The following is a 72089-nucleotide window of genomic DNA, read 5'->3' on the forward strand; positions in this document are numbered from 1 at the left end:
CTGAGGAAGGTAGGCCTAAAAAAGCTAGCTAATGGGAAAAATCCAAACACATAAGGGTTAGTAGTAGAAATGATAACTTGGGTAGGAGAGAAGGAAGAAAATGCTTACTAGGCTTATGAATGTGGCTCTAGAGGAAGTTTTCCTCTTGAAATGGCTAAAATAGCATGGTGGGCAAGCATGAATGTGGCTCTAGAGGAAGGGTTCCTCTTGAAATGGCTAAAATAGCATGGTGGGCAAGAGCAAAGTTAGCATAGCCACCACTAATGGATGGATCATGCACCAAGGTAAAACTTATCATAAATAGTGATATAAGGGTTAAACAAGGCTATCCCATCTTGCCAACTCTTTTTGGCCTCTTTATCAATCATCTCAAAGGGTGGATGAGAATACATAACAAGGAGGGTGTCATAAATAGTAATATAAAAGTCAAACAAGGTTGCCCCATCTTGCCAACTATTTTTTGCCTCTTTATTAATGATCTCAAAGAGTGGATGAGAATACATAGAAAGGAGGTTTTTGAGATTACTAGATGTGCAAGTTCCTACAAATCACCATTTCTTCTATCTTGTCTATATTAAGTTTATTCTCATGAAGAAGGGGATTTGGAATATTGCTAATGGGAAAGAGAAGAAACCTACTACTAGGGAAGGAGAAGCTCTATAGTTACCTAGGGATGAAAAGGCATTAGTTGTAATTGCACTCGGATTGAGTGATTCCTTTATTCATCACATTGATGGTTGTGAAACTACACATGCTGCATGGAAGCACCTTGAGATTTGTCTTTGGAGCACAAGGGAAATGTTCTCTGCTCATTAAGATTTTTGATCTAAAGTCAGATAGAGGAGATTCAATATCTTCACATTTAAACTCCATGAAAAGCATATTGACTCAACTAGCTAGCATCAAGTTTGATCTTGATGATGACATTGTGATTACTATCTTGCTTAAGAGTCTACCTGATGAGCTCACCAATCTACCAGAGTTTAGTTTGGTGGATATATATAGCATCCCCCTTGGAAGAGGAAAGAAAGATTAAACAAAAGAATGACCACCAAGAAAATGGGGCATATTTGATCAAAGCAAATTCAAAGGATCTACCAGCAAGAGCAAGATGAAGTCCAATTTTTGTGTAAAGCATGGACACTTTGAAAAGGAGTGCTATGCAAAGAAGAAATTTTCAGCAAATCTTATGGAAGAAGTAGAGAAAGAAGAAGAAGAACCAAAGGAGATTAAATCTCTCACTACTTTCACCACCCAAGTCAATCTTGATGAGGGTGATGACCCATATATCTTCTAAGTTATTTTGTGTGTTGTCTCGATAAGGGTTCTTTGCCTTGGTATTTCCCCCCTTAAGTGATTGTTAGTTGTATGTGTGTGTTATTACCTTGTTAGAACCATGGGAATTTCCCATGCATAGTCATTGTCCATTTTCCCAGTTGTAAACCAAGAGGATGTGCACAGTTTTTTAGCAAAATCCTATGAGCAAAAAAGTTCGAGTGATAATTTTTTACACCAACTAAGCTAGTATATTTCTCAAATGAATATACAATTCTTCCTTAGCTTCTCATTTATGGACCAATTTACTTGTTTATCATTATAACCCTCACTTTCGAGAACATCATCTGTATATGAACAAATAGTGAACACTTTAAAAACTCGTATAAATCCCTCCCTACTATACTATCTTTTGAGGATTCTGGTAATTAAATGTATTTAGAATATTTTCCCTTAGCTTTAGCAATCCCATATTTGAAGTGTTGAGAATCTCTCATGTAACAATGTATACCATATTCCTTGGATGAGTAGGAAAGAGATATCAAAAACCTTCATACGTAAATCCATTATTATCAATCATAAATTCACATTTACTATATTATCAAATATGGTAAGGCAAGGGAGCAATTTTCAAATTATTTCCAATTCTCTAAACCTAAGTACTCTTATGGAAATGTGGTCCCTTCCTACCATAATATGAATTGGGAAGAAGTTGCAACTCTCATACACATCTTGAAATTACCTATTTATCTCTCTTATGCCTCTTAAAATTATACTTTTAAGGCCACCATAGCATAGATCATGAAATTTGAACATCTTTCCTTTTTACAGCTCCTCAATATGAGTTAAGGAGCAAAAGTTATGACCCCTTCTTTGTAGGCCCTCCAAGGGTATTACGCTGGCAGAATAGGGTTGGGGCAAGCTCTTCAAACCATAATCCTCTAGCAAAATACACTTGACCGTGCATTGAAGCAAAACCAACTCATAAATGGGTCCTCAACTCTACTGTTCAACACATGCACTTGAGATCAAGTGGAGTTGTATGAGCTAACACTAAGCCTAAGGATAATGCCTCAAGTACCCTCTTGTCGACCTACACACCTAGCTTTACATCCTTAAGTCCATCAAGCACAAAAGTCGGTTCTTACGTCTTACACAAACCACCACAAAGTGACATGTCTAGCTTAGAAGAGTCCATGAGCCTGGAAGAGACATGGGGGAGGGGAACCATCCAATGCTAGAGCCTCACTGGATCCAAGCACCAATCTTAATGATTCCCAGTCTCCTACCCCTTCTACAATAGCTATATTAAGAGAAACCATTTCCAATTCTATGGGTAGGCTTGGACTAACAAAACCAGTCAGCCCAACCATCAATGTCAAAAGAAATATTTAGCCAAACAAGTCCCATTGTATCTACTGGCAATGAATTGCCACCATATCCATCCTTTGATGAAGGCTAGTTATATAAGGGTGTGTTGGTCCCAAGTCTCCCTTAGGTGTATCAAATGCTAGAACATAGTGGACAAAGGAGTAATCCTAAAGGTCCACAAATAAGACCCTTCACATCTGAAGTCCCATCATTTCCTATGTGGCCACAAAATATTGGAGGTATGCCATCCCAACAACAACCACTTATAGGCCTATACTTGGGGTGAACATGCCACTTCCTAGAAGATCTCCAATCCAACTTATTAGCCCAACTAACCCCAAGTTACAATGCATATACCTAGCAGGTTGGGATCCTCAAATCATACATTTATACAACAATCAAAGACATGGAACCCTTTGTCGAGACCACCAATATACATAGCAGGGTCACCATACTCTCAAGCTCTACCCAGTCCACAAACAATACTTACCAATGAGGAAATGAGGATCCTAGTGCAAGCACCAAGAAGGGGACCCACACCTCTAACATTTACAAGCAGAGACCAAAACACTTGTAGAAGTAAACTAGTCATGATCTCCAAGCTAATCACTAAATTCTTAAGTGATGGAGATCCAATATCGCATGTTGAGATATTTGAATAGATTTGTGAAACCATTGGGGATATTGGAGACCTAGATAAAGTCAATGCCTTTGGGTTGAGCCTCGATGGCAAGGCTAGACAATGGTTCAAGGCTCTAAACCTAGAGGAGAAGATTAATTGGGACACCTTATGCAAGGAATTCATAGTAGGGTTTTCCCCAAGTGGGCCAAAATGGAGTCTTATCAACTAGCTCTACGAGGTCAAGCAAAAGGAAATAGAGTCTCTTAGAGACTACATCACTAGAGTTAAACACTTAAACTCATGCTATGAGCCTCATGAGAGAATGAGTGATGTAGAACTATTGCCATGCTTCCTCATAGGTTTGTGGAACTATAAGCCGCTCATGACCATATTTTTACCATGAATCTCTATTGATGGTTCTTTTCACTCACGCTGCTAGCTCAGAAATGTTCAATTGTATTCCCAACCCAATGCTGCACTTGATGAAGATGCTCTCTCTTGCAATCCTATGAGTGCAAAATAGGTGCCAACAATTAACACTCAAAGGTTGAGGCTAGCTAACAAGAAAGAACTGTGTGATGAGAATATTGAGTTAGTACCCACACTTAACACTTAGTGAAAAATCACAACAAGTAGAACCAAGGAGATAATTAATTGCCCATTCATTGAATCAAAGTTATTTCATACAACCAAACTGCCTAACCTATCAACTCAGGTTGGAGGAAGAGAACTTAATACCTTGATACTCTTGTTCTCTTCCTTGCTTGTTACAACTTTTTTACCTAAAGAATCGCCATTTAATTGAGTGTGCACTCGATGCGCCCACTCTACTTGTTGATAGGTCAATTTGCTAAAATTAATTGCACCTCTTGCTACAAAATGGGCGCTCAACCACCTCCACCACTTCTTGCCCCCAACTGAGGTTGAGCTCACTGATCCCATGTTAACCTAGCCTAGGGCTAACATCTCACCTCGCCTATCCTTCCTCGTGTCCTCATGGACTAGCAAGGACTAGATGCTCGAAGGTGGATGATCATGGATTAAACCCATAAGGTCATCATTGCTTTCATTAGATGGGAGGTCAGAGATGAATGGGTTGTGGAGATGGCCCAGCTTCATTTGTAGGTGGTGGTTGAGGGGAACATGGTGGCTCAAAATGTTGCCCCCTTGGTGGCTAAGGAAAGATACTACTAATATCCACCAGTGGTGGGTGCTTGAGTTCAACAAGCTAGTCCAAGTGCCAAGCCTCAGTGAGACTGGGTCTTTAGATGGAATACCAAGGGTCTCAAAATTGGTGCAATACTGCTACACTTGGCTGACACGTTCCTGCTGCTTGATCCTTGCTACACCTAGCTGATACATTCCTACCACTTGATCCTCGATTCCTTACATAGATCACGTATATTATCACACATAGAATGTGCTTCTGTTACATGGCTGTTGATTAGTTGCTCGCATTTCCATAAAAGTGCCATAGTAGAAGGGTAACTCAACCATCGTAGGCTTAGGCAGCTACTGTACTCGTGCAAGAATCAACCTATGCTTAGCTTTGAATATGTTGTGCTATCGCATAGTGCGCTCCTCCACAAAATGGTTGAAGTCTTGAATGGCCTTGTCATTGATGGAGATAATAGGCTATACAAGCTCCAAAACTTCTTGGTGCATAGAGGGCATAGTAACACTTCATTTGTTACAAGTTGTTGACAAACCCTATAACGGATGGGCATCTCCTCCTTACTTGAAACATGCTACAAGTCTTCGTGGTAGGTAAAACAACTTAAAGACCATCTAGAAAAATTGGTTCAGCATCCACGAGCTTCTCGGTCTACACCTCCTTCTCTGCTTCCTCTACCAAAACCGAAATCTACACTAATACATCAAAAGTGCATTCCATTTGCACCACCTTCTTGGTATGTGTCTCGTGACTAAAATGCAACATCAACAGTATTTGGGCCGTGAACCACTTCTAGCCCCTTTGGTTGTGAAGTACTTCACTTAGCCAAGGAACATTGGCTCAAGGTTCCTACCTGCTCACTTGAAATTGATTGTTGGAGGCCACCCGTTTGTCCACCAGCTCCATCATGATTGGATGGATGTCTGCAAGGCAAGTTGTTGGAATGTTCTTCGGGTATCTAGAGTAGGTGGATGAGTTGATGGAGTTGTTGGTACTTCTCTAGCTATGCTTAGAGCTATGCATTCTCCTCTCATAATGTTTTCCCATATGCTACTTCATCCCTTAGGTGTGCATTCTCTTGTTCTAGCACCGTGACTTTGTTGTGGTCCATTTGCTACTGTGTTGCTTGCTCACTATGACTTATTACTGTAGCTTCTGTATGACTCGTTGCATGTTCACATTTTTGAAGCGATGGACACCACAATGCCTTGAGCCATGTTTGTGAGGTCCTTCTAGCATTTGAGCTCACACTGCAAGTTGCTATGATCAATCTTTTATTCTGTATGTGCACACCGTAGTTGAGCGTGAATGTGGACCAAGTCATCACGAACCATTTGCTAGCTTTCCAACTACTCTTTCAGGGACCTACGTTCCACAGCCGAGTCACCTTCTTTCCTATGCAAATTGGCTATCTGTTCCTTGGAAAGTCTGGTCACCTCCTCCCGGTACCTAGTTTGTAAGAATAAGTTATGTTCTAACACCTATGGGGGGATCCAATGGTTGGCCAGATAGTTCACGAGCTGCATTGCATAGACCATGTACTCTCTCAGCACCTGCCCACTGACTTTCTATGACATTGCAATCTTGATGCTCATATTTAGTTAGTATAGCAGGTTGAGAGGAAAGGGCTCTATGGGCCAAGGCTCTAGAGGGGAGCGGGGAGTGGAGGTAAGGTAAGAGAACTGAGTACTGATCTAGTTCCTTATTGCTTGGCACTATGAATGAGCTCAGCCTCTTTGGTGGTTCCTAATCCACCATGTCCTTGCCATCGTTTTCCTTTGCATTGGAGGTGCATCTTATGGTAAGAGGGGCTTATACAACCATGGTTGATGAAAGCTGGCATCATATAAGTATTTTGTATGAGCAATTGTATACCTTGTAGCAAGAGGAGATCATACACCCATTTTTAATGAAAGCTAGTAATAAATAAGTATTTAGTAAAACAAATTAAAAAATAATCTTGCCTTGTAAACTTTTTCCACAAGTAAATCCTTATTGGGGCTCAAACACCCATGTTTGATAGAAGTTAGCAAAATCAGTATTTTTTGTACAACATTTTAAAATAAAATCTTTCCTTGCAAACTTTGAATTTCCCACCAAGATATAAACAAGATATAAAATCTTACCTTGCAAACTTTGAATTTCCTACCAAGGCATAAAATGTGAGAAACAAGACAAGATGATGAGTCTTTTGTGAATACGTGTGTGTGTGTGTGTGTGTGTGTGTGTGTGTGTGTGTGTGTGTGTGTGTGTGTGGGTGTGTGTATTAGATGTGTGTGTGTGTGTGCATGTGTGTGTGTGTGTGTGTGTGTGTGTGTGTGTATCTAATACACACACCCACACACACACACACACACACACACACACACACACATTCCTCCCCTCGGGGACCCTTGTGATTCTAGGGTGTGCAAGGACCACGAAGTTCATCTAATGGGCTACTAGTAGTCACGTGGTTGTACATAGGCCATGCACGCACATACATCCATCCTCATGGAGACCATAGAAAACCTATGGACATGCCTATAACTAGCAAACTCTCATTTTGGTAACCTTGTGGCCACAACATGTCACACGCACACACCTATACATTGCCCTTCGGGAGCCATGAGGATATCTGGATTTTCCCCATGGTCATATGAGTTGTTATGATAATTTTGATAATTCAAGAGTTAGTCAATTGTGCTACTAAGAGCTGCTAATTCTTGATACCATCTGGGGCAAATCCTTTCCATGTGCTAACTGGAGATAAGAGTGACAATCCCATGTTTGGAATGATGTGGGACCGTTAAATATAATGCTCCCCATCACCACTTGTAACCCTTGTGACTAAAGCACCACAATGTATTGAGAAGTGAGTTTTAAGATGTGAAGAGGGGTGTTGATTTTACATGTTATGGTAACAATAGAAAAGGATGGATAATGGCTTGCCATTTTTGAAGGACCACCACTTTTGGAGGGCATGTGCATCGGGTGGTAATGTAATAATGTGGTGGGATGATGGAATATCGGTGGAGAATGTGGAGTAGTTATGCATGAACCATGGAGATAATTCCCTCCATCATTCCGCTGCCTCACCCCTCCATCCTCCAACCTCTAAGCCCTTCAACTTTCTTGATCCAAAAACTCTTCTTTTCCATGCTTGAAGCTCTGGCGTTTGAGGAGCTAATCATCACAACTAGAACCCTCTGCTATCCCCTTGAAGAACAATCAGAACTGGCACAAGTACCCTCAAAGCTTGATGGTGGAAAAGCTCCTCACTACTACGATCCCACCAAGGTAAGAGCTCCCTCCTTGCTCTGGGAGACACACATTGTGTTGCTGCAAAGTTTTTGATACTTTACTACGCATAGTGGAACTATGTTTATGTGTAGCCTTCATTCCATTATTTGCTACTCCCACTGGTATGCTTTTCTTACATTTGTGACGCAGGGAGTGGCGGACTACTTCGTGGAGGTCCTTATAGGTTTGCACGATTGATATGCTCACAACTTTAGAGCTTTTGCTTAAAACGATTCATGGTAGCTCCTCCATAGGCATATTTAAAGTGGATCTCACGTAGAGTATCCCCAGTTACCTGAGGCTTTAGATTTGACTATCTTCTCAATGGGTCCATATCCTGGGTTCAAATCCGGATAAAATATATTCAAACCATTATAGATCTACCTTCTCATGTTGGAACCTTTCCAGGGAGTACCACTAAGAAGCAAGTGTTCTTGATACTCTTCATTCCTTCATGCCTTCTCAAGACCTATGAGCCCTCTAAGCCCCTTGCAAATGGTCGAGATCTCACCAGATGGGTACTGTTAGAGTCGGCAATGTTGAGCACAACACGATTCTTGACTTTAGGGCACTGGTTGCAGGGTATGGGTGCTAGGAGATACGCTCTCCAAGTTCTCCTCCTAGTCATTCTGGAGAGCCGGCATCATATATCAATTTGTAGCCACCTCGCAGCTTCTCTATGTTCCCCTTTATGACCTCACTTGCAGACTCTTCATCGCCTTCCTAGCCCTCAACTGTGTGAGCTATGCAAGGCCCTACACATGCTCATGCTTGCCCTAAGGAAGCAAGTGGAAAACGTCTGGAACTAGCCCAAAACACTAAGAACTATGTATAATTTTGCGTCTGGTTGCCTGTGCATCCACTGACTTGGAACGTTTCCCCTAGCCTCTAGGTAAAAAATCCACTGCTTGAGATGTTCATCGATGTAGTGGCTGGATCAAAGCACCTTGTAGGTGGACCGTGGTGGTCACAGAGTGTTTAGATGGCTCTAGTGTCTCATAATACATCTCATAATACACTGATATATTTTTTTTAAATCATTATCTACTTGTTTATTTTGTATGTCTCAGCTCTGATACGCTCTGATATGGTGTGGGAACTTGATGAACTACAACTTCAAAGTGTTCGAAATATAGAGCTGAAATGGTGCTTCCAATTGCAACATTAGCTCCATGAGTTATACCGATTGGTTACTTTGAATGTCACGGCATAATCCACGTTTTTTGTCTCTCTCATTTGGAGTAGTCGTTGCTGGTATTCCCACTGGAACCCTGACTTGAGAGGGAAAGAGATAGATTGAGCTAGCTGTATGGATTAATGCAAGGTCCATGAATTAGCTTGGCAGTATGTTTGCTTATCCTTGCCCTACACAGATGGTTCGGGATTATAGTCACAAGGCCTTGTCTCAGTTCCATTGTAAGCCCCCTTCTCTTATGAGCCTCTTCGGTGATAGTAATAAAATTTGATGAAACCTTTATAAGAAGATTTTACCATTATAAGGGTGATTTACATTGCACTTTTAATCCCCTTTTGGACTTTAGGGTACTCAAATAGCACTCATAGGATGGTCTTGGATAATTCCCTTTAATAAATGGAATGCCCACTTGTACTTGTCATGGAATTGGATTGATCCTCCCCTAGTTATTGGTGGAATTGATCATACGTGTTAAGGTTCCTGCAAGATCCCCTTAAAAATGTTTACACTTGTAAAGTCCCCTAGCATATTCTTTTATAATAGACTATGGTGTCCTAACAGATTCACTAACCTTGGTTGGACAAGGTGGATCCCATGGGTGGATATGGGGACATTTAGCTTAATTGGTGGTATTTATGTTGCAAGGATCAGCATATACATATTTCTATTGAGCTTGAATCCATTGCAATACCCCTTAGTGAGGGTATTCTTTTCTACTTGTAAATAGACTCACCATGGTGATGCAGGTACTGGAGACCCTTTTAAGACTTTATCTTGTAGGGCCAGGTACTGGAAACCCTTTTAAGACTTTATCTTGTAAATAGACTCACCATGGTGATGCAGGTACTGGAGACCCTTTTAAAACTTTATCTTGTAGTGTACTTGGATTCATTGACACATTTTAATTGACCTCTGGAAAGCTCTTGACTAGGAGTACTTTGGATAATCACTTGTGACTATTTTTGCAGGTATTAGACCCTAAGTTTTCAAGGAATCCATGACTAAAAGTCAACATTGGGTTCTAATATAGTACTTGCTTTACATATAGGGCATTACAAAAGGTGGGGTTCACCTTATCTTAAATTATGCTGTAAGAATGGGTAAGGATAGGTTACCTTTTCTCAAGTTCTCAAGTGGCAATGGGAGCTTTGCTAAGGATTTTTCCACATTGGTTGATTTGTGTAGGGGTTAATAAGGTTTTTAAACAGTTTCCTTATTTTCTCATTCCCCTTACTTCTTGGCCCCTATGCCAGACTAGACTTTCTTGGCCTGTGTGCCTTCTTACACTCTAAATCTTTCTTAGATTATTGATGACATATGATGGTGTAAAGCTAACACTCATTTTGGTTTTTCTATGCCCTAGCTTAATAGTATACCACACTTGGGATTTCCCCATGTAATCTTTTGTAGATAAGTTCACTACCAAGGTTTGCAGCAGGTAAGGTGACTAACCATGTTTTCACTCCATGTTCACATGATGAACCCCTTGGTTGTTTCACTCACTTTATGTGGAGATTTATGGAAGTAAATATAATTAATTGTGGAAAAGGGTAGTTTCCATTGGAATTTCCTATGTTTCCATAGGATATGGCTTTTCCTACTGTCACATTAAGCTCTTGAAATTATTATTTTGGAATATTATAGATTAGATTTAGTGACATTGCTCTTGAAATCCATGCTATAACTGAGCTCTCTAGAATTTCTTTTATATTACATGGGTCTTATCATGTTTAATATATGATGGCATTGCTCCACACATACAGGTATCTGAGGCATTATCTTAGGGCCAATGTTCTATATGAATTCCCTAAGAAGATGGGAAAGACTAATACAATTACTTGATATGCTTATCACTGACTGGTCAGACTGGTCTATTGGTGAAGGGAACTATACCTTTTTAGGATTACTTAGGCAAGCAACTGGAGGAAGATCCCCCTTAAGAACTTTTTCACTTGGATTTTTTTTAATAGGCTGCACTAGGGAGGTTATTAGGCAATTTCCTTTATGGTTTGAGGTTGCTTTATTTGGAAGCAAAGGAAATGCCCTTGGGAACTTGATTTCAGACCCCATGCTTGTGGGGTTTCATTTAGCCTATTGGGAGTCATTTACCATTTTATGTATGCACTTCATTAATTTTATACATGCCAACTGCTATAAGAATGCTGAGATTTTATTAATGCTAATCTTGATTGAGTGACAAGGATAACAACTATGTGCCAGCATTGAAGCCTGGCTTCCACATCAAAGATGTATTGTCCTAACTTTCATTTTTGTTGTGATGGTGCTAGGTGAGTTGGCACACTTCTCCGTCAGATTTGCAAATCAAGTCTTGAGCATGACATTGCGAGAAAGGATGTTGGCAACCTTGAGGAACACACTTGGGGAACCCATGATGAGAGATAGTGTTCTCCGCCCTGTTATGCACACTTACAAAAATGTATTTGCACAGTCATATGGTTTTTACCATTAGAGTAACTGATAAAAACTACTCTTTGGGATTCTCAACTTTTAATACAACTGGAGTAATCATTTGAGGTTCTAATTACTTGGTGTCTCTCTTCACCTGCACCCTTAAACATTAACTGTAGTATAAACATTATCTTGTAAAAGCATTGGTTGCCATGGCTTTTTGATTGGTGGATTAAGGATGTGGACTGATGGAGAAGTAGATCCCTTGATATGATATGATAGGTAACACACATCGGTGCAAGTTTGCTTGGATTTCAAAGATCTTGAATTGGTGGATTTGCATCATCTCCAATAGGTCCCTTCTTGGTCTGAGGACCTCACCAGACTTGGCTAACAAGGATCCATTACCGCCCCCGTCATTGGCATACCAGGCTTTCAAGATGATTTCGGTGGAAGGATCCATGAAGGTATGGTAAGCATGGACTCACAAGAATTTGTGGACCATTTGAAGCCCTTTTGATCATTGCCTCAACCAACTGGTCATGGGATCCTTCACTTGATACACTCTATGGATGTCCTTGACTAACTAGTCGATGGGACTCAGTCATGACTATGATAGCTTTGCTGCCCTTCGCTGACTGGTAGGAGAGGTGAGAGGTAAAATACTTCTAATTACCTTTCATACACTAAGTTTTATCCATTGCCATATGCAACTATAGAATTGTTGTAGTGCATCTATAGATGCAACTAGCAGCGCATCTATAGGCGCGGCTGTACAGTTCAAAATATAGTTTGATGCGCTTTTAGACATGCTCCAAAAAACGAATCTCGACAAAATTTGATGACGACAAACCGCCCGACCCCAAAAAGAACAAGAGTACCCAAAAACATTCTTTCTTGCATGCGACAAAGGATGAATCTAAAGAGAACAACTTTTCACAAGTACAAGAAGCATCATAGATTGAGAGCTTAGCTTATGTTAATCGAGAATGAGAGGGGGCGCGATACACTTATTACGGCAAGCAGCCTAGGGAGAAGTCTCGACGAAGAAGTTTGGGTTTTTTGAGCTCTGGTTGAACCACATGTCAGAAATATAGACCATTGATATGGATTGATCTAAACTATGAATAAAAAACTATTAAATCTTTTAAAGCTACTGAAGCTTTTTAAGCTTGGGTTTTGTGTTTTGTATCTTACTTGGAGGTTGGCTCAAACAGTAGATCGAGTCATTGTTCAAACAGTTTTGAGTAGGTGTTGCTCAGCCCCATCATCTTTTGGGAAGGTCTCAAAAGAAAGGAGATGGGCCTCCGTCGCTCTCACCATCCACCAACCCCACCTCTCACCTTATTGCAAGTCATAGCTTTGGCTTACAGATTTGTTCTAGTGAGATGTCAAATTAGTGCTGCTAAAATGAATGCTTGCTCCAAAAGAGGTGGGATGCGTTGTGGCTGTAGCATGAGGGACGAGCAACTGATCTCAAGACAAAACTATGGGGAAAGCAAAACCAAATAGCGGGGTTCGAGGGCGATGGAATTCATAATATGATGTGAGAAAATGGCATTTTCTCAAGAATCAGCTTTCAGGTAGGTAATTTAAATGTTTGAGAAAACTCGTTGCACGAAATTGCTTATAGTTATCCAATCGATGCTCACATTTTGATCTCATTCCTCACAGCTGTCAATCGTTGTTCTTTTAATCTTTCAATCTGCTATTGCCTTTTCAATCGATTTGCTTGGTTGCCCTTGCAACAATGAAGCTAAAGCTCTACTGTGAAGAAGCCCAAGCTCCATTAAATAATTTCCCTTCTAATGTATTGCAACGTCTATTGAAGCATGGACATTTTATCAAGTTGTTCTTCATTTGGGACTAAACTCTCAGGAATTTAATATAATTGTTGAATTTCTCTCTTCAAGATCTAGCAATGATGCTTTGCGGATAAGTTACTCTTCCATGCCTTTGTTGCACTTTCTGAACTAGTGGACGCAATGATGAGTACTTGCCCTTGTGTCTCCTTCATCCATGTCGCACTTGCACTTCACAAAGATTGAACTCACATCTCAAATTCCCAACACTAACTTTCTGGATTAACTTCTCTAGCCACTCGCAAAATACCCTCATTTAGAATCGGCGAGCAATTTTCACAAATAAGTAGTTTTACTTATTTTTACAGACAAATGTTGCTAATTTCCGTTCCATTGTACAAAGTGTGACATGGGAAAATCAGCCAAAGGGACAATTGCGAAAGCAAGATCTCACAAGTCCTACCCTACAAAGAGCTGAATACTTTAAGACAAGGATGCACGTCAGACAATTAGGAAAGCACAGAGGAGGGGTGGCTAAATCTTTTCAATATATCATCATCGATCACTGCTTTGAACACTCACCCTCCAACCCAAGCTGATGTTTTCAATTTTAATGAGCGAGAAATCATATCAGGACTAATCTTCAGAGCTGCTTCCTGATGTAGACATGCTTCTGCCTTGATCGTTGATGGAAGTATTTGTAAGTGGGTGACTTCAAGGAGTGCCCAATGGCCTTCTCAAGTTGTGAAGCGAGCTTGTCGAGAAATATAATAGTGTAACTTGGGGTGACCTTAATTGCTATAGAAGAATGAGCTTATAGCTTGTGGGTGTGCCTTAGCTTTGCAACATCCTTAGAACCACGGCCCGTTACATCTAGTGCTATTAAGCAAGGTGATGACTAGGTCAAGCCACTTTTACCAGTGAAACAGGAAGCATTATGTGAAGATACATTTTAGGTGCAAGCAGCACGATTGGCAGAGACCTCAAATCAGTCTATTTCCACATAGAAGACAATGGTGCAACAAGCATTGAAGCAAATATAAATTATTTGGCCCGCATCGAGCAGCATCCCTCTTGGGTTGAGCGATTGTGTTCAATTGATAATTTAAACTTAGCCCACAATTACCTCAGTGGTAACTTACCACCTATCTAGTGCAGCTGTGTAGTCTTACCTTAATCGATCTGTCAAACAATGAGTTTACAAGGCCCATTGCAAATACACCTTTCAAGAAGGCTACTATTACGAACTTAATAGGATATCCATGACTTTGTGGTGGAGAAACTATGAACCAAATCTACCACACTGGGACACAAAGATCGCTTTCTACACGATTGGTCCAATCTCTTACTTGCTCATGTGGGGCTTACAAGCTTTTGGGTGTGGTGGGTGTCGGTCTCTACTCCTTTTACAGTAGTGCCTTAGAGTAAGTTGAGATATTGCCTCTAAGAATTAGACAACAAACATTTGAATTTCACCTGGCGCACTGCTCGTGGTGATTTTATTGGCAATTGAGCATGATTATGACTATTGACATTAAGACAATATGCCAGTATGTTATCCATTCGTGAGACTTATTCTTCGCACTAATATTCTCGATGCTCTCAATCTTAAGGCAAGGGGAAGGGCTTGTTCCCTCGGATTATAACTCTTTGAGGAAGGAAGTGCGCGCCTCCCCACCCACACACTGTGCGGTTATAATAATTATTTATATATTATCATATAAATTTTTTGTCTTGCTTGTGCATTTTACAACATTAATCTCTTTTGATGCATGTTTTGATGTGAGAGAGAGGAAAGAAATCCAAGTTGGATGCACCATCGAAGGATGATGACACCTTTATTCGTATGATTGTAATCCATCCAATGAAGATCACTTATGAGATCTTGCAAGCATCGCCTTATTCGTGTATTTGTTGAGCTTCAACTTCCGAAATTCACGAAGTCAGAAATAAATCACCACCCCTGATATTTGCAAGGAGGATTAAGTCCTAGCGAACCCTATGTCGTGTCTCATGTTCACATTTTACTCATTCGTTTTTTAACCTTAAACAAAAAATTTGTTCGATTTCGAGCGATGCGTGCCGCAAGTGTAGTTGATAGATTAGGAAAAGATTAAGAGCGAGGAGCACTGAGCTGTAAGAATGGCGTTAGATTATTAGAGCAGCTTCAATGCCGACACGTGGCAGTCTGGGATTGGATAGAGGCAAGGCAAGGCAGCACGGTCGACGTGGCAGCAAGATCCAAGGGCCTGACATTCTGATAGGGAACTTTTCCCACAATGCCGGAACCATTGGATTCAAAAACCCTAATAATCAACAGATTTTTTCACCTTCCAGTCATGGCGCCATAGCCAGGCTTTCTTTGTTGCATTCTATTGCCTTTCCATTCCCCCTCCTCTTCATGGAGCTCTCCCCCTTGCTCATCTCTCCATGTTTAACGGCGCACTGGATATGCTTTGGATCCATCCCGCTCGTAGTGTGATGAAACACTGCTCCATCGCCGCTGCAGGTAGTCCCCCCCTCGCTTTAATGAGTCGCAATGTCTTTTCGCTTTTCCACGAGCAAATAGCGAGACTTATTTGCGCTGTCCTTGCTGCCAAACGTCAGAGGTTGCTGCGTTGCCCAGACGGACAGAGACGATGAGCCTGCAATTTGAGGTGCCCTTGCAACTTCTAGCTCTTACTTTTTGCATTAACCTATACAACATTTGCAAGCAATGCGTTATCGTAAACGACACTAATCTTGGCGGGAGAGAATCATGTATTGCCTTGTACGAAAGGAATTCCTGGGATTGAGATCAATTGAGTGCATTTGAAGCGTTTTTGGTACAACCAGGGAACTAGTTGACCCTACGCAATGCCGCTGTCGGATTAGTGGAATGTTCCATAGTGTAAGCAATGGGCAGCAAAGCGAAGAGTATGCGTAATATATATATATACGGAGTATTTTAGTAAGCACTGGGTTTGCCCAAGAGCCTCCGCGGGTCTTTAGAAATCCAGTCTAGCTGCTTATGCTTGGGCACTGATGACGACATAAGTGTTGCTTTGCTTGCTAAGTATGTCTTCCTTTATTTTTCATAAAAGTTTTTGTTTACCTCTTTTTCCTTCTCTTTCATATTGTCTTTTATTTTCTCTTTTATTTTATGTGTCGATTTTTGATCTTTAGAACAACAAAAAATCTAAATTTGTATGATTGGACTTATTCTAGTCTTACAAAGGTATATATATATACGGAGCATGTGCACTTCATGCAATGCCGCTGCAAGATAAGTCGAATGTTCCATGGTCGTCTCTTATCACTCCGTGCCATGGGACAGTGTAAGCGATAGGCAGCAAATATATTCTGCAAAACCTAATTATTTTGTTTTTAGAACGAAACCTTGGTCATTGGTTTAGTTCTGATCTTATGATAAGTTCAGCTCTAAATTTCTGCCACGAGTAATACGAGCTAAGTCAGCGTGGGACAATCAAAGCCTACGCCAAGCATTCATGAAAAGAGAAGGTTGCGTTAATGGACTAAGACAAGGGGTAAAATACATGAATCCTTAAAGTGCAGTTCTCAAATGGCACACTTATGAGAACTGGCACACTTACACTCTTATGCACACAATTTCACACAAGAATGCAGTTTATATATGGCATTATTACAAAGGCGATTTGAATTGGTGCGTAACTTTGTCAAATTATACAACCTCTTTTTTGATTACATGTTTGGATACTAGATCTATGGTGTTCAAGTAAATTTTTGAGTGGGTTCAAAATGGTGTTCGTATACTATATTCCTCAACTTGCATGAATTGTTGAATATACATATGGCTAGACCAAAATCCCTTGAAGAGGCCATGCAATTCAATGAATATACGAGCCGAAGTTTAACAAGGAAAGTCTCACTTTAACAAACATGTAATTATTGCCAGCTTTCATAATGAAATCTTTTCTCTATGGTGGCGAAGTCATTCCTACTTTTTTGATGTCCGAGCTAACACTTGCTAGGAGTAATAGAGCGTAATAGCTTACAATTTAAGAGCAAAAACTATAATGAATTGCACATTTGAAAAGTGAGGGTTATGTAAGAAACCCTAAAACCCAACTAAGATTAAATTATTTGAGTGATGAGGCATGCCAAATATTCAATCCTTACTTTTTAAGCTAGAGGGCCCTTAGATATCTTAGCTTAACCCACGTCATTTGCCTCCATGTAAGATCTACAAGACTCTAAACACTAGTTTTACAAGTCTTGGTCCTATGGAGCAAAGTAATCTAGTGTTTGACACACAAATATAATGAATGCTCATGATTCACAACAAACGAGGGTATTATCCCAATGTGCCCCCTCATAATGCAAAACGATTGCAGTGATGTACTAACTCCAAGAGATCAAGACTACTTGCAAGAAACAACTTTTCCTTTGGTAGTAGGATTGTCCTTTGTAGAGCAAGAGATCACTTGAACTTGTCCATCCTCCATTTTTTCTTTGATGAAGTGGTACCTAATTTCAATGTGCTTAGCTTTGGCATGATCCATCACCAAGCAAACTTTGAAGCTGGATAGCTTCACACGCTATTGTGGTAGTGGTTATCTATTCAGTGTTTGTGGAAGAAAGAGAAATAGTGTTGTGTTTACCCAATCATTGTCACAAGACTTTGTATCTAAGAGGATCCGCCATAAAAGGTCCCAAAATGCATAGTACCCTGATGTACTTGAGGATTTTGCTGCCTTCAAATAGCTGGCTTGGGGATATGCCATGTATAGATTCACGACAGCATAAGAAATATCTTAACTGGTGGTTGTTAGATAAATCAGGCCATTCATTATCCTAAAGAGTCCACATGTACAAAGGTGTTGGTTCAAATAAATATGGGTGACTCTGATGCCCTCTTTGCATAGGAAGTCAAGTCTTATAAGAGATCAATCTGTTTACTTTACTGAGAGAGAGAGAGAGAGAGAGAGAGAGAGAGAGAGAGAGAGAGAGAGATGATATGATTGTATTAAAGTCCTCTTGAGACCCTTCAGGATCTATGGGACTGGTGATCACTATTAACAAATAGTATTCTTTTACATCCGGTGAAAGAAAATACAGTAGACTTGCTATGTAGATAGTACTTGTTGAGCTAGTTTGTGTGCTCCCAAGGTACCTTGTTGTGGTGTTCCAAAACTTCTTTTAGATAATTGCCTAGCTTTGTAGCTGGCTGCTCTGATAGATTGTTCAGATTGTCCCTGTTGTCGTCATATCTTCTCTGATGTGTGCATAGGCCGGACATCTCAGGAGTACATGTTGTTCATTTTCCACCTCCACTAGGGGGCAGATTTTGCATATTCTCACTCTCTTGGGACCCTCGGTCTTGTCCACCTTCCCTTCTCCACCATGTGAGCTGGTTCTATTTTGCATATTAGATGCCTTTTAAACATTGATATGCCTTATTTTTGCATGCCATGGCTGTCCTTTGGATTAATTTCCAGTTTGTTGAACTGCATTTTTGCCCCTGGGTCTTGCCATAGCTTATGTAGCATCTTATGTGTCACTAACTCCCTGATCTCCCATGCATCTTCTGGTATGTCAGCAGCTGTTATTCCCCATAATTCCATCCATTTCATCCCATCTCGGTGCCATCTAGCGTTTGGTGTAGCTTCCAATGCCTTCTGAGGTGTGCTACTGGCATCCACCTTCTCAACTTTGTTGAGGGAAGCCATGAATTGGCATAATGCTTCCCCTTTGAGAGGTATCATGCCATCTCAGCTAGTAGGATGGGGTAGGGTGTCTGAGCCTTAACCTCCAATTCATGTCCTATGTCAGGTGCATGGTGACACAGTGGCTGGCCAAGCTTAGACCACCAGAAAGCGCAAAACAGCAGCCAAACAAGGGCAGATCACAGGCGGCCACCAACCTTCCTCGTGCATACCAGCATCTCTGATTACCTGCAGTTCTAGGACCATAGATGAGGATAGTGCTAGGACCATAGATGAGGATAGTGCTAACCATTGTAGTCTACGACATCCTGAAGTGTAGTCTCCGTACCCTTTGTCGTGCCATAGATATGAAATGACTTGGAATGCTGCCTCAAGCTGTAGTGGGATGATCCAAATTCGGCCAGGATGATCCAGTGGGGAACCCACGACTTGCTGTTGTGAATCATCTGTGATAGCATAAGAATTTGTAGACGCTCCACTCGAGCCCACTCTGCATTTGAGAGATCTGGCCCCTAACAAGGGCTGCCATACATGCCAGCTGGTGTGACCAAGAAATCATATGGAAGTCTCGGGTGGAAAGTAGCAAACTGCAACAAAAAAGTCATGGCTGTCCCTATGCCGGGTCCGGATCGAGAGAAATCTGGAATGTACATCTGTCCTCTGTATTGAGGTCGCCCCAAAGAGAGACGACCTATAGAGTACTGTTACTCTTGAACTTTGTACTCCGCTTGTATCCCTCGTCTGATCTCTATAAGCAGTCTCCTAGGTGTACCTGCTTACCACTGGTAATGGGCGCTATGGACTCTGGTGTGTCTCTGTGTAAAGACTATATTGCGGCCTATGTAAGGCTCTGAGAAATTCCCAGGTTCTGACCATAAGGTACCATTACAGTTCCATAGGGTACAGGATAGGGTCTCGATGTCTTGAGTCCCACACCTCCCTATGTAGGAGGAAGGGCTGGTGTCTGACGAGGGCCTGTAAGGAGTTGTCTATCCCATACCACCTCCCACTTCCCCTCCTTGCGGGCCAAATCCCGCTGCCGCATCTGGACACGTCTCTGCTCAACCAGTATATCGACCTCCTTGTCGTGGATGCTGTTGATGTAGACCCTGTTCATATAGCTTAGGTAGACGTTGCTGATGTGGAATTCTTGTGGACCGTTGTGCTGTCAACTCCGAGCCTGCTGCGCGGTTGAGATGTTTGTTGACATCCTCGAACTTTAATTGCTTCTGGTGAGCCTCGTCATCTTTCTTGTGCTTCTCTTTCTCATTATCTCTCTCTCCCTCTCTCTCTCTCTCTCTCTCTCCTTTTTCCATTACAAACTAATGCTGACTCATTAACTCTTTTCTGTTTTGCAAGGGCCATCTAGATTGGAGAACAATCCATACCGGAGGCCCTGCAAAACAGCCCCCTGAAAAAAACAATGCAAGCGGGGGGCTGGGCAGCGGGAAAGAGTTGTGAGAGAAGGGGGGAAGGGATTGTAGAACAGCTGATGGGGGAGGGTAGGAGTAGAAGGCATGGGTCCGGGGTAGGCTATAGGGAAGTAGCGGTAGGCTAGGGGCTGAGGTGGAGGGGGGCTAGGGGCAGAGGGGTTGCGTAGGGTTAGGTTAGGGGTGGAGGGGGAAGTAGAGTAAGGGGGTAGGCTAGGATTGGTGCGGGATAGGTTGGGGGGCGACGGAATAGGTTAGAGAAACTTGATATAATAAGCTGAAAGGGTGGAGCTACTAACCCCTCCTTTGAGATGCATAAGCAATGATCACTATAGAAGTTGAGCTTTATTGGGAGCTCACTCGGTGCCAACTAGGTCGTGAATGTGTTTAGCTGTAGAAGGTCCTTTGGATGACCTGGTTGACCTCATGATATTTGAGTGGGATAGATGGAGCCTCAATGCTGTACTGGAGAGAGAGAGAGAGAGAGAGAGAGAGAGAGAGAGAGAGAGGATATGATATGGTCGTATTAAAGTCTGCTGTGAGAACCTTCAGGATCTATGGGACTAGCGATCACTATCAACTAATAGTGATCCCTTACATCCAGTGAGAGAAAATATTACAACCTTTTTGGAGTGAGCACCTGTTGGGCTAGCTTGTATGCTAGTCCCATTACCTTGTGACAATGTTCCAAAACCTCCTTCAGGTAAATGCTGAACTTTTTGGCTGGCTGATCCAGCAGATTCTTCAAACTGTCTCTGCTGCCCTCAAATCCTTCTCTGTTGTGAGTGTAGGCTCTACACTTGAGACGTACATGCTGCTCATTTTCTACCTCCCCTGTTGGGCAGATTTTGCAGGTCTGTTCCTCTTTGGGGATCTTGGGTCTTGCCACCTACCCCTCTCCATCTTGACATCATGTGAACTAGTTCTGATTTTGCAGATTAGCTGCCTAATGCATATTGATATGTCTTCCCTGAGGTATTTCCACATTCCATAACTTTCCATCAAGTTGATTTCTTGTCTATAGAACTGCATTTTTGTCCCTGGGTTTTGCCATAGTTTTTTTAGTATTCTTTGCGTCACTATCTCTTTGATTTCACATGCATCTTTTAGTATATCAGCAGCTGTTATGCCCCATGATTCCATCCACTTCATGCCCTCTTTGTGCCATCCCATGATTTGCATAGCTTCTGTCACCTTGCGTGGTATCGTACTGGCATCTATCTTCTCAATTCTGTTGAGGTAAGCCATGAATTGACATAATGCTTCCCCTTCCAGAGGTATCATACCTGTTTCAGCCAGAAGGATGTGGTAGGGTGTCTGTGCCTTTGCCCCTAAGTCCCACTTCCCTATCAGGAAACACTTATGTAAAGTTTCTATCCTTTCCTAATACATCCTGGAGAGCCCGGGTGCCCAAGCTGGGCATCTGCATAGGATTTTTATCTGCACTAGCATGGTGTATAGAATCCTTCTCATTTCCCAATTCCATAGATGAGCCTTCTGCATTTATTTTGGAACCTATACAAGCTTTCAAACCTTCCAGAATTTTCCTTTCCACACATGCATTTGATTTATAAACTAGTCCTAGGTATTTATATGTGTTGACCGTTTCCAGAGGCTCCCCTTCAAAGGTGACATACACTTTATTTATTACGTGTTCTGATCATCATTACCTTTGTATTATCTATGATGACCTGCATATGTGAGTGTTAGCAGAATTCACTCAGTGCATCCACATGTGCTTGCAAATTCTCCTTGTTCTCATCGTCTGCGTAGAAGATAAGCATTAGCAAGGCATACCTTGCAATCTGAACACCTTCCTTCCAAAAAGTTTTGGTGAGAAGGGGCAGCCTTGCTTAACCGCTGTGTCAGTGCTTATTACAGCTTTTCCCGTGGAGCATGATTCATCTACTAGCAGCTGTGCTAGCTCTGCTAGAACCTTCTCATAGAGTCGGTACATGGTTTCTGTGAGTTCTTGAGGAATTTTAAGCTTTACCAGTCTTTCCCATAACTTCCTACATGGGACTGTATCGAAGGCTTTCTTGAAGTCTACAAAATGACAGTAGACAGCCTCTTTCTTATGCTTGACTCCTTTGCAGCCCACATGGCAACCAAATGATCAAGCGTTGAGTGTTTGGGGTGGAACTGTGCTTGGGATCGTGCCCTGAATCCTTCTTCCTCCGCTGATTTGCTGATTTTTAACTCAAGAATAGTCCCATATAGCTTTGCAATTAGGCTGCTCACCATAATTGCTCGATAATTCTTTGCCATCTTGCTCTCTCCCCAGCTGGGTAAGCATTTACTTTGTCTTTTTGCCTCTCCATGTCAACATTTCTACTACTACCCCTTGTATGTCTGGAGCCTTCCCATTAGCAAGCTTTTTCAGGCCTTATCCTGTGTCTTCCTCTGTTATGATTCCATTTGTTGCTTTGATCGTAAATCTGTGATTTATCTTATGTCTTCCCATTTTGCCTTCCTTTCTTGGGGTTTGCTGCCATGCAATACAAGTGATTACATGGCATTCCCCTTGCCTTTAATGAAACATTTTTGGGGAGAGAGAGAGAGAAAGAAGGAAATATTAATGTCCGTGGGAGGCCTCGCGGGCCTATGGGACAAAGTGCCGAAAACACCAAAAAGGGAAAGAAACTCGTACAAGATACAAAGGGCTGGAGCAAAGGGCATGCTAAGGCCCTTGCTGAGTACTATATTATGCTGAAATAAAAGAAAGAGCTCAATAGCTCAAGCAAAATTGAAAACAAAACATATCATGTCATGTCATGTCATATCATGCGCTATCTGAAGTGGGAAGGAGAGAGCTGGAACTGGAACTGGAATTGGAATTGGAACTCAGAATTCAAAACCCGGCACTATGGTGGCTCGTCTATGAGCGGCAAAGATATCTCGGATTTGCGTCTGTCTGGCCGTCTCACGCTGTGGTGGTAGAGGAGGGCGTGGTCTCCTTGATCTCCGAACCCGTTGAGCTATGTTCAGAGTGACCCCCCCGTCTTGGGTGATCTCCTCTGAGGAAAGTTGTGATAGGTCGGACCTCAATCAAGTGTGCTTTGGTTGCTCTCCGTGTCACGGGTAACCTTTGCAATCCTCTCTTAGCAGTCCATACCGCCCGCATATCAGCTAGCTCCTCCTCCACCCTGTTGTGTCCTGTAGCTGATTCAAAAGTATAGAAATTTGTGACATGCCGTTGTGTCTGGTCAGCCTGTGTATCCTGTGGTCTGGTCCCCTCCTGTTGCTCCTTGATATGTTGTAGCAAGGTCTCCCTGTGGTGGAGCATCTCAAGTAGATAGAGCCCAATGCAAACATGGTCATGGAAGTGGATCAATCGCGATAGCGGGCCGAACCCACTCCCATCTTGATAAAGATAGTGGTATTGCCTTGGGATCTCGTAGTAGGTTGGGCAGGTGTAGAGAAAATGCTCCTTTGTCTCAATCTCTCCTAGTGTGCATAACATGCAGATCCTCTGCTCTTTGGGTATATGTGCTACTCTCCTTGTCTCAATCCTTAGTTGATGAGATGAAACCTACATCTGCCCAATGGCGATCCTCAGTGCGTGTGAGACTTCCTTGTCCTTGAGATACTAGGGGTCTGATGATGAAGTCCTCCAAGACTCTCAGGAAACAATCGTGGTAGAACTGGGTCTTGGTGGGGAGCTCTTGATCTCCCCGCCAAGCCCGAGATGTATGTAGAGGAGGTCCAACCATATGATATGGTTAATCTCATCTCGTGGAATCGACTCAGGGGGTGCATCCATATTGTACTGACAGGGAGGGAGCTTGTCCATCTAAATCCCACGTCTAGCAAAGCATGTGAATATACGTGCATACCATGTGTCCGCCCCGCTCTCAGCTAGCCGTTTGGATGACTCCAGAGCCAACGTCGGTAGTCTCCACTGGATAAGTCCCAGACTCTGTGAATGAAAGTCACTGTCTGGAAGATGGCATCAATATGTAGTGGTGTCATGGCAAACTCTGCTTGTACTATCTCATGCGGGACTAAGGGCTTGCTCCCAATCGTCTTGGATCCTAGAGTCACTTGTAGCCGCTTAAATCTCCTCCACTCTGCTATCGGTAGGTCGCATCCCCAGAAGGGTGCTGTGTACATGGCAGTCGACCGCACTAGCGTATCGAAGATCTAACATTTCGTTAGTGGATCCTGAAAGTGTGCCTGGAAGCACTGTCTCTCCAATTGGGCTAGAGCATCTCGTCCCCGTGTGAGCCGTGCATGGGTTGCATGTGTCATAGTGAAAAGGGGTCCTGTGAGGACTACTCCTAAATAGGTGTAAGGGTGCACTATCTCCACTGGCTCGTCTCGATAAGTGAAGCTGAGTTGGCGGATCACTGTATATGAGGTGTTGAAGACCATAACCTTGGTCTTTCCAAGGTTGACTGTCAAGTCTCTCTCTGTGCAGAACACCTCTAGGCCCTCCAAGTGTCTCTACAACCCCTCTGTTGAGGATGAGATAAGGACTATGTCATCGGCGTATAGCAAAATCTGTATCATGAGATCGGCCAGTAGTGATCCTTCACCTCCTAGGCGGTATATGAAGGAAGTGATCTCATCAATGTAGAGCCCAAAGAGGGTTGGTGAGAGGGGGCAGCCTTGCTTCACTCGGATGTTGCTCTCGATCCAATTTGATAGACCACATGGGGCACAAACCCTGCTTCTGACTGTCTCATATAGGTTCATCACCCCCCATAACAATGTATCTGGAATTTGTAGCTCCTGTAGTCTCCTGATCATGCGGGACTGTGGGACAGTGTCAAAAGCCTTCCGAAAGTCTATGAAGCTTGTGTAGACCATGTGGTGTCTGGACCTCGCCTTCTCAATGATAGTCCTCAGAGTGAAAATATGGTCTAGAGTGCTGTCTCCGGAATCTTGCTTGCCCTAGTGCCTGTTGCCCCTAAGCCACTGTGTGGCTGCTGAGCTCCCTCTCTAAGAATGATCCATAATTCTTGGCCAGAGTATGGCTGATCACGAGGGTACGATAGTTCCCAGTCTCCATAGGGTCTTCGGCTTTGTGTATTGGTACAATAGTGGTAATGCTCCAAGTAGGTGGAATCGTGGCGCACAGCCCGGTTGAACATTTGTGCTAGGACCGGTGCTTGGACCTCTTGTCCATGTGCAAAGTGCTCGGTCCGTAGGCCCTCATGGTCCTGCACTCTCAGATTGTGTAATCTACGAAGTGCTACTCTTACATTCTGTGTGGTGAACAAGTGGCAGGTAATGGGCCTGGGCATAGAGGACATATCCGGTGGTGTCTGCATATGGTCAGTATAGAGAGAACATGGATATATGTGCCACACATTTGGATCAGTGATGGGAATAGGTGGCTTCCCCTACGATAGAAATCCCCATCCATTGGTCGGGTCTCCTCCTTGAAACCTCGTCCATCCTATGTGTGAGGAAGGCCCGCCTCTTACGACATGTCAATTGTCGAAAGATCCTATGTCTCGGGTGGTGTCAGATGATCCTCTCGTTTCAGGTGGGCTCTCAGCTCTTTGCACTTGTCATCGAACCAGGGGTTTTGGGGCATCTTCCCATCTCGGACCTGCGTGGGTCTTGTCGTGGGAAATGATCTGGTAGTAGCATCATGCACTAGAGAGATAAGGGTGTTAGAGGCGTTGGCGAGCTCTACATCATCTCCAAGTGGAGCCGGGAGCCCCTTGGCTAAGTGACTCATGTACACTGGGTCAAGGACACGGACAAAGTGGATCTGGATGCGTGCATGTATGGGGGGGGTCCTCCCTGTGGTTGGCATAGTGGCAGAGATATGGAAGGCGAAGTATGAGTGGTCAGCTCCGAGTGGGGGGGGGGGGGGTTATGACAAAGTCGTGTATCCGTGAGACAAAATCTAGTGGGCCTAGTAGATAGTCCACCGTACTAGATCCACCACCATGTGGGAAACAGGTGAGTTCTCGCGATGATGCCCATCTCTGAAGACCATTATAAATGATCGGGTCGTGGACTGCCCCTAGCTCGAGCAGATATCGTCCATAGCGTGTCACTTGTGGGGCATCTGCAGAGTGTCAATATCCCGAGCTCAGCTGCATCTAGCTTTGGGACTATATATGGATCTCTGTCATCAGTGAAGGGGGGGGAGAGAGAGAGAGAGAGAGAGAGAGAGAGAGAGAGAGAGAGGTCTTTGGGGCCAATGTGTGATGATTTTCAAACAAAGCATTGTATAGACATCGGGTAAAGGTTGACTTCAAGCAGTTGTACAGACTTCGAGCAATTGTCTTATTCAAAATTGGTGCTTATTACTGTAGGTGCTGGCGAAATTCAAGCGGGCTCGTGCTGCTCGCCTCACCTTGCCTCATTTTCAATGCGATACTCCTCTGTTTATGCCAGTGGGTACTCAAGGTCAGCGAGCTTTACATTTTTGTGCGGAAACTGCACTTTACCTTCAATTGCTCAAACCGGGTGTTGGAAAACCTGAGTCATTTTGAATCAGAAACCAGAAGTGCTGCTTGGTATTGGTGCATTTGTGCCAGAATATAGAGCTTTTCTGCTTGTAAGTGGTTATAGAATCATTTCTTCTTTCTTCGTTCTTGATAGGTACAATCAAGGGGCTCACCAGTAGTCAGCTGGAGGACATTGGATGCCAAATAATCTTAGGCAACACATACCATTTAGCATTGCGGCCAGGTGCAGAGTTGATTGATCAACTGGGTGGCTTGCACAGTTTTATGAATTGGCCTCGAGCCTTGTTAACTGACTCTGGTGGTTTTCAAATGGTATTTTCCTTCATGTTTCTCTCATCTCTATCTTTTTCACAGTTTGTGAAGTGAAGTAATAGCAGACACAAGTCGTGCAACATATAATTTCTTGTATGTGATCAAGAGTTAGCTCATCGTTTTTTGTGTTGACAAATTAACTTTGTTGGAGTTAGTGTCCTGATCCAAGGAATACCATTTCATAACTTGTAGCGTGAGGCAGAAGTTTGGTGTTTTTCCTTCAAAACAGTAGGGTCCCTAGTTTCAGCATCCTGTGAAGTAATAGGAGATACAGGTCACGTACCATATAATTTTTGTATGTGATCAAGACTTAGCTCATCATCAAATCTTGTGGGTCTTACTCCAGGTCATGTAGGCCAACATTTGGGGCAATGGTAATGTGAGCAGACTAGTCATATTGATGAATCAAACTGGTCAGAAGTCCCTTCTACAAGAAGAGGACTTGAGGTAGCAAGGCACAACATGATCTGCTTTAAATAGTGAGCTGATCTTTGATAGACCCTGGGGACCGACTTATCAGAATGGCATCTAGACAAGTATGCATGTTTGAGAAAGGTTGTAGGGCCTACCTGCATTGAAAATAACGGCAGTCAAATGAAAGCACATCATAGTATAGTCATTGTACAGATATGGAGCCAGTGAAGTTCTTGAAGGCAGTTTGATTATCAATTGAGAGAAAAGGCATTGTGGTAGTTTGTTTGAAAATTGGAGTTTGACTATTAATTGAAAGAAAAGACATTGTGGGGATTTGTTTGAGAAAGTTGTACTTTCTCGTGGGGCACATTGTCATCCCAATCATCTGGACAGAACACAGTGCACCATTTTGCATTCAGTCAGATATCCATATTATGTGGACACTTAAAGGCCACCATAGGATCCACACTGCTCCCCTCTTTGGCCCCCAGCTAGCTGCATATGAAACCAGATGCCAGATTCCTACTTGACTATAATCTACCTAGACACATGAAGTGCTACTCATTATTTCAATCTGACATATTTTTGTTGATGCCTGTTGGCTGTCAGGTGAGATTTTTTGCATTGGGACCAGTTTGGCCCTACCGTGAGGTTAACAGTCCACCTATGTCCAGGTTCAGTGGCTTGGAAATAGATCCATCGCAAATTGACCTTCATGTGTTGATCATTTTAGCTGCCATGACTTTCATTTGGTAGTTTGAGATTTGCCTACGTGGCAGTGTCACATGTCCTCAAATGAGACTGCAGCTAACCACATGCAAGGCGTGATACTCTCATGGGGGCTGAATGTCCATTTGACACCTGGCAAAGCCACCTAAAGCTTACCAACATTGCCAATTTGCACTTATCCCTTCCATCCGTGAGGCCATATCATTTGTCCTCTTAAAATAAGCTAACCATGTTGATGACATGAAGTCATGGCATGACCTGTGTAGGCCCTAAGGTCTAACCCACCACTCTCTGCACCTTTCAATATTCATGACCATCTTACGACCTCAAATGTGTACCAATGAACTAAATCAATAGCTCATCGCTCACTTTTTCATGTTGAAACGTATGGTGATTGTTCTTTGCCAGGTGTAATCAATGTTGTACTTCTATGTGTTTAGTGCAAGCATGAAATATAAGATCTTTAGCTAGCTTGATAAGCCCTATACCATTGAAGAGTATGCTTAACTAGATAGCTTTATAACTCACATTTGTGGATGCTCTATATTCAGCTTTCGTAGATACTAGAGCAACAATGCATTAGTTCTTGCTATTCCATGATATGAATTTAAATCCAATGCTGAAGTAAGGCACAAGGGTTCTTTAGGAGTATAGTGAGCAACTCTAGTATTGCAATTATCGAATTTTGTCCCTTGCTTTAGGTGGAAGCTTCTTAGTTTGACGTGCACCATCTCTATTGATGCCAGACAATGCAAGACTACCTCAGGCGAGGAGATTCTATTGAGCTTTCATTGTGTGAACAAATTACCTCTTTCTTTAGTTTGGCTGCGCTGTCATTATTTGTGATTTGAGTCTTGGATTGTACAGTCCCCAATTGTATTGTCTGCGTTGTACACGAATATTGGCTCAAAATAATAGTTGCAATCACAGTTAGGTTTATGATGGCAAGTTTGAGAAGAAATGTGAGCTTGTCATATTATCTTTATCTTCTTTATGGATGTTTTCATAAATCGTATTTTTCTGTCAAAGTATCTTATGGTTGTTTTGAAAGCTTTATGTATGGGGTTTTGACGTTGATTCAATATTTGTTCTAATTTCAGGTCTCTCTCTTGCACTTAGCTGATATTACAGAGGAAGGAGTGACATTTCAGGTAAAGATTCTTGTTGATGGTCTCTTTAGGTGGTACCAAGTATCAATGTTGAAAGTGCCTAGGATAATACCTGAAGCTTGCTACATGGAGGGTTATATCAACAATAGAACATGCAATATATTTGAGAATTATAATACTAGGCTCAAGTTGCAAGTGAAAGCACGCATTAACATAAACATATAATAGGCATTAATATCCATCATTCACCTTTGTACTTCAATATGGATTTTTAATCATTCATCATTCACCTTTGTTCAATCTTCAATATGGCATTTATATCCATCATTCCCTTTTGTTCAAAGTTCAATATGGATATTTAAATGTGTTGAAGTTTTCAATGGATATGGAGACATGTAAATTGGTCCGGATAACACTATTGATTAGGTTTTTGGCGCACATATTTGTGTGTGTGTGGGTGGGGCAATGCACACACGCGCACGCACAAATTTTTTTTTTTGGTAAAAGGAATTTTGCATTAAGAAAGCATTTACATTTATAGCTGTCCAAAAGTGGGACAGCTACTTTTCATAACTAACAGCAGTGATAAAAAACTTCCAACTGGGCTTGAGGAAGGTCTCTAGAGGAATGAGCATCCACACACTTTTTTTTTTTTTTTGGGTGAAAGAAACTTTCATTAAGAAGAATGTACATTCATAGCTGCCCCAAAGTGAGACAGATACTCCTCATAAACTAAGAGAAGATGAAAAAAAAGACCAAGGAGAATGTACATTCAAAGTTGTGCCAAAGAGGAGCAACTTCTACTTGGAACTAAAAACAATGAAAGAAAGCTTCTAACTGGGCCAGAGGAAGATACGCTTGTGCATGTGCATCTTGAACGGATCTATGCAAGGAGAATTGGAAAAAATCATAAAGATTCACAGAGAATCATGATCCAGTGAAGAGACATTCTATTTATCTATTGCATGGGGCTTCTCTCTGAGCATCAAAGATCCAGTGTCTGGCACACGTATACGACCTCAATCTATGACGTCCCAATCCAGCACTACCCAAAATGTCTTCTATATCCAAGCCCACAACATCCATCTTATTCACCACATAGAATGTGCATGCTGAACTCTGCCGGCTCTGTCATGACAAGAGAAATCACTATTCTGTGATTAGTAGACATTAGAACATTATTATATATATTATATGCCAATGGTGTAACATGTATTTGTATTTTATGATGGACATCAACTGAATTATTACGGCGGTGGATCATCTGAGTAGATAGGGCTAGTCGAGCTAGAGGAGACAATTTTGCTGGGGAATGCATCATAGGCCCATTTGACACATTCTCACCACCATATTACTACCTTTTCAACATGTCCCCCACATGTTTGCTGTGCTTTACTTGATGGATTGGAAATTTGATCGAGGCATTGCAAGTTATTCTGCCGTTTCATTTGCAGATCTTGCTGCCAGAATGCTTATCTTCTCTTACTCCCACAACCATGGACTCGGGAGCGTGGGCTTCACATTTGGTATCTTGACAAACCTCTACCTTGGTGAAAGGCATCTCTTTGCTGCATTTGAAACAGTAAACTTCCTCTCCGACAACGCTTTTCTTATGGCGTTGTTTGGTATGCGCATTACCGGTGGGCTCTCTCTTGGCTGCCAGGCGCACGACACCATTGGCTTGCCCTTCTTCTTCCCATCCCAGGGAGACAATTTTGCATCTGCTTTGGACCTGCCCGGCTGCCAAAGATTTTCTTCCTAGACTAGGGTTTTATCTACAAACTTGCTTTCTTGTTCTTTTGGCTATTTGTGAGATTAGAGAGAGAGAGAGAGAGAGAGAGAGAGAGAGAGAGAGAGAGAGAGAGGTGTTGAAGTAGATTAGGGCATAAGGAGTCAAATCAATACATGAGAACAAAAGAGTGAAGGTGGGACTTTTCTGTCCTTTTCCCAAATTCTCCCATTTAGTCCTCTCTAGCTGATTGTAGCCCAAGTGCAAAGCCCACTATTATGGCATAATTTCGCCCTAAAATTGACATTTTGGAGATATTCTCATGAATCTGTAACAGTACAGATCAATCAAGGTCGTGGCCAAGCATGGTGGCAAAGGATTGGTAGGGTGTTTTAATTTGCCAGAAAACAAGGATAGTGCATAACTTAGGCTGTCTGCATTGGAAAAATTAAAAAAGGAAGTGCTAATGCTAGGTGCAAGAAATCAAGAATAGAAATATAAAACTTCAAAGAAGGAAAATCCATTTGTGACTGTCTTAGATGCACCCCCCGTCCCCATCCCCCATTCCTTTCCCCCTTCTTTTCTTTCTTCCTTGTGGGAGAGCATCAGTAATTCCCACATGATTGTCATTGAGGAGCCCCACAGAATGTGAGCTAGGGGTTTTATTTTTTATGCTACTAGTTTTATCAGCCTATTATTGGCTTTGTAAATATTTGCCATGTTCAGAGAGTCATTCATGCTAATTTTGCAGTCACCTGTTGATGGGAAACCAATGCTTTTAACCCCGGAAGAGTCAATTTCAATCCAGGTGAGGCACACTATCTAGTGGTTTCCTTTTTAAAAGCATTTTCTCTGAGTCTTTTGTTTGTGATTCGGTGATCAACTCGTCAATATTTGCCACTTCAAATATGGCTGGAAAATTAGGCGAGCTGAAGAATAATTTCTGACTGTTTTGCCCTTTGGTTAGACCTGCTTCCTCAATTCAACTCAACTTTCTTCACAAAAGGATGACGATGTAGAGGAAGGATCTCTTTAACATTTTTTTAAACATCATTGACAGAGGTAGAATGTTTAATAAAAGGGAGGCTAAAAAGATCCAGAAACTTTATGAATTATTTTAGCGAGCTGATTATGAATGGGAGGGGAAATTAAGATGGAGGCTCTCCTTTTCCATCGTTTTACAGAATTATAATCTTGGAATTCAATTACAATTTCCATCTAAAATTGCTTTGGTTGAGAATGCTTTGGAGAGCCACTAACATGCTTTAAACGTGCTGTGTTGAGACTTTTCAATCTTATTTTTGGCAGAACAAAATAGGGGCTGACATAATTATGGCTTTAGACGATGTTGTCAAGACTACAACCACGGGCCCTAGGGTTGAGGAGGCAATGTACCGTACCATTCGATGGATTGATCGCTGCATTACAGGTGCTTGCAACTACTGTGCTTCTGTGATTTGGAAAATAAAAGTTGTAGAATAACCTTCACACATGGTAAAATTTATACGATACTATTCTATTCAAAATTGATTGGGTTCTCTTTGATAGGTAGGCTTGATGTTGTCAGGTTGACACTTCCAGCTCAGCTGCTATTATAAATTTATGGTTGTATGCCCCTTGTAATGCTTCCTGTGTTTGGCAGCACATGGAAGGCCAACAGAACAGAATTTGTTTGGAATTGTTCAAGGGGGCCTAGATCCACAGCTCAGGTAAAGTGAAAGTTAGAATAGAGAAATTTCCAAAATTTTGGACTGGTTCAATGTAAAAAGAACTTATGTGAGGTGCCTGCAGGGAAATTTGTGTAAAGGGTTTGGTGGCTCGAGACTTGCCTGGGTAAGTGGTTTATGATGGTGCTTACCCTCTAGGTTAACTTGATATTTCCATGGTCTTAAATTTAACAAACATTCAGTGTCCTTATATGCAAAGTTTGAAGAGATGCCATAGGTATGCTATAGGGGGACTTGCTGGTGGAGAGGAGAAGGACTCTTTTTGGAGAGTCGTTGCCCAATGCACTGCAGGACTGCCGGAGGATAAACCACGCTATGTCATGGTAAAAGTTGCCTATTCTTCTCCATAACAACATGTACATGTAATTGGGACATGATGGGGGTTATAATTCTGGTAATGAGGGATTATTCTGTCATCACCTAAACATTCCCCCCTTTCAAAATGTCATTTTGGAAAAGTGCGTAGAAAAGGGGAAGGGGCAGAAGAAAGGAGTGGGAGGAAGGTGGAAAGAGGGAGGTAGAAACGAAGAGAGAGAAAGAGAGAGAGAGAGAGAGAGAGAGAGAGAGAGATGTATTACTGTCTTCAGCAGGCCTCGCGGGCCTATGAGACAAAGTACAATCAAAAGGTTACTCCAATCAAAAGGTTACTCATACAACCCACTGTGGGCGGAGGCACAGGGCTTGCTAAGGTCCTTTGCTGAGTGCTATGCTAATAATCTCAAATACTCAAATACTCAAAACTCAAAATACATGCCATGGTTGCTCTCTGGTGGGATGTGAAGATGTCTCATATCTGTGTTTGTCGAGTTGTCTCTCTCTGTGGGGGGGGCCACATCAAGAGTGGTGCCTTGGCTCGGGTGGTCACCTCTGAGGAGAGCCGAGATATGTGGAACCTCCACCGTACGTGTGCTGGTCACCCTCTGCATCATGCGTGGTCTCTGTGTCTCTGGTTCAGCCACTCTGTGTCGTCTCTTCCTGCTGATCTACTCTGCTCTCATGTCAGCTATCTCCTTCTCTACACCACTATGTCCCGAGGATGACTCGAATGTATAGAAGTTTGTGACATGTCGTTGTGCCCGATCCATCTGTCTCATGTGGCAATGTCACATCATGCTGTCTGAGCTGCTCCAAAAGGTTCTCTCTTTGGCATCACATTTCCATCAAATAGAGACCAACAAAGACCCGGTCATGAAAATGGATGTCGGGAGAGTGCCTCAAAACCTTGCTCCTCTTGGAAGAGATAGTGGTATGTCCTTGGATCTCATGGTAGGCGGAATAAGTACATAGGAAATGCTCCTTTGTCTCCACTCTTGCCAATGTGCTTAACCTATAGATTTGCAAAGAGAGAGAGAGAGAGAGAGAGAGAGAGAGAGAGAGATTAATGTCCGTAGGAGGCCTTGCGGGCCTATGGGACAAGGTACGGAATCAAGAGAGAGAGAGAGAGAGAGAGAGAGAGAGAGATTAATGTCCGTAGGAGGCCTTGCGGGCCTATGGGACAAGGTACGGAATCAAGTAACTCATATAGACCACTGTGGGCTGGGGCAAAGAGAGAGGGAGAGAGAGAGAGAGAGAGAGAGAGAGAGATGTCCGCAGGAGGCCTTGCGGGCCTATGGGACAAGGTACAGAATCAAGTAACTCATATAGACCACTGTGGGCCAGGGCAGAGAGAGAGAGAGAGAGAGAGAGAGAGAGAGAGAGAGAGAGAGAGAGAGATGTGTCCGTAGGAGGCCTTGCGGGCCTATGGGACAAGGTACGGAATCAAGTAACTCATATAGACCACTGTGGGCCGGGGCAAAGAGAGAGAGAGAGAGAGAGAGAGAGAGAGAGATTAACGTCTGCAAGAGGCCTCGCGGACCTATGAGACAAAGTGCGAGTCTGAGAAGTACCTCATACAAGCCATTAAGGGCTGAAGCAAAGGGTTCACTAAGATCCTTGCTGAAAACTGAAAGCAAAAGCTAAAACGCTAACATGTTCAGCTAGTGAACGAAATACTAGAGTAGCAAAGTAATTGAAGCGTGTCAGGCGCTCAGGGCTAACACTCCTAGTACATGCTCAGGTTCCATATATCCAGGTAACCTGGTGGCACTCTGATGGGGTGTGAGAAGCTCTCATATTTGTGTCTGTCGAGCTGTCTCGCGACGTGGGGGGAAGGGCGTGGTCTCCTCGATCTCTGAATTCTGTGGGCTACGTCAAGGGTGATGCCTCGTCTCTGGCGGTCGCCTCTGAGAAGGGATGAGACAGTCGTACGTGGAGTGTGTCACTCGTTTGACCGCATCCTGGCGGACAGTCGTGCTACTGTTCTTGACAAAATATGAAGAGGGGAGAGGAGAAGAGTGGAGATGAGGAGAGAGGGCACAGCTAGAGAGCACACCACAAATGACTAACTTTACACTAGATTTAGTTGAAAAAATAGAATATATACAAACCCATTTAGGGTTAGGGTTAGGGGATCTAACCCTTTCCTTCATAGCACTCTATAAGGTTAGTGCTATGCACATATGATCACATGATGGTGTTATGCACATGTGATCACATGATGTTGAGCGTGAACTCTCAACACCTTCCCTCAAGATCAACATCATGAAGTAAGCTTTCCCTCAAGATGATGATTCTGGGGAATCGAAGAAGGACTGAGCATTACATTCCATCACACCTCTTTAATGGGAATGTTCTTCCTCTACGTCAAACCAAGAGCTAGTCGGTGTTTCTCGAAAAGCTCTTTACTAAGTGGTTTGGTAAAGATGTCTGCAACATTTTCTTTGCTATCACAATGCTGCAGTGTGATGTCACCAAGTAACACTCTTTCTGTGATGAAGTGCTCTCTGACATCAATGTGCTTTGTCTTGGAGTGATATATTGGATTTTTAGCCAATGCTTGAGTTGATTGATTATAAGAGTATATTGTTGTTGGCTTTGACTCATCAAAGCAATCTGTTTCTGACAATAGTCTTCTGAGCCACATAGCCTCACATGCACCTATTGTGAGTGCTCTATATTTTGCTTCAGTCGAAGACAAAGAAACAGTTGGCTGTTTGTTTGACAACCATGATATAGCACCTTGACTAAGGCATATCCTTCTGTTGATCTCCTGGTCTCATGATCTCCGGCATAGTCACTGTCATAGTATCCATGCAACCGTGGATGACTTCCTCTGTATTCTATCCCAAACTGTCTTGTATCTCTGATGTATCTCAAGACTCTTTTGATTGCATTCCAATGAGACTGTTTTGGATTTGCCATAAACTGTGCTAGTGAGCTTATTGCATAACAAATATCTGGCCGAGTGATAGTCAGATATATAAGAGATCCGATGAGCTGCGTGTAGTATCTGTCATTGACTGTAGGCTTTTCGGAATCTTTAGTAAGTTTCAAACTCTGTTCCATGGGAGTGGCTGTAATCTTGCAATTTGCCATATGAAACTTCTTCAGAAGACTGTCAACATACTTGAGCTGACTCATGAATGTGCTATCTGAATCTCTCCAGAACTCAATTCCAAGACGATAGTACAAAAGTCCAAGATCTTTCATGTCAAACTCTGTAGATAAGTCTTGTTTTAGTTTTTAGATGAAGCTATCCTTGCTTCCTGTCACAATCAGGTCATCTACGTACAAAAGTGCAATAGTAATGTCTTTCCCTTGAACTTTGTAGTAGAGAGTATGATCTGCGTTGGACTTCATGTATCCCAGATCAGCAAAATACTTATCAATTCTGCTATACTAACTTCTGGGTGCTTACTTTAAGCCATAGAGACTCTTCTTGAGATGGCAAACCTTATTCTCCTTTCTTGGTTCAACATAACCTGCTGGTTGTTGCATGTAGACTTCCTCGTGTAGATAACCATTGAGAAATGCATTCTTGACATCGAGCTGGTACACATTCCATCTGTTGAGTGTCGCTAGTGATATCAAGAACCGTATGGAATCCATCTTTGTTATTGGAGCATAAGTCTCATCATAATCTTGACCATATTGCTGTGCAAATCCTTTTGCAACTAGTTTGGCTTTGTATCTCTGAATACTTCCATCTGGATTGTACTTCACTTTGTATACCTATTTGTTTGTTATGGCCTTCTTTCCTAGTGGAATGTCGCATAATTGCCAAGTATTATTCTTATACAAAGCATCCATTTCTTCATTCATACCAGTTTGCCATTCTGGCTTGTCTACTGCATCTTCGAAGTACATTGGCTCTTCTGTAGCCATGATGGTAGTCATAAGAGCATAATTGGTGGTTTCCACCTGAATTGCTTTGCCTTTCTGAGCATATGTCAATCTGACTGGAGGTGTGCTTTTCCTAGTAGACCGTCTGAGCTGCTGTGGCTTTGCTTGGGGTATTGTTGGTAATTCTTGCTCTTCTTCATCAACGTGTTCTGTAGATGACTGTGAAGTCGATGCTTCTATCTCCTGTGTAGGTGAGGTTTTCCATTCTGATTCCTCATCAAAGATTACATCTCTGGAGATAATGACTTTGCGGTTGATGGGATCATATAATTTGTATGCTTTGCTTTCTTCACTTTAGCCAACTGTGATGCATTTGCATGACTTCGCATCCAATTTCTTGCGATGATCATCATGTATGTAGGTATATGCTATGCAACCAATTATGCGGAGATGCCTAATGTGGAGACCACCAATGGAACTTAAAGTCAAAATGATACATATCCTGTATCGGTTCGGTAGGAAGCCGATTAAGCGAGTAGTTTGCTGTAGCTATTGCTTCTACCCAATATTGATTCGGAAGATGTGTCTCTCTAAGCATTGCTCTAGCACTGTTTGCTAAAGTCCCATTTTTCCTTTCAGCTCTTGCATTTTGTTGAGGAGTATCTGCACATGTGAATCATCTTCGTATGCCGTGACTTCTGCAAAAGTTCATGAATGGTGAAGACATGTATTCATCTCCTCTACTTGATCTCATGACCTTGATCTTTTTGCCTGTCTGGTTTTCTACCATGGCTTTGAATTCTTGAAATTTGAAAAACACTTCAGACTTATCTTTCAAAAAGTAGACCCAACAATATCTGCTGTAGTTGTCGATGAAAGTCAAGTAGTAAATTGAACCATTGATGCTGCAGGTCCGGGCATAACTCCATACATCTGTATGTATCAAATTAAGAATACCTTGTGCACGAGAGGTACTTCTGACAAAGTTGGTTCGATTTTCTTTGCCGAAGCAGCATGCTTCGTAAACTTTTTCAAGAAACTGTAGCTTCGAAATCCCAATTATCATATTCTGATTCTTGAGATCTAACAAGTACTTGAAGTTGACATGACCATATCTCTTGTGCCATTTTGCAGATAGTGGCATCTGTTGTGGTTGAGCTGACATGGCATGTTTATCTGGTATTGTAGCTAGCATTCTGTACAAGTGTCCTTCCTTGACACCTTTTGCTACTAGCTGACATCTTTTGGATTTGTCTCTGATAGTGCATTCATCACCGTCGAAGATGACTTTGTAATTGTGTTCCATCATTTGACCTATTGACAAGAGGTTCTTGCTGAGCTTTGGAACATAGAGCACATCTTTCACCAATCCTTTCGTACGAGTGAAATTGTTCATAGGGATAACACCTGTCCCTCAAACTGGATTCGGTGTATTGTCTGCTGTGTAGATGACATTTTTCTGACCTTCTAATGGTTTCATTTCTGTGAACCATTCCTAATGATTTGTCATGTGAGATGATGCACCGTTGTCGATGTACCGCATTTTCTCGCTTGCAAGAAACATATTCTCATGTTCATTTGCAAAATGACTGTGACTAGAATGCCCACCACGATGATTTCCTCTGCCTCGGGAATTCCCTTGATTACTGTTGGATTGATCGCCTTGGTCGTACTGCTTCTTGCGGCAATCTCTTTCATAGTGTCCAAACTTGTGACAGTAGTTGCACTGGATGTTTGTCACGTTGGTGGATGCATTCCCTCGTCCTTGGAATCTTCCTTGATTGGAATGATTTCCTCTTTGTTGATTCTGATGTTGCTGAGGATGATGTTGATGCTGAATCTGATTTTGTTGATGATGTTGTTGCTGATGATGACCACTTTTCTGATACGATCTACCTCTGCCTCTGCTTCTGTCTGAAGTTGTGAATGCCCGATCATTAGAATGACCTTTACGTGCTTGGATGGCCTGAGTTCTGAGTTCTTCACCAAGTAGACTGATTGAAGTTCTTCCAGTGTCGGAATTTGCCATTGGATGGCAATACTCTGGACTAGATTATCGTATCCGTCTCCTAGTCGATTCAGGATTACTTGAACCATTTCTGTGGGGTTCATAGTCTCTCTTGCTGTTGCAAGTTGATTGTTGTAGTCTTTTATGCAGAGTACATAAGCATGACCGGTTTCGTTGTTGTTGCGAAAACTCTGGTTGATCTGGTTTCTCAGGGTGAGAATCCTTGATGTGTTCTTGGACTCGTAGATAGTAGTGAACATATCCCAGCTTCTTTCGATGTCTTGATTGTGTTGAGCTGTCCTAGCATGACATCTTGCACATTCTGCTTTATCAGATGATAAGCGTACTTTTCTTTCTTATCCCATCCTGCGTGAGCTCGGGCAATGGCAGGATCTGCTACTGGTGCGGAAACTGTTTGTGTAGCTGTAGATCCCGTTACTGATGTTGTGACAACAAATGGAGTAGAGCTACTTGTGGTTGGATCGTCTAATGGTCTAGGTGTAGACCCATTGACATACTCCCATTTGTCATGAAGTACAAGGTGTAGACCCATTCCCATTTGTCATGAAGTATAAGAATGGTCTCCATTCGGTATATCCACGTACCATAATTGGAGTTGTCTAACTTAGCAGATGCCTCCAGATTGAGGTTGCTAGTTGTAGACATGGTGCAAGAAATGTACTTAAAAGTGCCGTGGAAATCTCTGTATGAATCAACTGCAAATACACTGACTGTGCCAAGTGAAATCTCTGAACCGTCGGTGAAGATAGAACTGCAATATACAAAATCTGATTTGTATTACAAGGCTTGTGGCAATGATGCTGAGAATAGCCAAGAGGCTTTACAAGGCTGAAATGATGTGCACAATGCCGTGAGATTGCCGAATAGGCTTTACAATGGTGGCATGTGTGTGTGAAATCAAATGCTACCCGCCCACTGAAACAATCTGCAATGCCTGTGTACTCTTTGAAGTCTGCTCATTGAACTGATGAACGTAAGGTTTGAGGTAATGTAATGATGGGAAACCGTATGTGAGCGTATGGACTGACTCTGAGTAGGTACTAGTCGGGAATTTCAGGCATGGCTTAGATTGGCAATTTGGGAAAATTCAAAGCATCCCCTCTATGGCGATCTTGTCTACTCTGATTTAGATCTATACCAACCGTCGATCGATGAAAGAATAGCAAATAATTCTTTTTCTTTTGTTCTTTTTAAGTGTTGGGTCACATGCCTCGATGTAGAGGCAAATGTGCGTGAAGGAAGTGGTTTTGTTGGCGAGGCTCAAATGTGAGTGTAACTTGTGCCGAAATGTGCATGTGATGTGACGAGCGCGTATGCAGAGGGACCAGCAGTAGAGGCAACCACTGTAGCATTGGCTGGCCTCAAATCAACCCCAGAAACAATATTCCACAAATGCTTTGCAACAAGAATATGTTTCATGAGATAAGACCACATCGGATAGTTGGTGCCATCCAACTTATCATCTTCACGAAGAACGCCAATTGTTCCCAGCCATAGCAAATGTGATACCTTGAAAGAGACCTGAAAACCCAAAAGCCTCAAGGCTATCACTGCAAAAAGCTGGCTGTCCAAAAATGACAGCAAGTATCTGCAAATTTCCAACCATAAACAAAGGGCAAATGCAGATCTGACCCAAATGTGATTGTGTTAGGCAACGTTCACTGCAAAACTGTCCAAAAATGACAGCAAGTATCTACAAATTTCCAACCCAAAACAAAGGGCAAATGCAGATCTGACCCAAATGTGATTGTGTCAGGCAACGTTCACTGTAAAAACAGCAAATTTGGCAAAAGCCCCAAATTTAATGAGGGCAAATAGGCCAAAAAGAGGGCAAATGCAGAAAAGCCCCAAATTTTGCTGAAATTTTTGCAAATGTGACCCAATGTATGCGAATTTGACTCAATGTCCTGTAGAAAAGACTCAATGTCTGAAAATCTGACTCGATGTCCTGCCAATGTGACTCAATGTTCTCTAATCTGTCCCAATGTATTGCAATCAAAAGCGAAATTGCAGACCAAATCCCAAAAATAGCCTCAAGGCTTGCAACTGCAAAATTAGGACTTGCTGTCCACAAATTGTTTGCAAAAGTGCACCTGTCCCAAAGTATGAACCTCAAAATGTAGGCTTTCCAAGCTGTTGAAATGGCTTGAGAAGATTTCAAAGAGTAGAAGGAAGATAAGGAGAGCAAAAGCCCTCAAAAGCCCCAAATTTTGAGAATACTATGCAAATGATTTCACACGTGCAAAGGTTGTACCAAATACCGGAGCAAGTATAGAGCGCATAATTGTACGGATGTAAAGTATGCTGATTGTACGAAACGTACGACGAAGGTACGGAATCCAATGTACAGTTGTACGGATGCAGGGTGTACGGTTGTACGGAGATAGGTACTATGTTGTACGGTGTACGAAAGATGTACGACGGCAGTACGGATACAAGTACGTGAATCCAATGTACGGTACATGTATAAAGTACGGAGACTGTACGAATGAGTTACAAGACCTTCCGTACGCATGTACGAAAGATGTGCGACGATGCAGGTATGGAGCCGTACGGTGGCTCAGGTACGGACAAGTACGTAGTGTAGGTATGGAACATGTGCTGTGTACGGAATCCAATGTACCGTGGCACAGATACGTACGGAAGTAAGCTGTGAGTACGGTCATCCGTACTGTATGACTGTATGGATGAAGGAGCGCTGGTACAAATCCGGTGAGCAAGAGACAAGTCTACCTCAGCTCTGATACCATTGTAGGATTGAATGAAAGAGAGAGTGCAGGTAGCAAAGAGTCGCACGAGTCTTAGCCGTCACGTCAACTAGGATTATGAAAATAGAGAGTACAAGGTACTTGTACCTAGACCTAGGACTAAGTGTCCTAGGTGTCACATAGGACTAAGTGTCCTATGTGGCCTTAAAGGCACTAACACTACAAGTGCCTATATTTATGCCTACAAGGCACATACCATGGCCTATAGGGCATCACTAGAACCACCAGGAGATGGCCTACAACATGGATTTCTTCATATTCTTGACCCCCTCTGTTGCAGCCCTTATAGTGACCAAATGGTCCACGGCTGAATTTTTTGGCCAGAACGTTTCTTGGGATCCTCTGCCCACTTGCTGATTTTCTGCTTGAGGAAGGTGCAATATACTTTAGCCAGCAAACTACTCACCATGATAGTTCTGTAGTTTGTTGCTATCTTGCTGTCCCCCTTTGTGAAATGGCACTATCCCATTGAATTGCCACCCTTTTCCCTCTTCCAGTGCTTTGTTTATTAGACTGTGAGCAGTTTTTTTGTTTTCTCCCCTCCCCACATCAACATCTCTGCAACTAAGCCTTGTGGGTCCCATGCCTTCTGGTTGGCTAGGTTCTTCGTCCTCCTCTCCATGCCTTCAGTTGTTATGATTCCATCATTGGCCTTGATGGAGAAATTGTGATGGCTCTTTTCTGCGCTATCAACAAATTGGTTCATATCATCCCATGCTGCTTTTTTCACCCTGAGGTTTGGTACCATGTAGCTTCTGGAACATTTTTCTAAGATCTTTCTTGAGCTCTTCAAAGTTCTCAAGCTGTCTGTTTCTTAGGAAGTCTCTCTTAATTTTGTTGAGGATTAACCTATAATCGGTTGATTTGGCCTCTTGCCCCTCACTGCCTACTTTTTTCCATGCTTTATTTTCTGTCTGGCTTTCTTGGTCGTACCAGTGATCATAGGGCATGTGTACACTCCCCCCTTGCCCTTTGGAAAGTATACGTGGGCTGTTTTTGCAGTAAATTGTAATCTGTGAGACATTTGTCCATGCCTTGGTGGTAGGGCAAGGGATTTGGCATTGACAGATTGCTTTCTTCAATTCCTCCTTGTAAACATGGGCCTTTTAATAGTCCATCTTCAGACATGAGGGGTGTGTCAGATGTTTTTGTAGCGGGTCTTGTCCCTTCGATCCTGAGGGGGAGGGACTTGCTGTCGGACTCCATAGTTGCTCACTTGGTCTTGAAGTATATCAGTATGTATTTTCATTTGGGCTGATTATCATGTAATCTATCACACTTGAGCCTGGTGGAGGGGGGTTGTGCTTTAAAGTTGAAATGAAGTTCTTATAATAATAGGTAAGAGAGAAAGAAAAGGCAACTGATTAACATGCATAGAAGAAAAATATCCCTAGTTTACACAAAAAAAGGCTAATGCATTGTTTTTGCAGGGCGTTGGCTTTCCACTTGACATTGTTGTTTGTAGTGCATTGGGGGCTGACATGTATGATTGTGTGTATCCAACACGCACAGCTCGATTTGGTACGGCACTTGTTCCTGAGGTACGTTTGGACATAGTTCTTGGTGATTTAGCATTGTTATTGGAAGCTTATTTCTATTGTTGTTTGGTTCATGGTGTCATCATATTTCTAAAAACAAGTCTTGATGAAGGTTAGAGGGGCAATATGGGGCTGAACCTAGTTCAAAGAAATTTATTCTCTCTCTCTCTTTCTATGTATGTGTGTGTGTGTGTGTGAGAGAGAGAAAGAAAGAGAAAGAAAACAAGTTTATTAAAGTCTTCAGAAGACCAATGGTGGGTCTATGAGACTTTGAAAATCTTGGTACAAACGAGCTGTGAGGGTGGAGCTACTAAACGAGCATCCACACCAATGCAGAATGCAAAAAATGCAAAATGGTAGTACTAAGTACTAAGTACAACATAGTCATGTCAGTGGTCAACTACATATCAATCTCATCATCATCATCATCATCATCATCATCAGGACATCAGGGTGGATGAGGCAATGGAGGCATGAAAGCGACGATAGAGTGCTGTCGGCCTTTAATTGGTACAGCCCTGTGACGTCTCCTGGTCATAGCTCTGCGCCTAACAAGGGCTACAGTAACCCCTGTCGGCCGGGCTCTGCCGACTCTGAACAGGGAGGGGATATCCCCAAGTGTAATTTGTGCGTCAACTTTTTGTCTGAGCTGTCGAGTCACTGGCTCTTGGTCATGATCATGTCAAGGCCTCGTCTCATAGGGGTCCATGTGATCTAGCAGGAAGAACTCCGCGATAGAGCTTTGAGAGGGATCTGCCAAGGAAGAATTCTGCTCCTGTCTCCGTGATCGAAGTAGCCTCTCACGGTGCCTGACTGCTTCATGAATGAAAGCCACCAAGCATCTTTGGTCTGGATAGGAGAGGAATTGGGACAAAACCCTTGAGCTGTCTTTGAAGAGACAGTAGAAACGCCCTTGGATCTCATAGTAAACATGACACTTGAAGATGAAGTGCTCCTCCGTCTCAACCTCTTGTATGTCACATAATGTGCATATGCGCCTCTCCCTAGGTAGGCCCTCTGCTCTGCTGCTCTCAATACGAAGTCTATGTCAAGAGACCTGAAACTGCTCAATAGAGATCCTCAGTGAGTGGGGTAACTGGATCTGCGTGTATCTTGGTGGGTCAATGAAACCCTCCTATGTGATATGCAAGCAGTGACCCCTGTAGAAGCTGAGCTTCACTGGAAGCTCGCTTTGTCCCAGCCAGATCCGGAATCTGTGTAGTTGTAAGAGGAATCTGTGTAGTTGTAAGAGATCCTCACGGATGACCTGGTTGACCTCGTGTGACAGGAGGGGAGAAAATGGAGCGTCCATATTGTACAGGAAGGGAGGGAGTCTATCCATGTGGAGCCCCAGTTGGTCAAACCATCTCTGTGTGTGTGCATACCAGCATCTCTGGTCACCTCATGCTGAAAGAGCCATAGAGGAGGACAATGCTAGCCATGGTAGCCTGCTACGCCCACAAGTGTAATCCCCATACTCCTTGACTCGGTATAGATACGTGAGGACTTGAAATGCTGCATCTAGCTGTAATGGGGATGACCCAAACTCATGAATGATCTGGTGAGGAACTGATGGCTTACCGCGAATCATCTGTGATAATATGAGAACCTGTAGCCGCTCCACACGAGCCCACTCTATATCCAACAAGTCTGGCCCCCAGCAAGGGCTGCCATACGTCCCCGTTGGGCGGACCAAGGAGTCAAAAAGCAGCCCCTTGGTTTGTGGATCGTGAAAGTGCAAGCGGAAGCACTGCCTCTCTAGTCTGGCCAATGAAGCCTATCCTTTGTCCAAGCGGGCTTGCATCGTGGGTCTCATAGTGAAGATGGGTCCAGAGAAGACAACCTTAAGATACGTGTATGATGAAATTATCTCAACAGGTGACCTATCAAACGTGAACTGCTCCTGGTGCATGACTGCTCGAGATGTATTGAAGATCATAACCTTGGTTTTACCCAGGTTGACCTTCAAATCATGAGACTCACAAAAAGACTGTAGTGCGTTAAGGTGTCTCTGGAGCCCCTCTACTGAGGAAGACAAAAGAGCCACGTCATCTGCATACAACAATATCCGGATCGGCGTGCCAACAAGAGAACATCGACCCCCCCCTTGTGTTTGCATCACTGTCTCGAGCTTGTCTATGTAGAGGCCAAACAGGGTAGGTGATAAAGGATACCCTTGTTTGACCCTGCTCATGATCTCGTCTGTCCACCCATATTTTGCCTGGACTTTGCCCGAGACTCTCTCGTAAGGTGCCATGACAGCCCAAATGATCTCTTGGTCATAACCCAAATCTTGTAGGCTCCAGAGGAGGCGGGCTCTCGAAATCGTATCAAATGCTTTGCGGAAATCCACAAGGCAACAGTAAACCCTTTGCTTCCGTGCCCTCGCCTCCTCGATGATACACCTGAGCGTGAGAATGTGATCCATGGTTCCATGATCACGCCGGAATCCAGCCTATCCTGCTGCTCTAAGTCCTCGACACTCGGCAAATTGACTGACCTCGCAATCAAGCACTGATGCATAAATCTTGGACATGACATGTCCAATCATAATGGTTCTGTAATTCTCCGGGCTCATGGGATCCCCTGCCTTGTGGATGGGTGTAATAGTATAAATGGTCCAGGTGCGTGGAAACCCCAAACGAACAGCTTCATTAAAGAGCTTTGCTAAGATCGGGGCTAGGAGGTTAATCCCATATGCAATGAACTCAGTGCATAGTCCCTCATGATCCTTTGCTATTATGAAGCTTCAAAGAGAGAGAGAGAGAGAGAGAGAGAGAGAGAGAGAGAGAGGCCTTCGAGCCTATGGGACAAAGTACATCAAGAGAAGAAACTCATATAAGCCTGTGTGGGCTGAAACAAAGGGCTTGCTAGGGCCCTTGTGCTATGCTAAGCTAAAGAGCTCAAACTCAAAATCAAAACTCAAGCTTCAACTAAAAGCTAAAAAAGTGAGACTTAAAATTTGAAACTCGATGTCGTGGTGCCGCAAATATGTCCCGGATCTCTATCTGTCGAGCTCTCTCGTTGTGGCGGTGGACGTGGTCTCCTCGGTCTCTGTATCCAATGGGCTATGTCAAGAGTGATGCCTCGTCTCTGGTAGTCTCGTCTGAGGAGAGTTGAGATAGACAGGTCCTCGATTGTGCGTGCTTGATCACTCTTTGTGTTGTGTGTGGTCTCTGTGTCTCTTGCTCAGTAGCGTTGTGTTGTCTCTCTGTTGATCCACACTGCCCTCATGTTAGCTATCCTCCTCTACGGAGTTGACCCATTGCATAGAAATTTGTGACATATCGTTGTGCTCGGTCTACCTCAACCTCCTGTGGCGTTGTCACCTCCTGATGCTGTCTCGTTTGTCTCAGTAGTGTCTCTCTGCGCCGTTGCATCCCCATCAGATAGAGCCCAATGTAGACCTAGTCATGGAAGTGGATCAATTGTGAGAGTGGTGGACCAAAGCCCTGCCCCTCTTGAAAGAGGCAGTGGTATCGTTCTTGGATCTCATAGTAGCTGGGTAGGCACATAAGAACTAGTCCTCTGTCTTGACCTCCCCTAGCGTGCATAGCCTACATACTCTTTGGGCATGCTTGTGGCCCTTCCTACCTCAATCCTGAATTGGTGGGATGAGACCCGCATCTGCCAATGGCAATCCTTAGTGTGTAAGACTCCTCTGTCCTCTAGGTAATGTGATGGGTCCATCCTCATGTACTCTCAAGAAGTGGTTACAATAGAACTGGATCTTGATGGGGAACTCCTGGTCCTTGCTCCCCCCTCAAAAGTCCGAGACACATGGAATTGGAGGAGATCTAACTGTATGATGTGGCTAATCTCATCTCGTGGGATCAATTTGGGCGGTGTATCCATGTTGTCTTGAAAGGGGGGAAGCTGGTCCATTTGAATACCCTGATTGGCGAACCATGTGGATACACATGCATACGATACTGTGATGACCCTGCCCTTTACTAATCGCCTAGATGACTCTAGTGCCAGCCTCGGAAGTCTCCAGTTGGGCAAGGCTCATATTCTATGCAGGAATGTTACTGTTTGGAAGATGACATCAGTCTAAAGTGGTACTTGTAGCCTCTCCAATCTCCTCTAGTTTGTCGGTGAGAGATCACTACCCCAAAAAGATGCTACATACATGGCAGTTGTCCTCACTAAGGTGTCCAAAAGCTAGCCCTTCGTTGGCGGATCCTGAAAGTGCACTTGAGAGCACTGCATCTCTAGTCGGGCCAAAGCTCCCTGCTTGTGTGAGTCATGCCCTTGCCGCATGGACCATCTTGAAGAGTGGTCTTGTGAAGACTAACCCCAAGTATGTGTAGGAACACACTATTACCACTGGCTCACCTCGGTAAGTGAAGCTATGTTTTCTATATTCAGCGCATGAGGTGTCGAACATCATAACCTTGGTCTTTCCAAGGTTAACTGTCAAGTCTCTCTCTCTACAAAACACCTTTTGGCTTCTCCTTTCCGTCATTTTTATCAGCATCTCGAGCCATGTTGGAGAGGATGAATCAAGGGATAAAGTGGGTGGAATGATGTCCATCTACCCATATGCATATATTGCTTCTTTGTAGATTTCAAAAGGCATTTGACACGGTCCCTAGTTTTAGAGGATGAGTTTGGGCATGTCCTAGATTCATCTAGATACATCCAATATAAATGGGGAAGCCTGCACATTCTACATGTAAAACGTTTCTCAGGGCAGTATCTTTATCACTTCCAATATAATGCTTGTATTAACAACTCTGGATCATGGTGCTAAGGAGACTCACAAAATTGGTGTGGCTAGTAAGCATCTAGAGCCTCCTCATATGTCAGTCTCTCTATTCTTTCTTTGGTTTTCCCACTCGTCTGATTTTCTCTTTTTTTTAGGACAAAGTGAGAATTTTAAAAGATACTATTCTCCTTCTTCGTTTTATTTTCGAAGGACTAAGCCCCTCCATATGTATTAATTTTGAAAGGACTAAGCCCCTCCATATGTATTGATTTTGTTCTTCCTAGCCCCCTCTTTCTCTTTCATGTGTATTCATTTCGTTCTTTAACCCACCCCCTAGTGTCTCTTCTTTTCTTTCATGACCCTCTCTCACCCACTCTTCTCTCTCCTTTCCTTTTACCCCTTCATGACCCTGTCATATCCCCTCTTCTCTCCTTCTCTCTCCTCCCCCTCCACTCTTCTCCCCACTCACCCTTCTCTCCCTTCCCCTCCATTTCTCTCTCTACACTTTCCCATTCCTCTCTCCACTCCTCTTCTCGCCCTTCCCCCTTCATGACTTACCCCCCTCTCATCCTTCTCTCCCTTCCCTCTTCACGACTCACCCCTCCCTCTCTTCCATTGTCCCTCCCCTCCATGGCCTGTGCTATGGCTTTCCTCTTGCTTTCCCTAGTCTCTCATCTCTCTCCTCCCACACCCTCATAGCACTTGGCAAACGTCCCCCCCACCACAATCTTGACCACCCTTACATCCTTACCCCTCACCACCTTAGCCATTGCTATGGATTTCCTCTTGCTTCAATGAAGCTTGACACCTTTTGTGGAGACATAAATGCACATAATCCCCTTCCTTGAAAACCAAGTATTTCCTACATTCATCTGCATATTTCTTCTGCTTGGCTTGGGCATCTTTCGTATAATTTTTAGCAATTGCAGAAGATTCCACTGCATATTTGGAGTATTGCCTTATGCAAAAAATCAAGAAAGGGTTCAGTCGCTTTGATATAACCTTGAGGGGGATCTGTCTTATAAATTGTGATTCTAGGGACTGTTAATCTGGTGTGTGAGGAGCGTGGTCACGGTGGAATGCGAACAGAAGATACAAATCAGCCGTAATATAAATTGAGAAGCCTGCACATTGTACACGTGTGAAACAATTTCTTGGGCAGTTCAAATCTTTGTCACTTCCAATATAATGCCTGGGTAAACTTTAGACCCCCCACATATTTGGAGCAATGTCTTATGCAAAAAAATCAAGAAAGGGTTAAGTTGTTTTGATATAACATTAAGGAGGGAGCTGCCTTCAAAATTGTGGTTCTGAGGACACTGGTACTTCTAGTATGAGTTACAAGGTCACAGTTTTTGCCTACTTGGATGATTTTGTAGGGAGTGTTGAAATTGAAGCATGCATCCATGGCAACCGATTTCCGACCTTTGGATGAAACTTGTTCCTGCATGGTACGCAGTAGCTTTTATGTCTTGATGCTTGCATCTGAAGAGACGATTTCTATATTTGATCAATGGCCCAGGTTCTGATTTACACTTTGACTTCAGGATTAATCTTGATTGTCTAGGTATGTAAACGGTACACAAGGGCATATCTTCACAGTCTCGTGACAAAGGAGGCAATGGGGTCACAACTGGTCTCCTACCACAATGTGGCTTATATGATGAAGGTTCGTTTATATGGGGTTCTAGATCGCTAGACTCAAGGCAAATCGTTGCTTGGAACTAGTAGACAAAGTCTTCACACATTGGTGCTGCCGATCGTGCACAATGAAAAGGATGTATACTCACTAGTGTCTCTTAATTAAAGGAGCAGTTATAATTTATGAATGCAAAATTGCTGAACAACACAAATGATCGTTGATGCAGTTAAGTCGTGATCTACATCAATCCATCCTTGAAGGACGTTTTCCAGAGTAAGTGTAAACACGCTGAAATATCCTTAGCTGTACTAATGGGTAGTTTTTGCTTTATGAAGAAATGACTGTCAATTGTAATTGTCTAAGCTGGTATGCACAGATGCAAAGCTGATGAGCACTCACGTAGTTCTTACATGTTCCAGTTTCATTTCTCATAGAGACACATTTATTGTGTGAAAAGGCGGTTCATTTATTTCCTCTGAAAATGATGAAGGTGAAACACCTTGTTTCTTTCAATTAAATACCTTTTATTTTCTGGAATTTTATTAAAAGTCTAGAATAGGGTATGTCATACACAACATACATGTGGTGGCCGCCCAGTCAGAGCTTCATTGTGAAAACAGGTTCTATTTATTTCCTTAGAGAATGCTGAAGATGAACACGCTTGTTGCTTTGTATTAAATACCTTTTTTTTCCTGGGATTTAATTAAAAGCTATGAGTAGGGTATACAGAAATACACAACATCCGTGTGGTAAGCATCCAGGAAGCGCTTATGGCAGAGAGTTGACTTACTTAGGCGCAAGCTAAGCCTTTCCAATTAGAATTTATTTACATTGCAATTGCCCCAACTAGTGACATAGCTTCCTATTATATTGAACTGAATACAAAGCCGGGTTAAAGTTGAGTCTCTTCGTGACAGAAAAGAAGCCTTGTATGTCTTGTTACCTCGGCATGGCTGTTTCCTTTGTACCCAAACAAATATGGGCATTGTTGGCAGAAGTCACCTCTCTTGCATATGCGCTTGTAAAGGTAGGTACTAGGTTACTAGACCAGGAAGATTTTGTCAGACTTCTCGAGCTGGAAGAGGACTTTTGAGGTCCACACCTCAGTCGTGATGCTGCTACCAACAGAGATGCCAGTTATCGGAGCTAGAGATCCTTCTTGATCTCCTAATCAGCTACAGAATTAGGTAACGAGATATTTATTCCTCGGTGAATGCTACATATCAACATTGTTGGGCGTTTTCTCTGAGAGTTTCAATGACATTAATATAATATGGGTCATACTAGCGGCCTCAAGGGCTCCACTGGTTGCCTCAAGGGCTCCACTGGTTAATTATGGTATGTTTTTTTCCTACACATGCCATGAGCTCTTGGATACTTGTCCCTCCTTATTCCTTGATGCAAGGATGCCACACTCGTATTTCTTTTTGTTGTCCCGTTATTCCATTCATACTTTCATCGATCTCATGATCAGTAATCTTAACATCATCTTTAGTAACTCCTCTCCTTCCATCCTTATCTGCAATTTCTGACGATTGTGTGGAAATCCCAGCTTGCAACTCACGTGTGAAGGTTACCATTGTATTTGCTTCCAAGCATTTTGTGGGAGAGAATGGTTTAGGTTAATTGGAGGGAGTGATCTTTTGTGGGAGAGAATGGTTTATGTTAATTGGAGGGAGTGATCTTGTTTGAGGCTTTGGGAAGGTTTATGGCAGATAAAACTATAGAAAGGAAGGGCTGATGATTATTGGAATTCCAAGATCCATTTGTACGTAGAGACTCAAGAGAGAGCTATAGAAGGGGCCGATAATGGCTGCATTGCCACATGCATATAATTCTATGTAAGCTCTGCATGGGAGAGGCAAAATACTGTAAATTGTCATTTTGCTCTCTGTCCCATCTAGTATTGGTAATCTCTGCATATAGATCCGGTAGCAACTTTAAGCCACCATGGGCTGATACAAGGTCTAGCTAGAGCCCTTGCTGAGTGCTATACAAAAAAACCAAAAATTCAAAATTCAAATCCTGAGATAACAGAGGGAGGGAGGGAGAGGGAGAGGTTTGTCAAGATATAGAAAAAACCAAAAGGCCTAAGATACCAAAAACCGTAATATGTCATCTTAGATCACCCCATTTAGGGGAACAAGAGGTCTCTAGGACACCTCTATATACTAAGCACAAAAAATAAAACTTGAATATATGAAATACGCTAATGGTTAGGCAAGCAAGTAGATGAAGCCTTGCTCAAGATCTGTTATGAGTGGTCTGAGATATGCTAGGGCTTGGTTGGGATCCCATTGGGAGCTTTAATGCCTGTGGAGCATGTCTGAGATTTGATACTGGCGCACTTACATGGGGCGAAGTGGCTTGGCCTTGTTAGACTAGACTACGAGGATAGTCCGCAAGCCTTCTTGCAAAAGATCAAAGTGAGTTTTTAAAGTTCTGACACCTATGAAAGGCAACAAGCCAAAGTGACATGAGACCAGACTAAAAATACATCATAGGTCCGCCTTGTGGGGGAACTAGAGGTGTCTACCACACCCTAAGGACTTGCTGAAAATTGGAATTGAATAATGCGCTTGATGTTTGTTGGCCATGAAGGGATCTAGTCAGAGACTCATAAATGAACTGAGATTTGTGTGCGCTTGACTCGGGTCCCAAATCGTGGTGCTCGTAACATCACTCATTTGCTGCTGGCGTCCTCTGTGGTGCTTTGTAGGATGAAACCGTGAGCATCATGAAGTGGGCTGGATTGTGATGCTACCATGGGGGTGCCTTGGATGGGATGAGAGTTTGAGGGCCTTACATCTAGCCCCCTCCAAGTTTGGCATCTTTGAAGAGGGCTCGACATCTGCACCCTGCAGAATCCACTCAATTGTGAGGAAGATTTTATAATTGTTTGCTTCACTGTGGGCCTCATGAGTTTGTAGCAGCACCTAGTAATCTCTTATACAAAGGGGCAGCATCGGTTTGGACGGTCAAAGGTCTAGGAAGCCGTGCACGAAGATACAAGTGTCAATTGAAGAATAATGGAGGTTAGGGGGCATTAAAGAGAGAGCTAGGTGAGATTTGGGAGGAGGAAGAGGGACAACTGTCTGGAATCAATCTTGTGGCTTGCCTTGATCTTGAGCTGAAGAGATAACATCCAGAGCTGGCCCATATGGTGAGAGTTGGATTTATAAGTACCCCGGTATATAATAAGGTGCCATCCTTGATGGGGGATGCCATAACGAGACCCTTTGTAGAGCCTAAATCATGATTGCCTTTAGATCAGCTCTGAGGAAATTTCATGAATCATTCCCTTTGAGCTTCTACCATTGGTCTGCACAGGATTTGCATTACCTCTTGGAGAGGAACTGCTAGATGATTTGAGTGCTATTATGGATATGCAGGAAGCTTGAGAGAATTAGATCAGCTAAGAGAACTTTTGCTTGGCATCTAGCTCCATAAGACGGTAAGTACTCAGGGTTGAGGGAATCGCTAAACTATATTGTTTTTTTAAGACCCACTGCTATTCTATGCTAATTGTATATGAGGTTATGACTACGAGGAATGGTTTTATTGGAGTGTGTGCGTGTGCATGTGCATGTGCTCAGAAATAAAAAGCAAGTTTATTAAGTTCTTTGAAAGGTGAACGACAAACTATGTTTGCTGCGAGAGAGAGAGAGAGAGAGAGAGAGAGAGAGATGTATTACCGTCTTCTGGAGGCCTCTTGGGCTTATGAGACAAAGTACAATCAAAGGTAACTCATACAAGCCACTGGGCTGAGGCAAAGGGCTAAGGCCCTTGCTGAGTGCTATGCTAATAATCTCGAAAACTCAAGTACTCAAAACTAGTGCTCAAAATGCATATCCAGGTGCCATGGTGGCTCTCTGGTGGGATGCAAAGATGTCTTGTATCTGCATCTGTTCAGTCGTCTCTCGCTGTGGCGAAGGGTGAGGTCTCCGTGATCTTTGTATCCGATGGGTCATATGAAGAGTGACACGTCGGTCCCCTCTGAGAGAGAGAGAGAGAGAGAGAGAGAGAGAGAGTTGAATGCATCAGAGAGCTGAATGCATTAGAAAGAGTATTGAATGCAGCAGCCCTGATTTTTTTTCCAGGTTTGTCCAACAGTTTCTCCGATTACAGGTATGTACCAAGACTGCAAAGTCCTGGAGGAATTGAAGTTGGTAGCTTAGGAGTACTGTGTATGATTTTTTTAGGTCGAAGTTCTAGGAAGTCCTTTGTTCTCGCTGTTTGATTTCATGTAATTAAAATGAACGGTTGACTGTCATGATTGCAGTTTCCCCAAGGGGACGTACCAGAGTGGGTTTGTAATGCACTGGAGGTTGCTGGCATAGACATATCGATGTGCTGCTCCCCTTTGAAGTGTTATTTGGTCACCTGAATGGATGTGGCACTCCAAGGGGGAAAGGTTTTGCTTAGTTATTCTTGCATCTGTAAAAGGGATGCTTGTATTTCTACGTTGGCAATCGTGGAAGCCATTTTTGTATCGGTTAGGCATTTTCTATCATTCCTTATGAGGACAAGGAAACAGTCCTGAAAGGGGATATACGTGACTAGGAGATAACAGGGAACAAGGCGAGAATGAGGTATCTGAAAGGGCCAGTGGGTGTTGGAGCCAAAGCTGTGTGTATGAAGAGGGAGGGGGGGAGGTCAGGGAAGCTAGTTTAGGGTAATGGGTGGTGAAATTCGAAGAGGACAATAAGGGACAAGTCGTAAAGATGTAGATTGAGAAGATGAAGATGCGATGGAGAAAGAGATGTTCTAAGATGAAGATGATGCATATGAAAAGTTTCCCATTCTCTTTCAATTTAAAAAAAAAAAAAACTTACCCATTCTTTCGAAATGTTCCAACTTCCAAGGGCTAAGCTTTTTTTTTTGGAGTTTTGCTCTGCTAAGGAAGCGCCCTTGGCTTTAAGTTCGCTCTTTTTTCCAACATTAGATGCTCGAAGTCTTTTGCATATGTGGCATATTGTGTTGCTCTTATGTTGTCGGGTCAAGCAACTAAGGAAAGCGAAAGGAAGTGGCACGGGGATGTTTTTTCCTAGTTATGGTGGTCACCAATGTATTCTCCCACCTTAATAAAATAAGCGCCTCCTCCACCCCCCCTCCGCTCGGGCGACAAAAAAGAAGAAAAATATCACTAGTACTCCATGTCGTCTACATACACGTGGGCTTCCCCGCCATGAAATTCTTACATTAAAGTTTAGAAATGAATTTTTTTATTTGTCAAAACCCAAGAACCGAAGACACTACATAAATAAAAATCATTGATAAACAAAAGGAAGGAAAGCTGGAGAGAGCCAAGGGAGGAAAAAATTACCTCCTTTTCACTCCATACCACTGTAGCATGATCTTTTAAGGGTGCTTTTTAAGTTTACTTTCTAAAAGTTAAGGATTGTTTTAAAAGCATTTTGGCTTTTCAAATCTAAAACGTGCAAGAAGTATTTTTGGATATGGTAATAGTGTATTGTGACACAAGAAATTCATTTTTTTAATGGGATTGCTAGCTAGAGTTCAAACTTTAGTGAGCCATAGCATCCTTATTTTTACAATTGAACAAGAAGTTATGATTTTTAGAGATCAAGGACCATAGTGGATTTGTTATTATCTAAACCAACCTTGTCACTTACCGGTTGGAGGATGCACATGTGTGGAAGACTGACACATAATGTGAAGCATTGGTCTCCTAAATGGGTTGGAAGGAGTGTGCCCACGGGAGTACTTTTGCTATTGACAACTAGAATGCTCATGCAATCCACATACCACATATGAATGCATAATGGCTCATGCTCACACTCCATGTATACTAGAGGTCACAACCTTTCATGCCTCTTGGGATCCATCCCTTGGGCATACCCCATCATTCTACCCTTAGCCTATGACTCTTTTATGCCTACCATTTATGGATGCATACCCATGCATTCCCTACCCATTCCTAACTTAGGACCTACATGTGTGAGTGCTTTGTTTATATTAACCGATTAACATATCCAATTCATTATCCATATGGCCTTAGCCATTTAAGCCTACCTAGCCTACCTTTTAATTTATACATTTCAATCAACCTAGCCTAATATATTCTAGGCTATAAAATCGAGTCGTGACACCTTAACTTGATACTAGACCATGCAACTTATATTGAGTAAACTATCCTATATGCTCATATCAACTTGATGTAAGTACTGGTGTTCTTAGGTCTTGCTATTTGTCTAAGATGGAACCTATAGTGCAACATTGTCACAAACTCTCTTGATCCCATCATGCCTACAATGTAAGGGTCCACACGTATTGCAATCTTGCCCTTCATGTATTGCATTCTTGTAAAATGGGATTTTAAAGAACAAAACAGTCATTGCCCTTGGTATCTGCTTTGATAGCTCTAGTAGCATTAGCTACTATGCAACATTGACCATAGTGGGGAGGACCAAATTGGCTATGGTATAAATCAAAGTATCTACACAGGAGGCCTGAGTTCTTACAAATTGCTAGGAAAAATGTTTATTTGGGCTTGTCTTGTATCCATCCCCACAAACTTCCCAAACTGCATATGAACCCATGAGTAGCTTAAATACATCTTGCTTGAGGAATCCCATTATAAACCTTTGTAGGGCCTTTCTTAAAAGAATATAAAAATTTGAGAGTATCTTTGGTCATCTAGCGATATAAGCAATCAAGATCAATCATATATCTGGGGGAATTTAAAGATTGTTGCATGGGAGGATTACTAAAAGATTTATTCCATTGACTAGAAATCATTGTCTATAGTTTGTTCGTGTGTCTATGTGCATGCACAAAATTTACAGATTGCTGCATGAGAGAACTACTAAAAGATTCATTCCATTGCTAGAAATCATTGTCCATAGTTTGGTCATCATTCATTGGTGTGTGTGTGCACGCGCATGCAAGAAATCCTATAAGGCACATATAAGGTGCACGTGCATGCAAGAAATCCTACAAGGCACATATAAGGGACTATTCTACATTTCTTCATCACATAGGGAGGGGACTCTAGTAGACTACGAATTCAAGAATGCTATTGCCAATGGCCACATGCTACACAATCCCAAAAGTGCTCCACCATGTAGCACCCTAGTTTGTTACTTATTGTTGGAGTTGCTCTCACCCCCTCTACCACTATCTTCATCTACTCTCCCCTTCTTTGATTCATTGCCTAGTCATCACCATCATCCTTACTTAACAAATGAAGTGTCCTTTGTCGACGACTCCTCATCGATGACCCATAGAGAGCTCTACTCGTTGTTGTTTGCATATGTAACTGTTGTCTTGTATTGTTTACACATTGAAGAAACAAAGGTACATATTGAGAAGCTCTCCTATGATGTATTGAGAGGCACCCACATTTTAAGAGATTCGAGCAATTGGCTACTTTATATGACCCTCCACTTTAAAAATAATTAATAGGTTTCTTTGGGCCTTTATTATAAGTTGAGCTAAAGATAGAAGGCCCCTTGTATGGTTTACTACTTGATCTTGAATGTAGTGAAGTAGTGGATCCTCTATTACAATAGCATACATAGTAGCATACTCCTAGCTCCCTAAGGTACCCTCTCCTCCCTTCAGTTGATCCATTCAATCTCCTACTCAAGATTGAGATGATAACACTAAAGGTGGAAGTGGAATATTTGGGGTTGCTCTTTAGTTTCCTATTCCCATGGTTGGAGGTTGATTATATGTTGGGTTACGTGGTTGCATTCGCTAGCTAAGTTGACATATGGGACTTGATTCTCATATATTATATTTCTAGGATTGTATTAACAAGATGAGAAATCATGTTTTTCATATTTATCATAGATGGAACAGTATTTTGCATGGGCCTAGCATCAAGGAATGCTTTACACTTGATTGATTACTTGCATGAATTTCTAGTTCCCTTAGATGTATGCATATTAACCAAAGTCTTTTAATTGTTTTGAAGATAGAAATGTCTTATTTGTGGAAAAAAATCCATTTTCTAAACAAACTCATAGAAAAGGTTGACAAAAAGCAAGATAAACAGATCAAGACTCTTTCTCTATTACTTAGCAACTTGATGCTTAAGAAAGAGTTTCACAAGCTAGATGTGATGATTTGGTATAAAAAATATTTGCATTTAACACATCAAAATCTCTCGCTTGTGCCAAAATTTTATGCTTTCTTTGTCAATGACAATGATTGATTCATGTTTTTGTATTCAATCGCAATCATTTCTAAGAAGCAAAAAGGGACCCCCCTCTTAAGGGATAGGAAAGAACGGAATGACGATATCTGACTTTATCGCTCCCTCTTACAAGCACCAAATAATTTTTGTTCTCTCCCACCTAACCCATCATTCTTGACTACTAACAAATGATGGGAGAGGAACGGCATAGAAATTCCTTTTTAAAGGCATGGAACAAAACTCTTCTGTTCTTGGCTTGTCTTGTCCTTCATGTGAATAGAAACATTTTCTCGGTCCTATCTTATCCTTCACAGAATAGAAAACTTAGTTCAAGACCAACATGAATGCATAAATGTATGTGGAGATTAATCCTCAAATGGACCATGTGCTTGAGAAGATCAAGATGGAGATTAATCCTCCATAAACCATGCTGAATGAATGCAAACATTTAGGGATGTCACCTTTCTTCTAAACAAATCTATGGTGATAACTATCTGTAAGTCTTGATGGTGATTCATCTTTTTGTGCCAAGTCAATGAAAAGGTTCAGCTAACCGAACCCAAGGCTAAACCTTGAGTTCTAATAATTAAATCAAAGTTCAAATAACTAGAATTTCAATTAAATCAACAATGGTTAACCTAACTATCCTTGGTCTAATTTAGTCAAGTCAATATACCCTAGTTAAATCTAACCAACACCAAGGATCAATTAAGCTCACCTAACCACATAGTAGCTTGACCATACCAAGGATCAATCACATTCGCTTATGATGTAGTAGCTTGACAATATCAAGTCAATTATCTCTAGTCACTATTTGTTTTGGTTATAGTCAAAGCCATCTACATCAAAAATCTCAAGACTCATAGGCTATAGGCCAAAGAGCCCTCACTTTCATGTGAAATTTCAAGGATCATATCCCATCAATTTGCGCTTCAAATTAATTTTCATCTTGATTGACATCCTATTAATTGAAAGCACAAGTTATTTAAGATTTTCAGAAGCTTTTAGTGCCCTTTCTAGGAAACTCTCATGAAGGCCAAAAATTTAGAAAAGGCATTTGTTGAAATGAAATTGCATTTTTTCCCCCAACATGTTCACTTCTTAAATGAACATGTACATAGTATTTGAGTCACCATGAGTCCCCATGCATGCAAAGTAAAAAGGATACATATAGATACTCATTGAGGATGACTTCAAAAACAATCCTTTTTATGGTCTATATGTACAAGGGTATTAATGAAGTGAAAATGAGGATTGAATTTTGATGATTAAAATAAAATGACTAGTAATAAACACAACAAAGAATAGATTTGATGCATTAGGGGCTTGAGAGTATTTTGTGTATGCTATCCCTGCATAGGCCCTGCATATAATATAGTTTTGGTTGTTTCAAGGTTACAATTTAAAGATTTGAAAGAAGTCTAGAAAAGGTGGCAATATGGACCATCAAAAAGTGGGGGGTTAGGGAAGAAAGTAACCAACCACATATTACACGGCTGTCTAAGGACTATAAAAAGAAAACAAACTAGTTAACTTTCACAATAATAGAAAACTTAACCGAAATATCAACATGAATTGATTGATCCCTAGTAGGGTCAAAAGGATTTAACTTGAGCAAGTGGTACTTTACAATGAGATCAAAAAATAGGAGGGAAGTAGGATATTAGCACATGGGAACTTTATGATGATAATCTAACTACCATCATTATTCCATCTTAGATAGATTGGCTTAGAATGGGATTAGTCACCTTTTCTTGTATCCTAGGCCATGGCCTCTACTAGGGAATAGGAAGAATGAAACGATGGCATGTTTCTTTGTTGCTATCTCCATGTAAAGCCATGCATACTCTCCTAATAACGATCCATTCTTGCCACACAATTCCTTGAGCATTTGTGGGTGTGGTAAGCAATTGTTCCCACGAACTCCTCACCCATCTTTGACAAAAATTCCTACAATAAGCCCACATCAAGGAAAAAAACTTGCAATAGGATTGCTTCCAACAAGATAAAATGGAAAGTGCCCCAAAATGTCCACGAGGAGGCTCATTTCCCCCATCTCCCATGGCATAGTGGATTGCCATATTGGCATCCCTTGATAATTGGGGAGCTGATGGGAATGTTTGTGGAGTAGAGAAAAAATGCCACTTTGTGGCATTTATGTGCTCTAAGCTATCCTACTTCTTACAATTAACACATGATGACCAAATTTCCCATTCCCATCTTGTCCACAAATACATAGATGTTGATCATATCTTTTGCATTATGTGTTAATTCTTGTTGTGCCATGTGATTTTCTTGTCAGTGGTGCCTTTTGGGTTGATAGTAAGAATTGAACTATATTTTTTAATCTCATGGGTCCAACTGAAGCAACGTGTCTCATTAGTGGTGTCTTCTTGGTGGTAAGTATTGACATATAATTTTTAATAAAAAAACTCACCCACCCATTTGGCCCTATCTAGGGGTACCCTGCACAGCAAGGTGTGGGACTCGAACATGGGCTGCCTCTGAGGTAAGCAAGTGCCCTACCAAATAGGTTCCATTCCTAGTCCCATCCATGTGATGAGGCGCTTTAAGTATTGACATGCGATTTTGGTACCATTGGAGCAAATTTTGTGGTCAGTACTCGGTACTAGTGACCTAGTGTTCACCAAAACTATTTTTGGGTACCAATACAAAAACCTTGAACTTTAAAATTTACAAGTTTTTTTTCAAGATTTTGTAGGTTTTCAAACTAAAATATAACTAAAATGTCCTCAAAATTACCAATTCAAAAACTTGTTTCTCCCAAAATATCAATGTTTTTTTGTGGATTTAACAACTGATCTAACATTAAACTCAATTTTTGGTAACAACTGATCTAACATTAAACTCAATTTTTGGTGAACACTGACTGGTAGTAGTAAGTGTATCTTTTAGTCACACCCCGATGCTAGCTTGCTAGCTCGCTACTACTTTGTCTCATTAGTTGTAGTCTCTGCATAGCTGCCTATGGAGTCTCTCTGCCTCAAGCTAGCCACTAGGAGATTGCCGTGTTCTCCACCAATTACATCTGTAATTATTATCTCCCAAATTCCTCCCCATTTCGTAGCTGTCTAGAATTTCTACCCTCCCCTGATTTCTTGTTTCATGATACCTAGATTAAATCCATTCTATGACTTTGTAGGGGTGATTGCTTATTCGTAGCTAGGAGATGAAGAAAAGGAGCAGTGTTGATCAATTTGTTATGCTGTGCAACATAAGATATTTCCCTATGTAAGATAATCGCCGTGATTTTCATCATAGATAACTTTGTTGACGAAGCCTTGGTAGTGGGTGATGACTTGACCTCAGAATAGGAGTACTATGACTTCCTGCTGTCACTGCTTAAAGCTCCTCTCACAAGAATTGGAAGATCAAGGAGCAAGAGAGAATGTACAAAGCTTTGATTGATGCATGGCAAGCATAATACCACACATTTCATAGGGCGTGAGAGATTACTTTTATGCCAATCGTGTTCCAAAAATTCAACAGAGAGTATATGTCGAATATGCTGGATTCATTTATTTACTAAGATTCAAGAGATTACAAAGTAGCTTGTAGTGATTGAAGACAACAAGGCTTCAGTAAACTTCATTCAGTAAGGATGAGAGGTGGAGAATTAATTTATGAAGATTAAAGGAATTACAGAGCATGTTGCATTGTTTGATGAGAAAAATGAGGACAAAAGCCTCATTTTCATCATTGTAAAGTCCTTTGTGCCTTCCCTAACATGGCAACTAGATTTGCCATGCCTACGATGCAAGAAACAATTGGAATGCTCTATTTGGAAGAGTAGATGATGCAAACCAAGCTCATGTGATTGGTATGACTTCACATAGACAAATATGTGGGCATGTATAGAACATCCATCTGATGCCTTAGATGGTTATCAGTAGCCCATAGATGAACCACAAAGTCTATCATTGTCGGGGCATAATTTTCCATGGCATCACACTTCTCATGGCCCTTGTGGTGGCAAATGGATGTCAAATCTGCATTTTGATTAGAGATTTGGATGTGGAGCTCTATATGGAGCAACCAACTGGGTTTGTGGATAAGTGATAGTGAGTATTACTCTCACATCTTTATCTTTGTGGTGGTGAGGTGGTCCCATCTCAAATATTGCTATAGAAAAATCTATCTTAATGGTGAGGTAGTCTCATCTCTTAAGACTTCAATTGTAGTACATAGCTTTGAATGTTTGGTATTATTGAAACTAAATGTCCTGCATCAAGTGAATCAAGTGAATCCATCTTATAATACCAAGCTTGAAATCTTCATGAATCATGATGATATCACATAGTTCTTATAAAATCTAAAAATATTCCTAGATTTGCATGCATTCCTTGTGACCCATGATTTAGCATTGGTTGTTCACACACTCCTATGTTCTCATATTTCCATGCATTCCACATGGAGACATGTTGTGTATAAAAGACAAGTTGAAGACATGAAGAGCAACTTCCAATTGCCGTGAAGACTCTGAAGTCAGTGCAAAGTCAAACATGCAGGGCTACTTTTGTAGATATGAGTTGAAGACACTTTTCTATTAGACCATGGCATGAGGGCATCTCAAGACGTACGGATGCTTCTAGAGACAAGACATGGGGCTGCTTCTAGAATCTAGATATGAGTTGAAGACACTTGACCATTAGACCATGGCATGAGGGCACCTCGAGATATGTAGGGATGCTTCAGAGACAAGACAGGTAGGGCTGATTCTAGATATGAGCTAAAGACACTTGTCCATTAGACACCTCAAGACATGTAGGGTTGCTTCTAGAGACAAGTCATGTAGGTTTGCTTCTAGATATGAGCTGAAGACACTTGTCCATTAGGCACCTCGAGACATCACTGGTGATATGCTACTTAAACGAATATGTCTCCACACGATAAGTGAAACATCCCTTTGAGTGCAATATACAAGAGGTATGGAGCATACTTAAAAATACTATGACCGATGCTAAAATTAAGGCTTAGAAAAGCACTTGCCCACACAAACAAAAGGAAAGAAATAATATTGCAAGTACAAGAGAATGTAATTGCCTTGAGATCTGTCGGGAATGAGGTTCTTTGATATATATTTTATTGCAACAATCATTGCATGCAAGCTCTTTTGGAAACTTGTTCTCTCGTTTATTGAGGCCGAGAACACACAAATGCATCTAGAGACACGTTTTTGGGGAGGTTACAAGATTTATCAGAGAAGCCGATTTTGAGGGACCTACATGAAGAAATTATAAGTACAAATGCATTGGAAACAATTAAAAAGAGTGGTTGTTTTGCACTACAACAACAAAACAAGCATACATACTCCGGCATGGTATATTGCCATTGCTTAAATTCCATTGTTTAGGCTTCATTTTGGGTGCCATCCGCACAATTGGTGGCTTTACTGTACACCAATGCTTATTGAATATTGGCTTGTAGAACTCCATTCTAAGCTTTACAAAGCCACTAATATAGGCTTTCTTCTCATTACCTAGCGAATATGGAGACAAGGGGGTTTACCCTCCTTGGATTTCTCCCACTGTGCATGCCTTTTGTATGAGCCTCTATCTTTGTTTTGTCACTACCCACTCAGCCTACTTGGAGTGTGCATCATCAAAGATTACTCCATCGTAGACTAGCTCATCTCCATAGTGGAGGCCCATCCTTTCCACCATCTTGGGAATAGGGCCAAGGCCATGGATGCATCTACGATGTTTGTCTAGTGGGGTCTTTAGGGGGAATGGGGGCCTAACCAAGGCACAAATGCCAATTTGGCAAACAAATTACTGCTTTGATGTGCTCCTCGACGAACTACAATTACTTATTTAGAAGAAGAGAGAGCGGTAATTTTTTTAGTATTTATCATGCATACTCTGTGTGGCAAGGAAAATATACATTAGGCATTCTTATATTCATTGACCAATCTAAATTTGCTTTGTAAAGGAATGTGGGTGCTTGGTGTGACTGATGACTTTTTGGAGTGGCATATATTGGTCTCTGAGTTCCCTATTAATGCAAGTGGGTCTTTTTGCAAACAAAAAGTACTATTCAAAACAAAGCACTGCTACATTAGTGCCTTCAGGAAACAAGAATGCTACATTAGTGCCTTCAGGTAACAAGGATGAAAGCTAAGTTTGAGAAGAAAATAAGTAGGAAATTTCCTTGGGACTTTCAGCTTTCACACACGGATTTATGGACTAAGTCGAGCTGAATTGAACTAGTGATAAATGACAACTTGAAATAGATTGTGGGATTGATTGTTGGGCCTATGCATTGCATTGAATGGAAAGCAAGGTGCATGAAGAGGATGCTTATTTTAAGCAAAATTTCTTTCAATGTCCAAGCGAGGTGCCATTACATGATTGTGTTTGCATGAAGGAGGTGCAATCAAGAGCATTTACATCAACGGTTTTCATCCTGAGCCAAGTCGTGCATGCCAAACATGTCTATCTCCAACTCTATACCTAGTTAATCTCCTATATCATCATCATACTCTGGCATCGTACGTTCACCTAAGACTTGATCTTGTAATTCACCTTCTTCAATAAAGTCGGGTGATTCTGATCATCATCTTCTTCCTCAATATTGTGATCTCCATCTTCCTCCTGTATGATGTCATTATGTGCATCTTCCTCTTGGCTGATATTGTGATCTTTATCTTCTTTGCTAGATCCATCTGGATCAATTGAAATCGGCATTGGTAGTGGCATCTCCATATCCACATCTCTATCTTCAAAAATCTATTTACTTCATGGTGCAACTTGGATCACGTACCACCATCTTGGATCAGAATGATCCAGATGAAAAACCACCTGTATATATATATATATATATATATATATATATATATATGAATTTATGCTTAAGTACATGCACCAATTGAACTTAAAAAATGAAAGCATTCAATTAATTAAATCATTAGTATGTACCTGCTCACAATGCTCAGGAAAAACAAAAGTATCACTTTCATTGGCAGAGTTTGGTGGAGTCTATTGCAAAGAAACCACTACTGTCTTTCATCACTATAGCATGGGGACCGTTGTAAATAGTTCTAAACCATTTTACATCAAGAATGAAAATACTAAATCATTTGAAATCAATTTCATATATTTCGCGTATGGTCCCACAATAATCCAACTGCAAGGAGAGAAGATTGGTATTCGAAGCACTTGCTCAGCTATCTTGTGTGAAGTTAGCCATGACTCCACAATCATATGTGACTCTCTTTGAATCGATGCGTTCCACGCGAAAATGTCATCCACATGATCATAATGCACTATACTTTTTGTACTACAAAAGAGAATCATTAAAACAATGAGGATGCATCTATTTTATAGCATATATTGCCACAAATAACTTAACTACATCAAGAGGTAAGAAACTAACATGCATCATACATCCAGATGATAACTCTTGCTCGTGCTCATTTATTGTCTCTCCATCATGTTTGACTTTACGTAGAGCGAGTTGTAGCCAATTAAGTGACATGTGAGTGGGGAGAAGGGAGAGATCCTGTGGATATGGTTGCATGACTTTGAATCTCATCCTTGCATTTATTATTTCTTCTTTGGCTACTTCATATCTCTTAATCCACTTCTGCATCTCCTTGCTATTGAGGGTACAAAACTTATTGAAAATTTCCATTTGCTCTTCGCTTATCTTTCTTTCAATCCCTTTTCCTTGGGGAACCTCGCCAACAATTCGATCATCATCCTTGTTATGCCAGGCCTGCAACATCGGAATCCATGGATGCAAGAAACTCCGTGATATATACTAATGACTCTTGCACCAGCCATCCCTCTGCCATGCTTGCTTCAGGTCTTGCTCTCTGCCTTACAAATCCCTTCAAAGTTTTCATAAACCACTCGAGAAAAAACATCCACCGACTATGAATGGTACCTGCAATGGTAGCCCCATCAGCTATGTGCACAAGCAAGTGCACTTGAGTTGTCATAATGATCAAGGGAAAGTGTTTCTCAAGCAAGCATACGGCTTTGATGGAGTCCACCCTAGCCTTCTCGATGCTTGATATGGAGATCTCTCATGTGCCCATGTAAGATTCATGATCTTTCGACATATTATTCAACGTAAATTGAAGAAAATGTAATCAATGTGACTTGATAGTAAGCATATCTCACAATACCACACTGATCTTGAATATAGCATTTCTAACATATTCTTGTAAGCACCCTTTCACTGTAATTGGGAGGATGAACTATCCAAGCAACAAAGAAGTCATGTCAATAATATAACATAATCATAATTACACTAATGCATCACGATTATCGATACACTAATCCTACAGGTTAGAATACCTGTAAGACCTTGTGCTAATCATGGGACTTGAGCCCACTAAGCTTATTGTCCTTTGAAAATGCTCCTTTCAAGCAACATATGTACCCTGTTTGTGTTGTTCGAAAAGAGACAATGTCCACCTTGACCACTACCTCCTCTCTCTTGGAGAGGATCCATGTTGCTTTCGGGAGGACAACTTTAAGACCATAGACTTGGGGCCACAAATGAGGCATCCTATCCATAGCGCGCAAGTCTTCTCACACTCCTCTCGAGTCTTTGTCACCAACTAAGTGTGCCCAAATAGTAGCCCCCACATTCTTGAAGATATGCATGGGATCCAAGAGATGATTGATTTGTAACTGAACCCAATAAGGAAGCTCGTGAAAGATGGATAGCCTCTTCATACCTAGAGGAGGCTCCTCTCCATTCACCCTCCAAGCTTGAATCCACTCACTTGCCTTCAAATATGGTGGTGGTGGATCAAATGCGCGAGATGGTCTAGTGGAAGGTATCGAGCATGACCTTCATAAACCATTTTTCTCATATGTTTGGAGTGTCGTGCAAGTGCACTCAAACGCTTCCAACAAACAGGACAAGCTTGGTACCCACTTATTGCAAGAAATGTGCTAGAAAGAGAGTCATAAAAGTATCATTATACATGTAAAGACACAACCATGGACCTGCGCACTCTCCATATCTTGGGCAGTCATGCATGGTCCACATCAAGATTCCCCTGACCAAAATGTCATTTGTATGTCTAGGAGCTCTGGAAATATCAAAGACTTGTATGCCTCTCCATAAGATTTGTAACTCCTCTATAGTGGTGGTGAATCAAACGTGCGAGATGGTCCAGTGGAAGGTATCGAGCATGATCTTCATAAACCATTTTTCTCATATGTTTGGAGTGTCGTGCAAGTGCACTCAAACCCTTCCAACAAATAGGACAAGCATGGTACCCACTTATTGCAAGAAATGTGCTAGAAAGAGAGTCATAAAAGTATCATTATACATGTAAAGACACAACCACGTACCTGCGCACTCTCCATATCTTGGGCAATCATGCATGGTCCACATCAAGATTCCCCTGACCAAAATGTCATTGGTATGTCTAAGAGCTCTGGAAATATCAAAGACCTGTATGCCTCTCCATAAGATTTGTAACTCCTCTATCAAAGGTGCCATGTACACATCCATATTTTTGGCCCTGTGCTTCCCTGGCACAAGTAGTGCAAGCATGAGGTGTCCCTTTTTTATTGTTAGCCATGGTGGGATATTGTAATTCACCAAGGCTATAGGCCATGTTGACCAAGTTATTGAGCGTAACCCAAAAGGGTTCATGCCATCCATGGCGAGCCCAAGATCTGCGTTGCATGGCTCCCTCGCAAAGTCCGATTGTCTATGTGCTTCCAAGCAACACAATCTGTAGAAATCCTCAATGTGTCATCACTGGCCCGATGTGTAGCATGCCAAGTCATCAACTCTGCTACTCCACTTTGGATTTGTATCGAAACATGTGCTATATTCTAGCAATGATGGGAAAGTGTCTCAAGACCTTTACTAGGATTTGCTCACCTTGCAACAAGTCATCTCTATATCATTGTTCCCCACACTCTGAACAACCATCCAAATCTCCATGCTCATGACTAAAGAGAATACAATCATTACAACAAGCATGGATGGTATCATAATCCATACCCACCATTGTCAGCATCTTCTTTGCTTCATTTCTTGATGCAGCCATGGTATTTGGTGCAAGAAAAATCTTCTAGAGCAACCTATCGCAATTCAAACATACATATGCTTCCAATAATTGGAAACTATGATGATTCTCGAAACAATCAAGATTCAAATTATGAGATAAATTAATGTAGGCACTAACGTCATTAAGGCTGAGACACTTGTATCGGACCACCCATACTTTGCTTGTAGATTCAAGATTGAGAGACAAGCTCGTAGTTTTGACATCCCACCACCCTCGTACAACCGTGTTGATTGCAACTCTTGCATATTGGCCTCAGACTCGAACATCACATGTACATGTGATGTAGTGCTCCTAAAAATAGAATTTATCATGTGCACCATACTGTCGTCATCATGTGGCCCATCCGGGAGACTATCCTCCTGCTCAAAGTGTGAAGGTATATGCATCTCCTCGCCACCCTCCTCATCCAATCTCAAGGTCTTGTGTAAATATAAGATCCTATCAAGTAAGGTTTTGTATAAAGTACGCATGCGATATTAATCACAAACTCAAATAGCATTGACTTACCGATGATCCATTACCACATGCACCACCAATGGTCGGTACAGGTGCAGGCTCCTCCCCATACATCTGCAAGTTGCGCATGACAATACGGTGTTGATGTTATACTTCTCGCTTGCAATGAGTGCAATGATAATACAACCTATTCGTAAGCCACTCAGCGCTCCCGAGCATTGGCCCATCATCTGACGAGCTTCAACTCATCCCTTCCATCTACACATCTCCAAAATCAGCACATAAAAATGGCATACCAGGTTATCATGACAATCTTCAATGGAACCAAGTGATATACAATGGGAGCATTCGAAATAACCTTTACTCATGACCTCGACCAATTGATTGAGGGATCTTTCTTCACCTGGTCAATTATATGGATGTACCTAACACTTAACACTCTTGCACCCTTACTATTAGAGCCTTTTTGGCCCATTATTGGAATTTTTATATCTTCAACTGGTTGAAAAGATTTGATGCTTCCTTTTACTTTAATGATACTCCAAGGAACCACTCATGTACACGACAATGATGATGGGATATGGATTTCATTAGAAATTTACCATCAAGTTTAATTGCTTGTAATTGATGTGATTTTATCTAGGACAGTAGGCCGATCCAATCCATGGTGATGGGTGGACTGTTTCCCTCACTAGAATTGTGTGTCAGACCTGTAGGAATGCGGTCGGTGGGAAACATACACACACTCCTCCCCTTGGGGACCCTTGTGGCCCCAGGGTGTGCATGATGGGTCTACGTGACTTTTATGCTATAGCTCCCCACACTAGTATGAGAGAGGAGTATCTTGGCACTTGTTCAACTCTTTGATGACCTTGGATATTATTATTCAAATTTGGAGAAAAAGGTGCCTTCACTTTGTTGGATTTTTTGGCCCTTTATGTGTACTATGAGATTTGGTAAATTTGGATTGTCTTTTCCCCAAAGTTACTAACCACCAATGGGAATAAGTGGATAGTGGTTTCACATACATCATTTCTAGTAACTTCTAAATATGACAAGTGGGAATAAGAAATTGATGGAATTATAAAGGATATTGTTAAGGGGGGATGGAGGAATTTTAATGGTGGGCATGCTTGCCTTATAAGCCATAGATAACCCGACTAATGTTATGGGTACATATTTTTACCCCCCACCTTTACACAACTATTCTCACCTATGTATGGACTTCGTGGTCCATTTATCAAGCGAACTCCTAATGATAGGAGGGCACCCTAAAGACAATTGGTTATGTATGTATATAGTTTTCCCTTGTTTTAGAAATAGGAGGAGATCGTGATATTTCAGAGGGGACCCCTGTGATCATAAGGTGTGCAAGGGTCTACTCTAATGGACTACTGGGAGTCGTAGGACTATACATGGACCACTAGGATCACTTAATGGTGGGGGATACTATGCTAGTGGGGGGTTTGGCTCAATTTATGCGGCATTCCGTCTGCTCTTTCTCTGTATTTACACGGTGTTTGTGCATCTCCTGCACTGAGTTGCGCTTGTCTTGGCTATAATGCCCACTGACAAAAGATGCCTTTGGCAAAAAGACCAGGGTAGCTAGATCTATGCGCCTGAGAGAGTTGCTCCTATTTTATGGCTCCTATTTAACGTACCCTGGAACGACTATAGCATGCACTTTATGTTGGTTGTGTGTGGGGGCCGTGTTGGCCTGAATAGTTGCATGCTAGCCTTGAGTAAAGGGTGGATAACTTATGCACTGGGATATATATATAAATTGTAGTGTTATTACGATGTGATTACCGATTCCTCTGGCACCTCTGTAGAACTATTGCTACGTGCAAAAAATGGCTTATACATTTACTCAAAGTAGACACTTCAGACATTACCCCTAGACTAGAGACTACCCCTAGACTAGAGACTGAATGAAGAGCCTTATGAGTTAAGGTATTTTGTAATTAGTTATTTACTAGTGGAAGTTATCAAGATTTTCTTAAGGATTTTTGGCCTCAGAGAAACAAGTTTTGGGGCTATGATATCATTGGATTTTTTACATTATGAGTGGAATGGTCTTGGACAATATGTTCTCACATAGGTTAATTATTACTTTAAATTAATTATTGATGGCTACATGATTGTGTATATGCTTATAAACTATTGGGCTTGGTCTACTTTATTCCTTTATGCAAGCTTATACTGGCCTTATGTTCAAGCATGCATAGTCCCCAAGGTGCAAGACATGGAGGGCGAGGCATCTCTGAGTCGAAGGAAGGACATTCGTCGAACTATTTAGCTCACCTCCAAATATCTGCCACACGGGTTACAAGATCCATTGAGTGGCAGAACGACCATGGTGGTGCGAATTTCAAAATACCCCCAGGTGTGAATTTTTCATGAGGACGATAGCCTCTGTCGTTTGAGAATGTCGCGGACCTCTCCTTTGCAACGTGATGCTTCCCTGAAGTAGCCTCTCCCTTGCCAATCTTCTGGCACATGTATTGTCAACCTACTGTTCCTACGTATTACTACCCTGAGTCTTTACCATTTTATGAGGCTCTATGATTTCTACTTCGTGTTTACGGGTCCTAAGAGCCCTTGATCTGGCTACAATTCTGAGAAAAAAACACTTTGTCCCACTTTGTCGTAGCTTTTCATAACTGGTACAGCTCCCACATCGAGGATTTGGATAGGTTACAGAGATCGTACTCAAGCCACCTGGGTGCTCTTCCTTACGCAGTGCTCTATTTGTATGAGCTCTGTTAGGATCCTGAAATTTCTCAAGCATTGGTGTGACTCAGGCGGAATAGTTTGGCTCGATTTATGCGGCATTCCGTCTGCTCTTTCTCTGTATTTACACGGTGTTTGTGCATCTCCTGCACTGAGTTGCGCTTGTCTTGGCTATAATGCCCACTGACAAAAGATGCCTTTGGCAAAAAGACCAGGGTAGCTAGATCTATGCGCCTGAGAGAGTTGCTCCTATTTTATGGCTCCTATTTAACGTACCCTGGAACGACTATAGCATGTACTTTATGTTGGTTGTGTGTGGGGCCCGTGTTGGCCTGAATAGTTGCATGCTCTAGCCTTGAGTAAAGGGTGGATAACTTATGCACTGGGATATATATATAAATTGCAGTGTTATTACGATGTGATTACCGATTCCTCTGGCACCTCTGTAGAACTATTGCTACGTGCAAAAAATGCCTTATACATTTACTCAAAGTAGACACTTCAGACATTACCCCTAGACTAGAGACTACCCCTAGACTAGAGACTGAATGAAGAGCCTTATGAGTTAAGGTATTTTGTAATTAGTTATTTACTAGTGGAAGTTATCAAGATTTTCTTAAGGATTTTTGGCCTCAGAGAAACAAGTTTTGGGGCTATGATATCATTGGATTTTTTACATTATGAGTGGAATGGTCTTGGACAATATGTTCTCACATAGGTTAATTATTACTTTAAATTAATTATTGATGGCTACATGATTGTGTATATGCTTATAAACTATTGGGCTTGGTCTACTTTATTCCTTTATGGAATTGCTTCATTCCATCCTTGTAATTTCTTACTACATTGGATGGGAAAGGCTAGTACATTTACTTGTTATGCTTATCATTGACTGGCCAGACTTGTATATTGGTGAAGGGAACTATACCTTTTTTGGATTACTTAAAGAAGAAAATGGAGGAAGATCCCCCGTGACAACTTTCACACTTGGAATTTTGATAGTGTGCTACACTAGAGATGTTCTTGGGGGCAATTTCCTTTATGGTTTGAGGTTGCTTTCTTTGGAGAAAAGGAAATTCCCTTGGACAATTGAGTTCAGATCCTATGCTTATGGGGTCTC

The 72089-nt window shown here is 42.0% G+C and overlaps 1 protein-coding gene across 3 annotated transcripts; it reads left to right on the plus strand.

The window, feature by feature from the left end:
- The first annotated feature begins 15477 nt into the window (after positions 1–15477).
- Positions 15478–54329, plus strand: LOC147883254 (uncharacterized). Of its 3 annotated transcripts, XM_087399599.1 has the most exons (16): positions 15478–15639; positions 15738–15787; positions 26526–26619; positions 26815–26993; positions 29237–29287; positions 31726–31782; positions 32283–32403; positions 32617–32683; positions 32766–32807; positions 32919–33024; positions 43090–43200; positions 49288–49359; positions 49476–49577; positions 49777–49823; positions 53651–53678; positions 53833–54329. In XM_087399599.1, the coding sequence occupies exons 1-16, from the start codon at positions 15561–15563 to the stop codon at positions 53935–53937; spliced, it is 1311 nt and encodes a 436-aa protein (XP_087255725.1). In that variant the 5' UTR covers positions 15478–15560; the 3' UTR covers positions 53938–54329. The 3 variants fall into 3 exon arrangements, 2 of the variants coding, with proteins under 2 accessions (XP_087255725.1, XP_087255726.1); XM_087399600.1 differs by lacking the exon at positions 49288–49359; XR_015543784.1 differs by lacking the exons at positions 53651–53678; positions 53833–54329 and having other exon boundaries at positions 49456–49577; positions 49777–49786.
- The last annotated feature ends 17760 nt before the right edge of the window (positions 54330–72089 follow it).

Source organism: Dipteris shenzhenensis, chromosome 28 (assembly GCF_047967505.1).
Source record: "Dipteris shenzhenensis isolate YYH24624 ecotype China chromosome 28, Dip_SZ_1.0, whole genome shotgun sequence".
Classification (NCBI taxonomy): Eukaryota; Viridiplantae; Streptophyta; class Polypodiopsida; order Gleicheniales; family Dipteridaceae; genus Dipteris; species Dipteris shenzhenensis.

Coding starts and splice junctions, on each gene's coding strand:
- LOC147883254 (XM_087399599.1), top strand. CDS start 15,561: ATGTTTAACGGCGCACTGGATATGCTTTGGATCCATCCCGCTCGTAGT. Junction 31,783..32,282: donor AAGAGTCAATTTCAATCCAG/GTGAGGCACACT, acceptor TATTTTTGGCAG/AACAAAATAGGGGCTGACAT. Junction 33,025..43,089: donor ATAAACCACGCTATGTCATG/GTAAAAGTTGCC, acceptor TTGTTTTTGCAG/GGCGTTGGCTTTCCACTTGA.